The 72,089-nt window shown below is 36.3% G+C and overlaps 1 protein-coding gene across 1 annotated transcript; it reads left to right on the top strand.

The window, feature by feature from the left end:
- Positions 1 to 9,879: 9,879 nt before the first annotated feature.
- Positions 9,880 to 59,104, top strand: LOC124360093 (glutathione-specific gamma-glutamylcyclotransferase 1). Its single transcript, XM_046813391.1, has 3 exons — positions 9,880 to 10,226; positions 35,919 to 35,954; positions 57,304 to 59,104. Exons 1-3 carry the CDS (start codon positions 10,059 to 10,061, stop codon positions 57,838 to 57,840), a joined length of 741 nt encoding a protein of 246 aa, XP_046669347.1. The 5' UTR covers positions 9,880 to 10,058; the 3' UTR covers positions 57,841 to 59,104.
- The last annotated feature ends 12,985 nt before the right edge of the window (positions 59,105 to 72,089 follow it).

Consider the following 72,089-nt stretch of genomic DNA (forward strand, 5'->3'; position numbering starts at 1 on the left):
TTTTATTTTAAAATCTTCCATATTTTAAAAATATCATCGCGTTATAGTCCATTACCCTTTGTCTCCTTTGGTTTTGCCCTTTACAAACTAGTGTTCTGTATTAATTTAAAACAAACACTCCAATAATATAAGTTTTTTATTTTTGTGAGGCCTTTCGTACTCAATGAGAACATTTTCAGTATTCAGTTTTATGGGTCTGAGGATGTTCTCATTGAGTATGAAAGGCCTCACAAAAATAAAAAAAACCTATATTATTGGAGTGTTTGTTTTAAATTAATATCTAATTTCCAATAAGAAAAGATCTTCAAGAATGTAGTGTTGTTCTGTATTGAAAATGTTTTCGCTAATTGACTGTATCTCTCTTTTATTTTAGTGATATTTTTATATATGTTTAGTACTTTTCTTGTTACATATTGATTGTTGTTATGGCTCATTACATATTCAGTTGAAATGTATTTTTTGTTTAAGGATTGTTTTTGACGATAGAAGGATTATGAAGGATATAGGATTTACAGACATGTGCTATCGAGTAATAAAAGCAATCAGTAACACTACATTTCAAGATCTGCAATCTGATTTCGTCTTCAAGACAATAACTAACCTAATACATAACCTCAATGTAGGTTAAAATAAACAAATCACACAGAGCGTTGTGTTAGGACACGAATAACTCAGGAATTACAACAAATAAGTTGTTTTTCAAATCTATGAAAACTATCTCTATAATATACCCTTAATAAAAACAATACGCTAATTATTAAAATTGAAATAAAGAACACAGGTGAAATAGGTCTGCACGAAGCGACCAACCACTGAAAACTGACCAGAGGCCAATGGTGATCGTCATGGCAGAAACAAAATGGCGAAAGTGGTTCAATCAAGAAGATGGGATTGGATATTTTTTATTTTTAGTATTGTTTCATTATTGATAAACTTCACAAAACCATCTTGTAACGCCGCATTGGTTTACTGGACATCTATAATCTGTTTAGTAATTTAAGTTTCTCGTTACATTTTTTCACAATTAGCAACCAAAGCGGCCTAATTTCGACCGACGCCGGTTGACAACTTGTGAAGAAGAAGTCCAAAACAACCACCCATTATCTGTGTTTGTAATGAAAAGTAGTTGTAACGGGAAGAACAACGGAGAAACAAAAAGCCCATGAAACGTTAGGATAATATAACACAAAGATGACACGAGACAAGCATAAAATCCCAAAAGTGCTGGTTCGAAGACCATCGTACGAATTGGGATGAAGCCAATATAATGCATACGGAATCTCATCTCATAAAAAAACAATTAATAGAGGTGTCAGATATTAAATTAGCGGATCAACCAATTGATCAATCATCGGTCGGAATTAGGCCACTATGATATGATTTATTTTAACCTAGATTGTGTTAGGTTAGTTATACAGCTTCCAGAGTGCAGATCTCCAAACTTGGTGAGATATATAGCTATTATCTTGGTGTCTATCTTGTCTGTCTATAAAAATGATGTTCGTTACATAATATACGTTTATAACACATAAACCAGTTTTATATTATTTCCCCTTGAGAATAATAATTGTGAATTACATTGTGTTTATTTGACTAACAAATGCTAACTATTGCGGTACGATTATGTTATTTTCCTTATGGAATAAACATATATGCTATAATGTACAGAACTATCAGTTTAATTATATAGGAAAGGAATTGGAAGGTGGAAACAAGCAGGGCCTGAACCACTGAAAGAAAGTGCAGTGTTACCACTACCAAATCGTGGCAACATAGCAGGTACTGCTAGCATAGAGCATCAAGCTACATAGAGGCTAGATAATTAAGAGATTCGAAGTTACAAATTTGATGATGAAAGTTGGTGATGAAATCAGTTTTTTACTGAATATTTTTTTTATTTTAAAGACAAAGCACAGGATAGCTTCCCTTGATAAAAAGGAGGAAAATTTGAATTGATCGCTCCACTTGGAATTATGAACAATAACAGTAAGAAATTTTATAATTACGCTAAAATAAAAACTGCTGGAGATTAAAATGTGAAATGTTTACAGTATGTGCTCGTAGATATGTGACATATTGTGCCTGTGTTCAGGAGGTGACATGTTTTTATTGATCTACAACTTAAGGAAATTATATTTAAGAAAGTTGTAAACATAATGTAAGAAAACTTTTTTAAATATTTTATTTATTTAAAATTTGTATCGTTCCATTTATCATGTATATACGTACGCTACCATATTTATAACCTTATATTCTACTGCTGTTCTGAGAATCCTGATTAGGTGTCACAATAATATGCTTAAAGCAATTCTTGTGGAATAATATATTTTCAGATAATAGCTCCTTGTGAGCGTGCTCTTTTATATATAGCATTTAATCGCGCTTCGCGTTCCTCTTAAAATTTGTTTAGTGAGCGCATTTTACTTTGATCTAAGCGTAAACTACTCTCCTCTTACGTTTTATTTGCAAGGTTCTCCGCAATGCGTACATCAGCTTTTGTTCACACTAGTTGTTATATTTAAAACAGATTATTAATAAAACCGCTACTCGTGATGCAATGTTTACTTTGAAGATGTGACTAAACTTGAGAGCATTTATTCACCATTGCATTTCTTCCAGAAATTTCTTCAACTTTAGAGACCAGTATGGTGCATCGATCTATAATAGTTCTATTATACAGGGTTATCATAGAAGAATGGTACGGTTTCGAACATGGTTTAAAGAAAACCCGAATTACTCACAGTCAATGTTGTTTATTCATCTAATTTTTCGTCTCAAACAGTATTTTTTACATAATTAATACATTTCAATATGTGTGCCCTTAGTCGCTCGACAAATGTCCAAACGATACTCAACTTCTCTCCAAACATTCGTTAACATTTCTTCAGTTATGGTTGTCATTGCTTCATTAATCCTCCGTTTTTAAGCGGTTCAGATCGAGAATTTTTGTGCGAATAAACACCGCTTTTATGTGCCCCCACAAGAAAAAATCACAAGGTGTCAGGTCTGAACTCCTTGGAGGCCTTTCCATCGATCTGCAAATGTTTCCTTCAATGCCTCCGTGACCAATGCTCTTATATGTGAGGAAGCACCATCTTGTAGAAAATGAAGTTAATGAATGTTTTTGAGTTAATATAGCCGAGGAAAGTAATAATTGGTTAACATGTCGAGCTACACAACTTCATAATTTGTTTTTTTTTCAGCAAAGAAGAAAGGCCCTATTACGCGATTTTTTATTACACCTCGCCAAACATTAACTTAGGCGAATCACGTTGTTCCTAACAATTACGTGTGGGTTTCCAGAGCCTCTATATTCGTGGATTTTGTCTGTTAACACATCCATTCATATGAAAAGTAACTTCGACTGTAAAAATTATATCATCTAAAAATTATTCGTTTTCACTTGTTCTGTCCAACATTTCATCAAAGAAATTGTAACGGTTTACACAATCATTGGGTTTCAATTCCTGAAGTATCAGGATTTTATAAGCGTTTAATTTGAGATTTTATATAACACTTTGTGAACTGTTGTTTCTGGAATACTTAATTCAACGCTTCAACGATGGATGGACTTCCCAGGACTTCTAATTGCCAAATGTTTAATTAATTCCATCTGGTACACCTGGTCTGCCGGTTGATTTCTGTTTCTGAACTGATCCAGTTTCTTCGAATTGTTTAAACCAACGTGTTATGTTATTTTTGTGTGGTGGATCTCTTCTAAATTCACGTCGGAACGCACGTTGAACAAAAATTACGGATTTCAATCAGCCAACAATAAAACACACTTCTTTATCTTTATCCGAGAACATAATGACTCAATAAACTCACCGCAACAACAATACAAGAGCTGATTTTAAGGTTAGAACAGCTTATAAACAAACTTTTGGTTCGGAGGCTTTCAGAGATACCAATATAACATCTAGAAATTTCCCTACTATCTTCCTACAAGTTACTGAAACTGCACCACTCTTTTGTGAACCCTACCCTGTACATCGATGGTAGGGTGCAGTCAGGATTATATAATTTTTATAATTTTATATTAAATGCCATGTCACGGAATTTTAGTTTATATGCATAAAGGAAATTAAGAAAAACATTTTGCGTCATGCGATATACCCAGAGGGAGAGTTTGAAAGATAATAGTAGGAAATGAATATTACACATTAAACAAGTAGTTTCTGTACAATTCCAAAGAAACAATTATTCCAACCTAAAGAAAGCCGATTGCATTTCCTTTAGGTATTGCAAGTGCCTATAGCCTACGTTGGCATGCCGTGTTGTCAACATGGGCACTACCAGAGCAGTTCGGTATCGGAATAGACGAAGGCCGCTCTAGAGTACCAACTGCGTCGTGCGCGCGGCGTCGTAATTATGTACGAGTTAACTGAGGCCTCAATCGAACCCAAGCCCACGCGAGTTTACAGAATAGACCTTGTCAATCAGTCACTGCGATCGGTAAACAACCAAGTGGTTCGGAGCCGAAGTGAAAAGCCATGTACCTTATTTTTCTTAATCATTGGGATGTTCATCAATGACCCTCCCTGTGAGTCAGCCAATCTTATATTGTTAAAAAACGGTGTTTCGAAAAGTGATATCTTATGTCTTCATCAAATGTCCAATTCAAATATAGGGTTAAGCATGGAAAAAGTAAAGAAACGAAACACATGGCGATGAACACATGGAGTCTAAGTTGACAAACAATCTGTTCTATCTAAAGCAAAACGAAATAATCACATGAAATCCTTCTCCTTAATTACAGCTGGATTTAAGGTTTATGTTTATCGCTTTTACGTACATATTTTACTTGTCAACTATGGGTTTTATGTGTGTATTTCCTAAGTGTTTTCATGCTTAATTTTGAGTTTAAGCTAGAATATATCACTTGAAGAAGACAGCAAATATCACTTCTTGAAACGTCCTGTTTTTGCTGTTTTATACAAAAGTTTTCCATAATCATGTTGTTCTTTCAAAACATAATCGCCAATAATAAAATATAAATAAAGCACAAACAGGTCACCTTAACTATTTTATTCATAATTCATTTCATATTCCCTCCAAACTTGGTGTTTAACATATTTTAAAAATTGTCACTCATACACCATACAGACATTGGCTATGGCGTATATTGGAATTTGGTTGTTTCACTACGTACGTTCTTTAATAAATAATAAATTGTAAAACCGCATAATAAACAATAAAGTTGCCATGAGTGTTTCGAAACTACGACCTAATTACGACTAATAATTATTTCAAGGTAAACTATCTGTCATCGAGGTGAGTGGTTTGTTATGATATTTTATTAAGGACAGATTCTTTTGAACTTACGTCCTTTTCTGCCTGTTTATCCGTCAGTGCTATCGCACTGTCTTGGTGTAAAGGTCTGGAGATTTCAAACTTGACTTAGGAAACTTCGAGTAGGGCTTGTATGATGGTTTCTCTTGGTGCAAAGAAGAACTCTGTTGATTTTGAATTCGAAAGATCAATCTCAGCAAAATTATAAAGGTCACTAATCCAAAAGAACTTGCAATCACTTCGTCAAACAATTTTGTAACGTTCGTCTGGACATTCAATACTCCACTGTGTCGGATTATATCTGGGTATTTACATTCTGTTTTAGGTTGTGACTCCCAAATGACGTATCTTTGAACAAACGATTATACGCAAATAATCCTCTTACAATTAGAGAGCTGTTGAAGTCAACAACATCGTCTTAAATATCACTGAGGTAGGATATAGGAAAAACTAAATCCCCTCTGCGATAAGCTAGATCACATTCAACTCATTCCCATGCGTCATGCTTAACACCTCTGAAGTGGTTAGGGTACGTAAATGTAATTGCAATTAAAAATATCGGTATTAATTAGATACTAAGACTAACGTCTTCAATTATTAATTATTTTATAACTGAACAATATAAAAGAAGAAGTTAAGAGAAAGGTAGGTTTTAGGGTAAAAATATAAACTCCCATTCCCTTGGTTAGGAGTTTAAGATTAATTTTTCATTGGGGAATTTCCTGTTTTAAAATGATTGCCCTTTATGATAAACCCTGAAAATCTTAAGAAGTAGAAAAAATGCTCTATACGAAGAAATACAGACATATAAAGTACGAACTTAGTCTACTTTGTAACCAAGGCCAAATAAAATTGTTTAATATAAAAATGTGAATTTATTTATAGCACGTACACAATGGGAATGTTGAGTTCAGCTACAGTTCACCTTTTTCTTAGTGCAGCGTCTGGAAAACGACGCTGCCCCAGACGTGACTCCTGGAATATGATTTATATCTGAAGAGATATGAAAAAAGTTGGCAACGAAGAAGCTTAAATGAACTCTTTATATCGTTTCGGCAACAGAGACACTAGACTACAATTATACAAGTAATTGCAATTGAGGGAGACAATGAGAATACCTCTTCACCTAGATTACACTACAATTTTTAATCTGTTTTAGATCTCTTCAAATGATCATGACTCCAGATTCAAGGAGTTACATCTGTGACAGCTTCAAATTCCAAATGCTGCACTAAAGGAAATGTGAACTGGTGCTCAACTCAACATTTTCAAAATAATATGATTTGTATAAACTCTCTCTTAAGGAGATTCATTCTTATAATTGGAATTAGGTCATTCTCTACAGTTCCCTTTCGTGTACAAACGTAAATTTTTTGTTCTAAAGTTTATATAAGGAGATATCATTTGGGTAGTGGTGCAATGTGGTGCAACTCAAAAATTTCAAATGTATCTACGAGTAAACCCCACGCAAGTTATCCCTCATTTTGAAGAACTTAAAAACTTCAAGAATGGTGAAAACCAGAGATCATTATCTCATTCCCATCCAAAATAATAGCTATGAGTTACCAAAAAAATATTTTTAATATCTCACTATGTTGCCAAGTCAAATCGAATGTTCAAACTGAAGTCCTTCTACTATTGAAGTGGGACATATGTAGGATGAGCTCCTCTGTCACGTTTTGAAAAGTCTAAAGTGGTATATGGTTGCAAGCCTCAACAATCTTGTCTCTTAAATTTTCAAAGTTTTATACTGGTATTTAGGATACATTTTTTTGTGACCCTATAAAAAAAAGTTCATGATTGTAAGGTCCAGAGACCGCAGGCCTTTCCACTGACCACGTATTTGAGTTCCCAGGAAATATATAACACAGTGAAAATGTGTTGGGGCACCATCCTGCTGGAAGTGAACAATGATTTCATCAAATTCATATTTATTTTCCCTGATAATATTAGTTATTGAGGGGGAAATTGATTATTGTAACATATGCAAATACAATTTTCCTTTAAGACTCCCTTTAATAAATAAGGTCCTTAAATGTGATTCTCAAAAATATCGTTCCACAAATTTATTTTGTCCAAATGAACACAATAATGAAACCATTGGGTAATAACAACTCTAAAAGTATGATCTGGCACGACCAGATTGAAACAAAGAAGGGACTTGTTTGTACTAAACCGTAGTTCGAACCGGGAAAGCCCGGTCACTCTTTGCTAATAAACTTCTTAACAGATTAACAGAGTACTTCCTAATCTTCATTGGATCCTTCGTCCATTGCATTCCTAACTGATGCAGAACACAAACGACCAATGAACCGGTTTTCACATTAACTTTACAAAAAATATAAGTTTAAAGACATAGTTAAAATGTTGACGACCTATTATTTTGTATGGGAAAGAGATAGGGTTCTCTGGTTTATACCAGTCTCTCAGTGTTTTATGCTCTTCAGATGAGGGGTCATTTGAGAGGGGTTCACAATTTAAAATTTTTGGTTGTCCCCGAAATCCCGCAATTTTGGGGGACACAAACATTTTCAAATTCATCAATTGAAATTTCCTTTCCACATTACACCACTACCCAAAGTATATCTCCTTATATAAACCTTAGAACAAAATAGAGGGGAGGGATCCTGACTTTTTATTAACCCTGTAGTTTAGTCTCCTACGATGGCTGGGATGGAATCGAAGAAAGAGGAAAGCTCTTGATCTTCAACTTAGTATGCTACAATACAGCTGAAATCTGCTGTCTATCTGTGTCTGCAGAGACAAAACAAGAGCGAAGCTCTCGATCTTCAACTGAGTACGCTGTGACACAGTGCCAGCTGAAATACTCTATCTGTCTGCAGAGACAAAACAACAGCGTACTCAGAGAACATCTTCGTTCTCTCTTAGAGTACCATCCAAGCCAGCGTAGGAGACTAAACTGTTCTAATAAAACTTTCCTGGCTTAGAAGATCTAATAGACTACCACTTGTCTATTTCCTTATGGATAGATACTCACAGATACTCCATCCGTAATCCCAGTTTTCCTGCTTTTTCGCGCAACTGAAACTCATCAAGAATTCCGAAGCGGGCGTCCCATTTTGGACTTTCTCACCTTACGGCTTGAGAAAGCAACAGCCATGCCCGACGAATGTCGGACAGTTATTGACTTCGGAGATTTATCTTCAGACCGAGAAAATGGCAATTCTGGACTAGCACAAGTACATCAGTACTGTACACTTTGTCAGCACGTGTCGATGAAACTCCAGCACACGTAGCTCATGCTACTCATCAAAAGTCTTCAACTTCCCTGGGAAACCTTGAAATGAAAATGAAATGAAATGAAAAATGTCTTTATTAGAGGCGAAGTTAGGACTAAAAAGGCCTCTCTACCACTTAACCTTGAACCTTAACCTTGCGTTTAGCAAAGGAATAGATCCTCCGCATAGTGAAGATTTTTCGACATTTTTACGTCTCTTCAGTCACAAGGTAGACTGCAGATTCAACTGTCACTGTGTACAGCGTACTCGAAGATCGAGAGACTCGCTCTCTCTTCGAGTACCATCCTAGCCAGTGTAGGAAACTAAACTTTACTACTAGACTTTCCTGGCTAAGAAGATCTGATAGACTACAGATCGTCTATCTGCTCATCATTAAAGTATTAGAAACTTAATTAATTGATTGACATTTTAGGATTCACAAAGCAATACACTTTAAGCGATAAACCTTGCTAAGATTTTTATTCAAAAGAAATATTTAAATAAAACAAATACTATATGTGTATAATATTTTCTTCATTCTAAAATATATTAGCTTTGATATTTGATAATTTAACAGTAATGATTGTCTATGCCCTCTCTAACCTCATATCTTATTTCATAATTTGCTATTAAGAGTCACTTCTCATAAAACGTGAAATATCAGTAATTTGATACGCGCCCAAGGAAAATCACCACATTCGAACCCTATCGGAAAGATATGATAACTAGTGATAACAAATCATAATACGTAACGTTTGACGAAAGTTCTGTCTTATTTGTTTTAAATCTTGTAGCAACTTTCTACAGAATCAATAAGTTAATAAATTGTCAAAGAATTGTCTTTATTCTTTTCGAGGTCCAAGACAATGTTTAGAACATACTTTCGACACACTTTTTCCGATCTCAGTGGTGACATAGTGCGTGTCTTAAAATATTAAAATAATTACTGTCCAATTCAGATGCAAGACATACAAATACTTTTTTTAATTAATTTTAAATGCTCAAATTGCAGCCTAATTCAAAATTCCAGGGAGCTTTTATTTGTAAACTACATTATTTGTTTTTTATCTATTTCGAGATATTGAATGACGCTGTTTGTATATACTATGTGATAATACAAAATGTCATTTGAATAGTTAAACCAATTTCATCGTAAAACCGTAACCAATGAATCGTTTTCAATTTAAACCCTAATATCAATCTCTTTGCAATTTCCATATTTCGTAAATCTGTAATCACTCCAATCTTCTAAAAATTAAATCTGTCAAAACTGAGCGGTAAATTCGGTCCTGCGCAATCACATCACGGAGTGCGGTGCGGTTAGCGGGTTGGCGCGCAAAGCGGGTCAGTCAGCTGGCGGACGAAAAGACGTCGGAAGTTACATCAGCCAACTCAGTTGCTGTAGCGGCCGCGTGGCGCGCTGCTCTCCGAACAGCTGTTGAGTGTCACTGCCAAACGCTAACCTTTGAATTCAGCGCGAAGCCAATTCAATTCGGTTTTGGACGATATCAGCGGTTAGCGGTAGCGATGGAAGCTCGGAGGCGGTCGTCGAACAGCTCGTTATGGGTGTTCGGGTACGGGTCCCTGTGTTGGCATCCAGGGTTCGAGTTCGACGACGCTGTCACAGGGTTCATCCGCGGGTTTTCACGCAAGTTCTGGCAGGGAAATACCACCCACAGGGGCGTCGAGGGGAAGGTAAGTTGTAATGTTGTCCACACTGTATATTGTTTGAAATACAACAAGCCGTCTAGTTTCAATTATGTCAAATATGTATTTATCAGTCATTTATCGTAGAAACAACCCTTACAAAATTTACGTTTATTTTAATTATATTTTATGAAAAACCATAAAACATGTAAATAACAAGAGTATGTAGGCTATAAACTGGATTAAATTATGTATTTAATGTTTATTTATCAGTAATCACTAGTTTCAAGTTTTACTCGATATTCTCGCATAGTGGTTATTTTAGGTTAGAAGAATAATAAGTATGTAGATATATCTGATTTTGTTCTTATGAAACATATGTTACAGTTATGAATTTTTTCCAGAAAACTAATGAGTTTATAATAGCTTACTTGTACTGATAACGCATTTAATTTACTCAGAACGAAGTAATTTTCCCTGTTGTTTTCAATCAGATCTTTATGTTTATTGAGTTTGTTAAATGGGTAGTTCATATTGTACGCTTCAGTGAGCGTGAGGTTCATTGCCACACGTCGCGTCGGAGCTCTCGTTTATTGTAACGAATCGATTTTGACGTTTTTCGTTCTTACTGGTTGTAAAAAGTAGTTGTATAATTGCAGCGGTGCTTGTACCCGTTTATAATGGAAACCGTACCTGTTCGGTTATATGTAATGGAAAATTGAACTGAAATTATTCAAGAAGCAATAATAAATGGCTCTATCTTGTTCCACGTTAACAAGTAACTCACTGGTATGAACTAGAGTTATGCTAAATTTTAATAAAATTTACATAAATACACCCTTCTTTAAATTTATTAATTTAATATACTTATTGAGAGGGTCTGCTGGACTAACATTATTGTTATAATAAATTCCAAATTTATGTGGTGCTTTGAAAATACTATATGTTCCTCTCTTCTATAGTAAATGGTTTTGAATTTGCTGTTCTATAATGTAATTGTTATGAATAACGTAACGTCAATATATTTGATTAATCAGGCTGCAGATCTGTCTGTTGTTTGAATTTCTTCCGAATCTGTTATCAACCAGATATCCTCGAAACAATTTCTCAAAATCTGAAACTCTGCAGTTTATAAAAAGTTATTTCGGAGGGGATGAACAAATTTGGGAGGGAGGGGTTATTGTATATGATATAGCACCGCTTTGTCTTTCGAGATGCACGTGCAGAATTTGGAGCAATATTTCAGAGTAAAACTTTTATTTGTGTAAATACTTGCAACAGCAGTTGGATTTCTCTGCGGCCCGTCTTGGATTATTAACAATGGAATATGTTTTGCTACCAAAAGCCCTGCAGAGAATGTGTTTGGTGTGGAATGTTTTTCACCAATTTTGAGTATGTTGTGGATGCATTTATTTTGAACTAGTACTTTTGGGGTAGACTGCACAGATGACACGTGCCATGGATGACTTTGATGCTTAATAACAAGCAATATTGGAATAATTGCCATACCAAATTGTGAGGGGGGGCGTGTGCCCCCTGAGCCCACTCCCTACTACGCCATTACCTGAGATACTTATTGCTGGTTGCAACAAACCTGTTGAAATATTATTAGACTACTACCTTACCTCATAATTTATTCTCTTTGCAAGTTTCTTTCATTAATACTAAAGAGCGTTTTAATTTATTGTTACAGATGTTCTTCCTCCCTACAGGTAAAGACTACTAGCTAATGGTTCTTACTCCGTGTTTTGTCTGTAATGTCTACCTTGTTTAACGAAGCGGTTTATACGCGTTTTATCGCTATGTATATCTAAGCTAAAACACTGAATAGGTTTATTATTTTTTATGACCAATAAAACCCAGTACACTTCCTGTTTATGTTTTACAGAGTATACTTTCCACTCAGTTTTTTTTCATTCGATGTGATTTTATCGTTCATTAATTCGTTCATTAAAATATGTTTTTAGAGTAGAGTGGCCAGTGTCTGCTATCTTGGCCCTGCTGATAACAACTTCCCCCACTCTACCCTCTCCTTGATAAGCTATAGCTATAGCTACTAGTAGACCTTATAATAAATAATTATTTATTTCGCCTAGGACCAGTTTCAAGCTAGTTTTTTTATCATCAACGACCTTAGGTTACCGATAAACTTAGCGGATTATTTATAAGCGTGCATTGGTCAAATATAATGACATCGCTCTTTATCAAATATCGTCTGAGAATGCTGACTCCGTTGCCTTGAGGCTAAGAGTTGGTGCTAAAGTTTGACGCTGATGTCTTGATCCTGAAGTAATTGAAATGTATCTGAAGATAATGATCGTAACTGTCGTGTACTAATGTCTCTTGGTCTGGGATCTTGAAATTAGGTCTTATCTCTTGCCAACACACTCCGTACATTACCCTATCTCTTGGAATCCAGTCTTATCAACTCATTAGAAATATTACCCTATATTAGAATAATGTCTTATCTTTGGGCAACTAATATCAAATATTACCCTATCTTGGAATAAAGCCTTATCTCTGGTCAACTCATTTCGTATATTACCCTTCCGATATGAGAGCGATGTTCTCTGTTTCGCACGGAAATTTACGTAACAAACTTTTATATTTGAATTAGCAAATTATAAATGGGTTAATTATTCTCGTCCCATTTGAGTTTTTTAATATAAACGTGGCACCCAGAGTTAGAAACGTAAGGGATTATGAATTCTGTATTCAGCTCTTTTAAGTTAGTGTCGTCTAAAACAAAGCGTGTAGTGTAACTAACGAGATTTGTACTGTCTCCTTGAAGGGCGTAAAATAGAATACGTGAGGTTAGGATATCGGGGAGGGTTAAGTTATTTTATTGGTGTCTAATGAAACAAATATAACAGGACTAAAAGGTGAATAGAGGCAGCCTTGTGAGTAGCTAAAATCCGTGTTCATAACTTCTTTTTCTTAGGATATATATGGCTTTATAAAAGAGCTTAAGGCCAGTTGAAGCCAACAGAGTTTTAGACTATTCTACAGAGTCCAAATCAATCAATCAATCATTACCTACAAGTTAAATACGAAACGTGTTTTGGAGGATGGTAAATCCAGATACTTGGATCGATCTAACCTCTCAGAAAATTTTGAAAAAATCCAAATTTTTCAGCCGCAACAGCCCCAGGCCATGCTATGAGCGATGGTTTAGTGATGCTCAGTTCTTGCGCATTATTCTGCTGTCTCAAAAGGAAGAGTAGTGACGACTGACGAGCCAGAACTACTCGCTCATTCTCTCTGCGGTTTGCCGGAACCGTTCCGGCCCAGATTCTCGCGGCTGCCGGAGTCTCAACTCTCGCTGGACCTCCTCCGCCTTTGTCCTCAGATCTCATCTGTAAGTCTATCACGTGCGGTGCGCCCCACCCCCTCCTCGTCAATCTCAGATTTCGACCTTTTTGTCCGATACTCCCTGTCGATTACCTCTGTAGTATTCCATTCAGGCTCAGCGACCAGTAGGTCCACTCACATCTCGGCTAATGACTTCCTCCGCCCTTGACACTGTCTACGAAGAACTGTAGAAAGTAGAACCTGTTCGACAATTGAGTTTCATAGCCGGAATTTGCTCATTCACTCCATATTTAATACAGTTAGACGTATTGATTGCGCTGATGTTGACTTTGCCCTGTCTCTATATGCTGGAAGTGGCCCTGTACTGTAGATACAAATGCGATTTGACACAGGGTAGTGACGTCCACGGATATAATACGAGGGGAAGGGACAACCTGAGAGTTCAGTCTCAGAGAACGATGACTTATGAACAACTTCCATCTCAGGTTGGTGTCAAAGTGATCAGCAAACTCCCGGAGTGCATCAAAGAATTGGCAACAAAGAAACGTTTCAAGATTAAGAGGTCTTTTAGTGCCGAATGCGATTTATTCCCTTGATGAGTTCATGACCAATCGCTGGGAACGATAAAACTATTTTGTTAACTCTGTTGCCGAAATAATAACATTTTTGTGTTGACGATTGTAGAAGAATGTTTAATTAATGTAACATTGTTAAAATTGATGTTTTGAAACTCAACTTGTATTAGAATAAGTTAGACGCATGCAATACAATTGTAAAAAATTGTCTACTGCAATAAAGAAAATTTGTATTTGTATTTATTTGTAATAATTTTCTTTGTGTCGGATTTTGTTTCTTGTGTTAACACGTGGAAAAGCTTAGTTGGGACTATGCTTAACTAAGAATGGCTTAAGTAATAAATAAGATTAACCAGATGTTGAAACAATTATTCAAATGTTTTATTAATTTATTCAACAAAAACTACAGAATATCTACTAAAACTCACGCACGTGGAGCTTTAAACAAAAACACTATGACTAATTCAAGGTCAAAGATGTATAGTAGTTATTCATATTAACATGCGATTACCATAAAGATGTGGTAATAATCATCAATGCTATGTCTGCATAACATTGGTGTCACATAAAAAACTTTTTTTTGTTACGCTTAAACAGTACTATCTCACTAGTGCTTAAATTTCTAATTTTTTGGTACGTACATAACATATTTTTCACTCGTATAACTATGAAACTGTCACACCTTGTTTTATGTATAGCCAAACACAATAATAGTAAACAGATATATTATTTGAGTAAAAATAATATTTATTGTTTTTTACTTTTTTTATTTATTGTTATTTATTAAATACAACATTCTCATAATTGAGTAAATACAAGTACAATGTAAGAAATCAAACAAATTATGAAAATCGACCAAACATACACATATAAAGTGTTCCGAAGTATTACAAATATGTAATAAATTGCCTATAAATCATATAAAACCAACATTTCTTTGTCAGGAAGAAATAATAACGAAAACTAAATAAATGTATTTTTAATTTTTTAATAATGTTCTACCATAAGCCTGATACATGAAGCATGTTTAGATCTTAATTTAAAACAATACAGGCTCGGCACTGGAAGTAAGTATCTTAATAATTTAAATTGATTTATTAAAAGTATTGAAATTCAAACATGTCCTTGAAATATCATTTCCAGAGTATGCTTTAAATAAACGTTGATGTGTGAAATTAAATATGATTCATTCCAATCACAAGTCCTCATAAAACCAGGGACTTTCACAAAGGCCGTATTTTTAGACACCTCACTCTTCTCCTCAATCAAGTGTAAACACCAGTTAATCAGAAATCCTAGATACGTCACTCGTCACTCGGGTCCGGTCGTGTGTTTCGCGCAACGAGAAGACGTCAGCAGCAGATCTATATTATCATAGACATGCGAGTACATCTCACGCCAGCGTACCGTGATCACCCCTCTCTGACGTAACAAGTGTCGCCTGTGTTCAATTGAGGATGTTATTGAAGGATTAACGCGTTCACGATGCCTCAACCGTTTAGTACCGAAATAACCAAGTGTCAAATGGCGTTACTGGTACAGCAATGTCTCGTTATTATTCACATGTGACGCAGTCAATTGCGACAGTGCGGTTCATTTATCACCACGTCACATCGTGTGTTGTTCGATGTCTTCAATATTTGCATAGTTTACTTCAAACAGTAGGCGTGTGAATTGTTTTGTTTTAGGCTACGAGAATAACTAAACTACTTAATTCAACAAGTCTCCTGTTTTCGATGCAGACATTTCGGAATTCTTGGAATCCTTAAACCAGGATGTTAAAAATCTTAGCATACAAGAAGATAATAAGTTGGAACTGGAATCTTCACGTGAATACGGAATAAAAAAAACTTATTCAAGTCGGCCTAAATTTCAAAATCAATTCTCGATCCTCTTGTTCTAAAAGTATCCACAACACACTATCCAGATGTATACCGGCTACATTTCAAATTTATTTCAAAGTCCTCTTTGATTTATCCAGGAAACTTTGTTACGTCCACTATTGGTCAATACTACTTATATCCAAGACAAAAGTGAAAAGGGATCAACTTGTAACAAAACGCGTAGTAACTTGTGTATTGTGTACTACATGATATTTAAAAAGACGCATGTTCGTGTAGAACTTTATATTGATACCACTGAAATTAATTCCACCAGGAATTTTAAACTTCCTTCAACATATAAATTTTAAAACATTTGACCTGCAAATACTCATCAGACGTGAAGATGCCAGAAATACCAGAATAATAGCGATATCAAACTTATCTAGACAGGTTATTGTAGTATTGTTATAGATGTTATCTCTTTGCTGTTGTTCGCTCGACTTCACGTTACGGGCCATATATTAGAGTGAATTCATGTTGATAAGTGAATTTCCATTTTCTGATAATACGCGTACATTTCAACCAAAATGAAAAGATGTAAAATCATTAATTTTGAATTAAATGTTGAAATTAATAATCCTTAAAAACTGTTTGTTTTGCTTTAGATGAGACTTTATTTTATTTTGCTTTTTTCAAAACCTTTCAAACAGTGTTTTTGAACCTACCATTGTGAGCCAGAATTATTCGAATTTGTTGGTACAACTTTCGTTGTATTTTTTGGTATTTGCTCTATTCTCGGTACAAAATTAAACACTTACGGTACGTTCATGTTAAGTCCTGTTAACCGGTAACGCTTGCTGTTAAATTATATTATTTCTGATCGTTTTATCAACAAGTGTAAGTGAAGAAAAAAGTAGATTCCAGTTGTAAGTTTCGACGTATGTTCAGTTCTTATCCAACGAATAAAAATGGAAAGCTTTCATAAAAACCAGGAAGTACAAAACAGAACTAAGCGGCAGTTATTGTTTATGTACTGTACCATGCCATACCATCAATATTCTGTAAACATACAAAACGAGGAAGAAACAGATAATTATAATCTATGATAGTAAATTGATAAAATCTCAACAGCGAAATACTGATGTAAACAATGTGTTTATTTATAAATTTACTGAGAATTTGGTTATCTTTCGTGCCATTATCTTATTGGGTGCTAGTTCCGCCAATCTTGAGGTGACCTAGTTCTGATGGATCGAGTGCAAGACGTCTGTCACTGTTCCGTGGAGCGTAAATGAATGAGATCCTTCAGTAAACTAAGTCTCATCATCAGTACTACTGTCATACAATGCCACGACCTTCTAATATGCTACAAGTCGTGTCCTTGTTTGTTAATTACATCAGGTATTAAACAACATGTTAGTTAAATTTGAGACGTATGTTACCAGAAAATTTTAGGTTAATTTCATAAGACTGCATATTTTAATATTCTTTTAAGCTTCCAAAGCGGATTTTGTCACTAAAAACTAAAATTTGAGGGGTTAAGAGGAAAGATAAGTGACTTTTTGTGTACAATTAGAGATAAAGCCACATTTTAAATTTTTAAAACATATTTAACATGTCAAAATTGTTCACAGCTAAATTGAAAGTACTAATACATAAAACGTGTATTTTTAAATACTAAAGTAAAACGTAGTTTAGAGGACAACTAGTCTGAGGGATCATATGTTTAATCAGATCTTCATGTTTCTACTATCATGTGATTGCACATGACACTAAAAGTAGACAGAGATGCTAGATGTAAGATTGTTGTTAATAATAATTGATAATCCAATATCATTCGGCAGTTTTCTAATCAACAGAGTACTATCGCCATGCTATGTAAGGGGATAAAGAAATATAGTTTGGAAATAGTTTTTTTACTCATGTTACTGTAGAGAATGTTTTAACGGACAAAAGGATTATTACTGAAACTTGCGTCGTTTCACATAAAAAACGAATAATAACGTTTCGAAACTTCAGATCATGTTTCTTCGTCAGGTAGATAAATATCAATCAATCAATCAATCAGATTTTTTTATTACCGGAACATTCTATAATGCATGGCAAAAGTCAACTTTTTACTTGCTAGAATTTTGTCATACACCCCACAATAGATCTCATTCAGACATACAATTTACTAATTTACATACATCCATTCATTCGCCAATGATTCCCACTTCCAGCGACGGGTTCAGTCAGTCTTTTTAATTGGTGGTCTCCCCAATCATATGCCAAAAAACTCGTCTACATTATAAAGTGCTTGTGACACTAAAAAGCGTTTCAAACGAGTTTTTAACACCTTGGGCGTTGGAGCGTTTTTTATTGAATTTGGTAATTTGTTGACGAAATGAACACCCGCCTGTGAAGGCAAGCGTTCATAAACTACCGTTCTGTGTCTACCAGTTCGGTAGTTATCTCTGCCTCTAGTCTCATACGCATGTATGTCTCGGCCATTCGTCATGGTACATTTAGACATACAAAACATAGTTGCTTCCAAGATGTAGAGACTGGGCAGCGTCAACAGTTGTAAATTTTTGAAGGCTTCCTTACACGACTCTCTAAATTTCAACAGAGCGATAATGCGGATCGCTTGTTTTTTGCAGCTTGAACACTCTCATAAATTGATTGTTTGCACAAGCTCCCCACAACACCAACCCGTAAGTGAGATGGGGGTAAATCAAGCCATAATACGCCATCATTAGAACCTGAATAGGGCAGTATTTGGCTAGAGACCTCAAAACATAAATGCCTGAGGCCAATTTGGAGCAAACGTGATCGATATGATTATTCCAAGTCAAACCCTCGATCTAGGTATATTCCCAGGAATTTCGAGCAGTAGACTTCTTCCAGCATTGTTGTCAGCCAACATAACAGCTGGCTCGTCATGCCTGTCTACTGATCGCAAAGCAAAATTTTAGAAAATTAGACTTTGCAGAATTTGTCTTAAGATTGAGGCTGTTGAAATGTTGGACGCAGTGTTGTTGATCTCAATAAAGCTCTGCTGTTCCAGAATCAATTTTGATTTGCTAGTGAAACAGAGAGTCGTGTCATCAGCATACTGCACAAGTTTTCCGTGCAGAAGTGATGAACCTACGTCATTGACATAGATCAGGAAGAGAATTGGACTGAGAATTGAGCACCTGTGGGACACCATAGCTCAGGTGAATTGGTTCAGATAATTTGTTTGCGATCTGGACAATTTGGGTTCTGTGGCTTAAAAATGACCTGAGCCACTGGAGAGGCACGCCTCGAATGCCATGAGTTTCAAGTTTGTCAAGCATTGTAACATGGTCAACGCAGTCGAATGCTTTCGATAAGTCTAGGAACACACTTAATGTGGGATCCCGACGTTCTAGCCCCTCTACAACCCTATCGACTAGACGTTACAACTGCGTCTATTGTCGACTTACCCTTCCTGAAGCCAAACTGGTCTTCAGATAGCTGGTTGTGCTTATTTAAAAATTGAAGCATTCTTACCAAGAAAAGTTTTTCGAATATTTTGCTCAAAACTGGCAAAATTGAGACAGGCCGGTAATTGTGTGGGGGAATGGGGATCATCTTTCTTAAAAATCGGGCTCACTTTTCGCGGTTTTTAGGAGTGAGGGGAAAACTCCTTGTTCAAAAGAGAAATTTACTAATTGGTTTTTTAAAGGTTTCACAATATGCTTTGAACATGTTTTTATTAGCCACATCGACATTAAATTTAAAATCATTTGATTTTTTGGCTGGGAGCTGCTGAATTATTTTTTCAAGCTCTTCCTCAACGACAGGTGCCAGTGCCATGGAGGCTACTGGACACTGTCTCCGTTTTTGGGATTCCTTGTGGCGGTGAATGGGCAAGGGCCTTGCTCACAAAGCAACAGATCCAAAGAATCTGTTAAGCCTATTCGCAACCTCAACCGCATCCTCCACAAGTCTGTCACCATTTTTTAATTTTATTTGATTGTTGCATGATTTGTTTTTATTGTTGATGATGTTCCAAGCAGTTTTAGAAATATTTTTTGAAAATATAATTGATTTAGAAACATCATATGCCTTTGCCGCCTGGATCACTTTTCTGTAAATTAGTTTGTAATTTCGAAAAAAAACCGTTTGAATTCTTCATTGTGTGATGTTTTCTGAATTTCTGAGAAAAAACTTTAGTTTTTCTCTAGAAATTTAAAATTCCTTTAGTAATCCATTTGTTGTTTACCGTTTTGGAACCAAACTTGTATGGTTTTGAGAGGACAGTACATGTTAACATGAAAGTTTAGTGTATCAACTAAACATTTTAAAATGCTGTTCTACCGAAAGATTTGATTCTTGGAATTTCCAATCTTCTTTGGAAAGGGAAGTGTTGAGAGAGCGATGTTTCCTGGCCTTAAGTCTCTTATTGTTTTAGTGATTTTGGGCTCCCTCTCGATTTTTACTCCACTAATAATAGCCTCTTGGCCATAGTGGTCCGAGATAGCTGTATTGACCACGGAACACTGCGACACTTGGGAGATTAGATATGATATTGTCGATTGTAAGACTGTGTAGACTGTGTCACACGCGTTGGCGTTTTGACCAACAACTCAAGGTCGAATGATCTTAACAAGGTCGACAAATCGTTTGGTGGAAGGGTGATTAGTGTCCATCGCATTGATGTTAAAATCGCCCATTAGGATATAACCCTGTTCATGGTTAGTTAAATCCATCAGTAGGGCTTCAAAATTTGTAAAGAAATTTTCCTCATTGCCATTGGGAGACCTGTAGATTCCGATGACGGTAAATTTTGATCTGTTCGAATTGAATTTTATCCCAACTGCTTCAAAGTCTTTTTCTATAGTTTTGACAAGTGAAAAAAGGGAGAAAATGAATAATTTTGTTTGACAAAAATGGCGACTCCTCCTCCTTTGGAAAGTTGTCGGCAATATGAATTAGCCAATGTTGAAATTTGGAATTTGGCATAGGTCGATGTTCTTGTCATTAAAACCGTTCTCAGTTACAACAAGTACATCTGTTTTCGTTTTCTTCACACATCAATTGAATTTCGTCAAGCTTGTTAGTGGCAGATTGGGCATTTTGGTGAAGCAGTCGGATTTGAACCTGATTGAGAAATTTGGAATTCGTCTGTATTTGTTGGGTAGCGTCAGTCCAATTTTGTCCGTCGGGCCGTCTGTGGGGTCCCTAAAAAAACACAATCAGCTTTATCAGAATTCACAGGAGATGAGTGGCAGGTGAACAGCTGGGTGACGGGCCTCGGCCATAGGTCTTGTTGCAAGTACGTGTCATCGCGCATGCTGGAGTTGACACCAGCGCGAGTCTCGAAGGAAGCTGGTCCTGGCGTCTCAGGCAGAGGAAACTGGTCTCGAGGGAGTGGACACAACAGTCATCGGCTCCACAGGCTGCACTGCCGCTGGAGAAGGTGCTGCCGAGTTCATTTGTTGATGGTTCTCACAGGAAACCAAAGTCGGCCAGTCTCCCCGCAATCAGTCGTGCCAGAACCCTCTTGCCGCACATTCTCAGGTGCATGCCGTGGGCAGTAAAGTTAGGACGTCGGATGCAGTTCACCTCCAATACCCTTACATCCTTATGCCGATTGCAGAGTTCCGTTATGTAGCCATTCACCATCCTGATCGTCTGTTTGTTGCGTTTGTCAGGAGCTAAGTCATGGCGGTGGGGGAAGGGTAGCTACTAGCACTTTGGAGGATGAGCTAAGTTGTTGAAGGATTCCCTCCATGTGTTTGTAAATTATCTCCTCCTTGCCCGCTGCAACATCATTGGTGCCCGCTATGAGGACATAGCAGTGGTTCGCAGATGGTGGGCTGTTCGATGGCGAGACAATGTGCAGCAGGCCGGCTCCGGGTTTACAGACACCACTCACTTCGTTCCCTGGACCTGTGAGCTTACCGACAAAAACCGGCGATATGTCCGGGGTGTGACTATCACCCAATATGGTGACGCCATGGAAAGGGATTTGTATTGAGCTTTGTTTTTCAGCTGTCACATGTTTACTATATTCATGTTTTTTTTCTTATTTTCTTTCTTCGTTTTTTGTTGTTATTTATTTTTTTCTGAGAAGACACAGGTTTATTCTCCCTGAGAACAGTCTCCCTCATCAGGTAGTGGCTCTGGAGGGTTTGTTATGGGAGGTGTATGGATATTCGACAAGGTAGGGCTTGGTTTTGGTCAATATGGTGGGGTTTTTGTACAGTTTTAGCTGTTCTTCAAGAGCCTTAATTGCCGATATCATATTGGATGCTTCTTCCTTGAGGATGGTGCACCTTTCACAAGGTCGCTTCAACATCGTTACCTCTTCCTCCAGCATTTTAATAGCTTCCTTAGCCGGCGTCTTGTCATCAGCTACACGTGTCATGATCTCAGTTTGGGTGGTTCGATGTTCAACGGTGGTTATAGCAGGTTCCGATGTCTTTGTTCGAGGTGGAGGAGTCGAGTGCAGAGGAAAAACTTCACTCGTGTACTGGGATAGTCGCATATCGTTTTGTATTGCATGGTCGAGTATGGATTTCATTTTTGTTTTCAGCTGGGATATCTCATTTTTCAGGGCTAAGTTTTCGTTCTTTAGAATGCTGTCAGTGTCTGGCGTTGTCAGTGAGGTTTCTGTGTTAGTTAAAACACTTCAGATTTAGGAGTGTTATCCTTCGGAGATGACCCTGGAAGGTCCGGGGTAACGGAGGTCGGAGTGTCGGACGCGGGTAGTGCTGGCGCTCTCAGCCGCGGGTGTCCGGGCGGGCGTGTCGGCGCGCTTCTGTTTGAGGTGTGTCAGCACCAGAGACCTCATAGTCACAGGATGTGGGCCATCATGGTTATCATTTGTGGACAATATTTGGGTTTTTTCCAAATTTGTTTTTACCGTTGCCTTACAATTACGTCCCAGACATCTCCAGGTAATATCTCCGTTTTTTGAGTGATAACTTTCTCTAAATTTATTGTTATTGTACAAAATATGTGGTTTGCCATTTTTCGTTTTTTCAATAGTAAAGTTCATGCTGGTTTATGTCAAATTTTCAACTCAGTTGTTTAATAAATAATAACAGTAATAAATATTTAATAAATAAAAACAGGAATAAATAGTTAATAAGTAAAAGCAGCAATAACAAGTTAATAAGTAAAACAACAATAAATAGTTAATAAATAGAATAGCAATAAATAATTAATAAATAACACAATAACACAGATAAATAAAAAACCACAGCCACAATTGTGATAAAATAAAAGTTATTGATTCCTGTTAAAAATATTTAATCAACAAACTAAGTGATAAAAAATATATCTGCAGCCAGGTGGATTCGATTCTGAGGACCCTTTGTACTGTTAATCAGTTACGCAACTGATTGCGCTACGAAACACTGATAAGAGAGATCGTATATTTATCGTTCATGCAGTATGTAACTCCGAAGACCATTTAGCGTGGGATTATTGCAAGTATCACGTTTAACCTTTGAAACATCCAAGATTACAGGGAAAATGAACAAACTCACGAAATTAGTCCTTTCCTGCTTATCGAGTGCACTTTTAAAGGGTCAACTTACTAATTAAATTCCATTATTTATATAGAAACTAGTTTTAAAATAGATAAAAAACATCGGAGCTTAGTCTGCACGTGTAAACGGGGTAGGACCAGGCCTGCCAGCACTATAATAAATCCAACACTAAGATATTGAACGAGAATCAATAAGGAAATTCTATCAAAGCTTCGTTGTTTTATTGCAAACCGCACAATATCCAAATATGCAATAAATAAATGTACGATTATCAAGTATTAAATAGAAAAACAATACTTTATGTATTGTCGTACAGAGGCCATTTTTCCCTATACGATTTTTGATAACACAAAAGTTTGGAATTGAGCTCTGAAGAGTTCAAAATTTGAATAGGTATATTCGGCTAAAATTTATTTTTTATACTGTTGTGCCGGAAGATATATTCTGTACAATTTGACAGTCTGTCTACACAAAGACGCGTACATATTTTTCCGCTCAGTGAAAATAATTTTCAGGAGGTTTATTTACAGAAATGACAACATATTAATTCCGTTTCTGGACCTTATCCAAGTCCAACGTTGCCAAATACCGCGGTCCACGTGCATACTGCAGCGTTTGGAATGTGTCGCTGTCACAGACTTCACACCTGAATCAACCCTTCCCAGCATAGCTACGTTTTGTGTACAAAACCGTGCTTAGATATCGTGTCCAGAACGTAGTGCTCTCAACTGTGTATCTGATGAGACAAGGAGAATAACTATTCATTTATTAGGTGTCTCTGTTGTCGAAACGATGTAAAGAGTTAATTTTGAGCTTCTTCATCACCGACTTTTGGATCTCTCCAGACGAACTTGACTCCAGATTCCAGGAGTCAAGTCTGTAACAGCGTCAAATTCCAGACGCTGCACCAAGAGGAAGGTGAACTGGAGCTAAACTCAATATTCACATTGAATCAACCCTTCCCACCTACATACGTTATGTGTAGAACTACGTACACATTGACAAGTAAGTAACAGTATAAATAACTGTTCTTTGTTTGAAGGTCATTTTTGACGATGAAAGGATTGTGAAGGAAACAGGATTTTTCCGGACATTTGCCATCATTCAGTGAAACAAGAAATTAGTAACACTACGTTTCGAGATCTGCAATCTGATTTCTTCTTCAGGTATAACTAACCAAATACATAATTACAAACTAGTTAAAATTAAAAAAATCATACCAAAGTGTTGTGGCACGCCTAAGTCAGGAATCACAACCACCATGTTGTTTGTCAACTTCACTAACTATAAAATTATGCACCTGTGTTACTGATTTCTTGTTTCGCCTAACGATGACAAATTTCCGGAAAAATCCTGTTTCCTTCACAGTATAACTGTTCCTAGACCACGCTTAACTGCTGTCCGACGTGTTGTAACACGTTGTAGCAATAGATGCCGCTTCGCAGCTCCAGTGTTGTGATGTAGAGGTTATAACACAACACATTGTTGATGTCGCGCTTGTCACCGACTTTGCAGTTTCGCCTTCACCTTTCAGACGAGGCCTTTCACATATTTGCAATTTTAACCACTCATTTCATGCGCCGTTTTAAAGATACTGAAGTGACCTGCTTTTCACCCGTACTCTTTCTCACGTTTTTCTTGGGTCTCTTTGCAAATGGTATTGAACGAGTATTGTTGTTTTACGATTTTATAGGAAAACTATCAGCGTCTAAGTTAGTTCTTGTACTGGTTTCTAAGACATTTACGATGCCTTGATAATCACTAAAAATGTTGCAATCGATTTATAGCTGCAATATCTTTTTATATTTGAAATCTATTCCTTAATAACAGGAAAAGCAGAACAAAATTTGTTGAACACTTCACGACGAGTTAAAACCATTTAAAATGTTAAATTTATGCAATCAGCTCCAAAAAAAGCTGAAAATAAAAATGTAAAAACTGCAGATTAGCTATCAGTTGTAGTTCTGGTCAATGCACAATCAGTTCTTTGCTATATCAGGTTATCTTCATGAAATTTTTCGATTACAAATACCAATAATCTTACTGTATGATAAATTAATCTTGCCACTGACACTAAACGGCTGATCAAAGGTTTAAGGTGGTGCAATACATTTTTTATTGGGAAAATCTTTATACTTTTAGTTTATAGCTCTTTAGAAACAACTTCTTTGAAGTGAAAGAAAAACTAATTTATCACTCCTGTACAGCCATTTAAAGTAGAATATTTTGTAATAAGACCCAAATTAAAACTGCTGAAGTTGAACAAATTTAACTTTACAGTAAAATATACACGAGTTACAGCTATAAAGAGTAGCATTTTGTTCATTTATGACACAAGAAAACAATATTTTTTAATTAAAATAATTATAAGAAAATTACTTTTTTATATTTGTTTTTTCACGGATGTTCCTCCAATTAATTTTTATGTGCACACTGCAAACTTCATATTCTTATATTTAGCCCCCTTTCTTTGAGCTTAACTATAAGATGCGTCTAAATTCTGTTTCAAATTTCTGCCCCTTCTCGTGAAATAATAAAAAAAATATTTTTTAGTCTTCAGAAATGCTATCTTAAAGGGTTATGACCGAAAGTTCCTTTAAAATAAATATGCACCATCGAAAAACCGATTGCACCACCGTAAATTAAGATTCTGTAAAAATATTGATAATTGAAATTTTAGGTAGAAATTGACTAAACACTATTGCGTTAGTAAAATTGGTGTGATACTTAACCTAATTTAACTCTAGGACTCTGTGTGGACAGCTTGGAACAAAATTTGTTCACACTTCAATCTGATTAACACCAGTACTAACATTGAAAGGAAAGATCTGTTTAACAATAGTTGCAAACTTAATTTCTAGTACGTATAATTGGCGAGAAATGGGTCAATAATTGTTTCTAAGAATGGAAAATAACCGAGACCAATCATCTTAGTTGGTGTCATTGACAAATTGGCGGAGCGTGCGTCAGATTGGCGGTGGCCCCGCCTACACGAAATTCGCGAACACTGTTTGCTGATGGTAGGCGGAGGGCACCTGATTGGTGACTGATGGTAGGCGTTCTGGTGCTGATTGTGCGTGTCGACCGGCATCAGCGAGTCAGCTGAGACAAGGCTACTTCTCTCACTTCCGGATCCGGAGTGTTCCTTCCGCAGTCAACTCATGGTCAGTGTTACGGCCGGGCTGCAACTGTGACAAGGAGACTCGGAGGAAAGTACAAAGTGAGCCTTCACACGAAAGGTACTTCCAAGAAGCACCAAGACATTGCGTACTCAAAATTTTTCTTGTGCTTACATGAATACTGGCAAGAACTGTACAATGTTCCTCACTCGTTTTTCTGCATTATCATTTTCTTCTTTCCTTGTAACCAGTAGCGTATCCAGAGAGGGGCAACGGGGGCCAGGCCCCCCCCCACCAAGATTGTTTTAAAAGATGATTATATAGCAAAATCGTAATTACTCCCGTATTGTAAGCATAAAATGACAATTATCTTAAGGGTTTTAAAGTTACAGCCGGAGGAAACTGTTAAACAAATTGTTATTTTGGTGAGAGGCTCGAGGTTAGGCCCCACTTGGAACCTCACACCTAGGTGATGAATTCGATGTCAGTTTTGGGCAGAAACTCTTCGGTATATGGGTGGCCAGGTCCCACTAAAAGAAACTGCGGTGCGCAATAATCTTAAGATGACGCACTGGGAACTAGGATTAGTCGTGCTCCCTTCTAAGCCTAATCTAACCTAGCTATGGAGCAAAAGTCATACAGACCAATACTAAATAAATTTATGGAGGAAATATTGTTTTTAACCTTATATTGAGAATTTAATAACTCCAGTAAAACTTGCTTATTGTTATTCGTATTTTCTTAATATAGAAGCTTGATTACATTTTTTCAGAATCTGATGTAATTCCAGGCCTTATTTCATATTCCATTTAACTGGGTTAATCAGTTTTCCCCATTATTGGACGGCCTACGCTGCCAGTACGCTACGCCGGTTTATCTCCTACGTCCGCTGACTGAACTGACAAGTTGCATCTTCTGAATGAACTCAAATTAATGTAGCACAATTAGGTTTTGTTTGGAATAATTTCGTTATTTATAAATTTCTTTCACAGCCCTTTAGATATAATTTCTGAAGGCAGAGAAAATAGAACACTTTCTCGAGTATTGTACGAGGAGAGGTAGGAATTTGAAATCTGCTTATTTCTGTTTTCAGGGAAGTTATTTTAAAGGGATATGGATTTAGAATAAAAGGTAAGATGATTATATTCAGATGTAATGAAACGGAGGAATCGGTTTAAATTTTTGTACGATTTGGGAATGTTTACAGGGTATGAATGATAACTAATAAAATTAAAATAACTCATTTTTTAATTAAGCAGATATATGATTTTTTACAAATTATGACCATTTACAGAGTAATGAAAGATTGTCTCTTCCACACCAAAAAAAACGTCTTTTCTGTTATACTAGAAGAGATTTCATCGTAAGATTGCGGATACAAAAGTATTACCGAGAAGTCCACAATTGTGTTTGCTAAGAGAACATTTCAGAGTTTTCCTCCTTGTTATTTCTGATTTACCGGGTGGCTGTCATATAATTAAAGACCACGCTCGTAAAGACGACACGTTTTGTTGACGCAGTTGAAAGCGAAAAGTGTGCTAAAACCAGAGTTCGACTTTAACGTACATTCGAATGCCAACTTTTCCTTTTATTTTTGGAGATATGCATTACGACCACTTCTATTAATAGTGTTTGGACACAAGTGTGACCGGTATATGGCAGATCAGAAGACTCGCTCCTATTACTGAACCCTTCAGTGTTTATCTTGTGCTAACGACTATCATTATTGTGTAGGGTGTTGACTCGAATTTCTTGGCAAAGCCTCTGCGAAGATTATTTTCCAGTTAGAACAAAGATTAAATAAAGCTCCCAATGGGATCTCTATTAGCGAAATGTCTCCGTCATTATGTTTCAACAGATGTTCTTGTTAGTGTCTGACAGTGGCAATCTGCCGTTCTGTTTTCTGATCACTTTAGATAAGAAGCTGATAAAAGCCTTCATTATACTTGGGCTTCTAAAAGGACATTTGCGTTTACTTCCTGAGAATATTCAAGGTAGCTAAAGTTAGGGGTAGGAGCCACCTTCTGTGGACCATTCCATGCTACATCCACCATGAGGATGGATGGATAAAGGGCATGTTTATCAGTCCTGTCTCTTTGGAGAATGGAGGCTAGATATGTTCCAGGCACTTCCAGTCAAAGCAGAGAACAAAGAGAGTTGGTAACCATCATATTTAGGCTTGCAAACACGTTATCACAGTGAGAGTCCTACCACCTTCAACAGTCGTCATCCGTAGTATAGACCTAACAATCAACCCTTTAACCCCAAAATCTCAGTGTTTGCGGTTAGTGATGTGCAGCTCCTGGACATCCATGGGGTTTCCCAGATATAGTGGCACGCTGTTTTGTTGTTCACTTTGTAGAAAACCAGCCATTATTGAACTCTTCTGGTGACAGTTTCACGTTGAATTCATCCTCAAACTCTGATTAACTTAGGTGATTCAATCTATCCCCATTTCTGTTGTGTTCAATTCGTGTATGTATCTATTGTTAACTTGTTGAAGTAAGCTTAATTGTATTACAAGAAATAAAATTTGTAAAGTCTACCCTACACTACCATCTTGTGGAGATGAAGATCACTTTTACAGTTTTCAGTGTGATCAAACTCTGGAGTTTTTGATATTCAAAATCATTGCGAAATTAAACTTGGCTTCAATCATGGGAGAATATAATCCGTCAACGCATAAGCGAGCATGAATACTTCAAAGTTATTCTTCCACAAGCCTGGAGCAACCATTTTGTTATTTGAAGACCATCAGCTGTCTTAACATGTTAGACAAATGTTGCTCCCGGCTTGTGCAAACATGCCTTTGATGTGGCCGTGCTCGATTATGCGTTACCAGTTACGTTGCAAAAAGTACCATTGGAAGTCTAATAGAACTTTAAAATAGATGATACCTTGCAAAGTTTTATAACTATGCTATTTTTTTGTGATTTGACTTTAAAATGTTTCAACAGGCGCTATTCTGTTTATATTAAACCAAATAACACGATTATGTTTTAATATTTTCTCTTAATTCTCATAACCTATGTGCAAAGTTTGGTTTTTGTAACTTTACTAGTTCTGGAGGTATAATTTGTTTATAAAACATACAAAATGAAGGCTTGCAGCTAAATGACAGATTTCTCGACCTATGTTTAGGACACTGATTGAAATCATGAGTAATATCAGCCACAGAAGTTGGTGACACCTTTATCTAAACGTGCTGTATATTTTCCAACTTTGTAAAACTCATGATAGTGCCTATCATTCTTTTGGGTTAAATTTGGCTAATTTTACATTGAACTGTGGCGACATTTACGTAGTTCGGTGTATCACAAGAGCTGGCGTAGGCGAGCGACGATTCGTGAACATGACCATGGCGAGGGGAATGACCTTGTTCACGTCCTCGATGATTTTAGCCACGCGACTCGTGCGTGGACCTGTACCTCGCAGTTCGCACTTATTTTTAGCGAGAGACGCGCGAACAGACGTCGGACATTCCCGCGGCCGCGGGCAACGAATACTTGTGTGGGACCCTTAACTTTGTCCCGCACTGGGGTCATCCATTTCTAACAGTTGGTTCCCCTTTCAATTGCGGGGAGAGTTATCATCATGTTTGTTATCCGATTTCAAAAAGCAAAGTAATTTTGGATATGCAACAAGATGTTCTACAAAACACACTATTTTGTAGTTATGTATACAATTTATTGTTTTTTAATAACATTTAATGTTGAAATCGTGGACACGATGGAATAAAATCGTTGCAACAAGAACAGATATACACTTGAAGAATCGAAATGTGCGTATGATAGGTACATGATGATTTACGTATCTTATGAGCCAAGGAACAATTTCCTAAAGAGTTGGTATGAGAGTTTGAACGCATCGTTTATAATTTTGTATATTCTTTAATATAATACAAGGATCACTTAATTTAAAACGTTTTGGTATACGGCTATATTTAGAACTTCTAATAGACACGAAAATTACAGCAATTAATATCTAAAAGATTGCTGGCATTGTTTGAAATTTAAAGCGTCTGATAGTTTATCAGCTTAACAGAACTAGTAACTAGAGACTTTGGGTAATGATCTTGTATGATCATAACAGCAGTTTGTGTGAGATTTAATCCCTTCAAGAGTTTCAGCAGGTTTTAAAGATTGCTCATCGCGTGCTGCAGTGTTTCGTTGATGTCGGGAATTTAAATAAGGCAAGTGTTCTATCTCAGCTGAAGAGCACAGCGAAAGACCAGCAACTGCTGAGACTGAATAAAACACTGCAGCTATTGAGAAATTTACCAAAGAATATCCTCGATCTGAATACAAGGACATTAAAGCTCTCTAGGGATTAGTTCGCCATATATCACCACTATCCTTCGTGGATATCTTGGTATAAGGACAGTCTTCTCTACGGACAGCACACCGGTTGACTGAAGAGTACAAAAAAGAAGAGCTTACGAGTTGGTGCTAGGAAATGCTGTACAATTTTAGCAATCTGACTCTCAGGGCGTGGCAGTTATTGAGGACGATTTATTAGTTGACTCCGAAAAAAACTTCAACCCACCGTTTGGTTTTGTCCTCAACAGACAAAATTTAAACGCCACTACATGTTACCACCGTTATTCTTGAAAACCTGCGTACTGTACAGCAATATTTACTTAACTCGTTTTAATAAAATTTGATAACAATGACTAAGTTTTGGTTGAAGTGTAATTCTGCTTTATCACTACCATCGTCCTCACGTAGCACGTCAACGCAGAGATTTCAGTCTCACCTCTACATTCAGACCCTTGTGCTTTTTACTCTTTCCGACAGCGGAGTATTATCGAACGAAGATTTTGTTACCGCTTATAAAAAATATTTTGATGTTACAGCTATTGATACTGAAAGAAACACGGTAAAACTAGTGCTTGAAAGATGGATTCAAAAAGAGTTATTGTAGAGTAGTTCCGTGAAGTGTCTAGCCGTTGATTACGTAAGGGGATTTATGTTCTATTTATTTACTAATAACAGTATGAAATAAACATTTCAATAACAACATTCACTATTTCAGTTGTATTGTAAAACCGTTATTTACGGTCTGGGATTTACGTTGTATTTATTTACTAATAACAGTGTGAAATAAACATTTCAATAACAACATTCACTATTTCAGTTGTATTATCAAACAGTTATTTACGTTCTGGGATTTACGTTGTATTTATTTACTAATAACAGTGTGAAATAAACATTTCAATAACAACATTCACTATTTCAGTTGTATTGTCAAACAGTTATTTACGGTCTGGGATTTACGGTATATTTATTTACTAATATCAGCTTGGAATACACATTTCGATAACAAGAAATACTATTTCAGCTGTACTGTATTGTCTAACCGTTATTTACGCTCTGGAATTTACGTTGTATTTATTTACTAATAACAGTGTGAAATAAACATTTCAATAACAAAAAATACTCTTTAAGTGTTATTATCTAACCTCGTTTACGCTCTGTGATTTACGTTCGATTTATTTACTAATTTGAGCATGGAATATACATTTCAATAACAACAAGTACTATTTCAGCTATATTGTCTAACCATTGTTCAGGCTCTGGGATTTACGTTTAATTTATTTACTAATTTGGGGAATAAACATTTCAATAACAACAAATACTATTTCAGTTCTATTTACGAACCATTGCTTACGCTCTGGGATTTACGTTGTATTTATTTACCAATATCAGCGTGGAATAAACATTTCAATAATAACAAATACTGTTTCAGTTGTATTATCTAACTGTTATTTACTCTGGGCTTTACGTTTTATTTATGTACTAATACCAGCGTGGAATAAACATTTCAATAACCAAAAATACTATTTAAGTTTTATTATCTAACAGTTGTTTACGCTGGGATTTACGTTGTATTTATTTACTAATGTCACCGTGGAATAAACATTTCAACAATAATAAATACCATTTCAGTTCTATTGGCTAACCTTTCTTTACACTCTTGTATTTATGTTTTATTTATTTACTAAGTTCGACTTAGAACGATTTTCGCAGTCTTTTAGCAAATGGTGATACTAAAGTTGCTGATAACTGTAGTAGTGCCTGACCCCAACGATAAGGCCCCCACACGGACGATGTGTGACTCCAGTGACGCCACACCTGTTTACCACAGTGTCACTTGTACGATCGGTACGTGACGTACGAGGATTAATTACAACTTAGCTGTCCTCGGCGTGTGCTGATTAACACTGGATTGTTATCGTAAGCCACATATTTGTCTCCGAGATGACATTGTAACCACACACTGCCTCCGTGATCAGTGCATTCGACTTGTACAGCCAGTCGTGTATAGGCGTAAACTATTCAAATATTCGCATGCATTCATTCATGAGACCTCCACGAGAAAATTGTAAAGATCGCATTTTCCTCTCGTTCGAGAATCGGTTGACGTCGAAACTTATTGCAGTGTGTCTGAAATGATTTTGATAAGATATTAAAATGATTCGTTTGGATTAATAACATTACAGGGTGAGATGTGATGTCCTTACCTCCACGTTATTTTTCACATTTTGAGATAATATAATGACTACCAATCGTGGTTGAGTGTAATATCGTTTGAATCGATGGTGAATTCAACCACGCACGATATATCGCATGTAAACCAACTTCACTTCCTTAAATTTGATTTTTTTTACAAAATGTTGAATGTTTTCTAAAAAATAAAAACAAGCTGACTTTTATCCCGAAATATTTGTATGTATTAAAGGCGTCTAATGTCGTATTGGGGTTTAACATGGAGTTTTCCATTTAATCGTATAAAAGCAGTTTGAAGTGTACCAAGTTTGTAAATAAAAGTACCAACCAATTGGTTTTTTACGTAGAGCGGATTGTAAAATGGTTGCTAGAATTCAATATATTGCATTCACTTGTTTATAGTTGTTAACTGTGGCAAACCATTGAATACTCACGAAATAGCGTTATTATACAGGAGGTTACGGAACATGGAACCTACCCTATATAATTATAGGGGAAAATAATTATAATAATATATAATGATAATAATATAATATATTATATTATTATATGATAATATATTTTTATAATTATAGGATGAAAGCCAGTCATGTTTAAATTTTAAATCTACTATTAGTTTCTTTTTTGCCAATTCCAGTCATCAAATCGAAATCATTGCAATGGTAGATTACATTACCAACTCCATTATTTTGGTAAAGATTTAAACTATGCAATTTTTTATGACTGTTTTGTTTATTTAATTTTTTTTTTATGTTTTCACGTATTTCTTTCTTACACTTGGTTTAGTCTAACACTTTAAAAACATTATGAGTTTGAAACAAAACTACAAACTAGTGGTATGGAATTTTGAGAGAATGCAGAAGAGATATTAAAATTCAACAAACCTACAACTGAAACGTAACTTAAAAGCATTAATCATTTTCTAAATGTTTTATAACATCCATTTTTGTATTTTTAAATAATTTTATTAAAAAAACCATCCATTTTTTTCATTTTAGACATATTCAAACTTTAAATTTTGGTATAGCTATTTATTTTAAATTCAATTTAAACATGTAAAAATAAAACATGTAAAAACATGCTAAAATTAAGGGTTTAGATATTTGTTTAAAACACGTGTATTGATGATAATTTATTATGACTAGAAAAATATATGTACAAATGAAGCGATTGTTATAGATGAGTACAACACCAAATTTACTAATCCAATTTGTTTTTTGTTTCTTCTTTGTTATCATATATATTACGATTTTTTCAAAATGTACATACAACTTGTTCAATTTATTAATAATTACTCCGTAAACATTTGAGTTAGCTATAAAAGTTTAACTCTAGATAACCATTTGACCTTCCGCTTAGTGTAGTGTCTGAAATCTGGCTCTGTCACAGACTTGACTCCTGGAATCAGGAGGCATGTTCGTGTGAAGAGATAAAAAAAAGTCGGCGACTAAAACGTTAAAAACGAACCGTTTGCCTTTGCGAGACACCTAGATTAAATGATAAACTTTCATACATTTTTTAGGTACCGGATACCAGATGAGTTAGGAGGAAAAAGTAGAGTTTTCAGAGAATTCTCTGCCTTTTCTACATACTTGAAGATATAATATTCTCAAGTTATATATATAATACAAATTTAGTTAAATATTCAATATGGTCTATATGCCGAAAATGTGTACTTAAACATTATAGTTATACTTTTTTTATTAGCAATTAAAGTTTATATTTACAGATTCAAAGCAACAATAAACTGTAATCTATTCTTGCCTATCCACCAATCTATTGGCTCGTATCCAGCTGTCCACGTGATGTAACCTTAGATACATTATGAGGTGCGCTCAACGTTAACCTTGGATTTCTCACTGTCTCGATAATCTCGAAAACTCGTGTATCTCTCGAACTTCTTTTCTTCGATCATTCTATAACCACTTACCCGCTTTATTGTATCTAGGATAATACTAATCTTGTACAGGCATACGTTGTGTCGGGAAGGGTCGGAATTCGTTATTGGTATCTGAATTCAGGCATCCCAGGAATACTAGCTCGGAATCTGCACGATTCCGAAGTACAACAGTAGGAATGCCTTGGACGCCATTGAGTACTGGTCTATTAACCAATAGCGCCTGCTTAAACATCCAATCATAGCTAGACACAACGTTATATACCATTCATAAATTCATCATACGTCGCGGTTAGGTATCTTAATTGTCCCTTGAGAGCCAAGGGCAGATAGTGTTTCGTGAAACCGGTAGAAGAATTTCTTCTAAGAAACAAATCTATCGTTAGCTGTGCTAGTTTTTTTGAGGGGGGAAGGCTCTAATTAGAAGGGTATCAAAAGGGTTAAAAACATAAAATGAAATTGTTCTCCATTAAACACGTTTTACCTAATCGTCAGACACCTAAATAATACTCGTACCAGTATTACCCAACAAAATACAAAGATTAATAGTTGAATTTCAGCCAAATAGTCGTACGTCGGCAGACGATGATTAAACTTTTATTTGCATATCGGGCTACTTTATGTTTGCCAAGCCACGAAAATTATTCACCTGAGAAAATATTCATAATTTGATACGTTCTTCCTTTTGATAGACTCTAATTCGACCTAGGGTGGCTCACGATTTCCTTCTTGGCTGAAATTTCTCTTGCGGTTCACGAAAACTAGGCTGTGTCCTAATAGAATGCAACTTGGATTCCGGTTGCACTTACTGGATATTACTATTATTTTCCCCAGAATTAATTAAATATTTACATTGATTAAATATTTACGCTTTTTGAATACCTCCAGTTATGGAAGCTTACTTTGTTTTGTACGCTTACTTCTAAGTAATATTTTTACTCATATTTGACAGTTCACACTTTTTTGTGGTTTTCCAACATCTGACTTTTTGTTGCAGCCTGGGAGAGTGGCCACACTGGTCGAGGAACGCGAGGTAAGGTGATAAAACTGCACTATTATTTATTTCTAAATTATAATGTAGAGTAAATAACTAAATAAAGTCTAATCTCTGTTCCTCGAATAGTGGCTTTACATGTTTCATATCTAAACGGTTTGATAACACTGTAAACAAGCGAACTCAAGTACAGCTTGAGCTTATGTAAGCTTTGTTTTCTATGTACTCAGACTAAACGTTTAACTGCACAAATACTGTAGTTCAACAGCCTTGGGTGCTCTTACGTGTTTATTTCAATATTGATTTCATTTAAATAAATATTACTAGAGAGGTGGGACTGATACTACCATGATTAATTTTAATTTATAAGAAGCGATACCTTTACATTAACGATATTTCCCGAGCAAGGATTTTTATGCAAGGGCTTTTTCCTATGCCAGTGGTGTTTTAGTTGATGATGTTAAACAGTTGAAGGTAAAATTGTCCTAACTCAGTTGAAAATTTTTATGACCTCTCCGGGATTCGAACCCATAGCCTTACCCCTAGGCTACAGTGAAGGTCAACATTCAATTATAAACAATGACGCCGTAGCTTTAACTGTCTTGACCTCACCTTGGCTTGAATAATCAATTGTTTTCCTATTGTATCTTCAGTCTATTATACCCCGTGCTTGAATATTTCTGAATGCACATTGTTTTTTTTTTCATTGGTGGTTTTAGAATTTAAACATTAAATGTCTAGATCAGAAAACGTTATGGCTACCAGTCCCCACTGTCAGCAAGGATTCATCATCACTGTTACTGTAGATACGTGTAGGAGAAAGGATCGAAAGATCCTTGAGACGAAGGATGGCTGAAATATCTGATGATCATTGAATGGGAGTCAGGGGACATTCCAAGATGGCGGCGGGTGGAATGTTAATTTATTGTCCACAATTAGGATCGGCAATGTGACATTCAGAAGTGTGGGACAAGGATTCAGAGACCGTAAAATTGCGCGGTGGAACATCGGCGAAGCCCTCGTCGTCGTCGCTTCGGCCGCAGGATTCTTTCATTTACTCGTAGGAACAACACTTTTGGTTGGGCTTTCACTTGTCATTACCTCGTCTTAATCTTTAATGATTTTATTTTCTAATGAATCTCGAATTTTATTACGATAGGAACTTCTTAATTCCTCTTGGACTGGAACACAGTACAAGTGTATTTCAATCTAAAATTCCGGTAGCAAAAGCCTCGCTGTCGAGGACGACTGGAACATCAGCCTCACACGTCGGCGGCACATGATTGGTGGGTGACAATGACTACAGATCAATGGGGCCGCAATAGCCTGTCATTAGGTAGTTGACACTTGCGGCACTTGACTAGCAATCTGCCATCAGACACTGCCCTCCGATCGACCTCATCTTATCCCCTAAAGTCTGTGCTGTCAATTTTGCGTGTTTCTATAGACTTTCAACACAACGCACTCACAATACCATGTAACAGTTTGCGTTATCAGAATTTGTTAACTGGTCATGTTAATCTTCGTGAACCTATTACAGATTCTTGTGAAGCACCGCTATACGTGGAAATTGATCATATTTTTTTTAACGTGATGTACATATAAAGCAATGCTACCTTTGGTCTGCAAGTCCATCAGGGATATTGTGAAGGAAACATGATTTTCCGGACATTTAGCCATCCTTCAGTCGTAAAACATTAGTAACACTACTTTTCGAGATCTGCAATTTGATCTCAACCTCAGGCGGATAACTAATCGAACATATGACTACTAGCAATCTAGGTAAAAATTTTTGAAAGTTATCGCTAATACTCGAAGGTAAGCATGATCCAATTTTAGCAGATCGCTTACATCGAGTTAGTCTGCACAATAATAAATACCTAATTTTTAAAAACAACCAAATTATCCAGTCATAAATGGTGTAATCTGATTCTATTCGGTTCTATTACTATTAACTAAATAAGTAATCATAATATGAACAATAATTAATAACAGTGAGTAGTACAACAAACATTAGCTTATCAAATCTCATGTTTATGGATGGAATGGCATTCGGCTTCATATTAATATATGTTACACAACCACTAATATGATTGAACAATAATTAAATGAACTGAGTCTCCCAATTGTAACGTAAACAAAAATACACACTATTAATGAATAAATATAAATAATCCTAGCAGTTATACACAGCTTCGAACGCAATTTAGGTAGGTGTTGTACCTGTATGAGCATTTCTTGTTCAAGTGAATATTTCCGACGCCAATATTGAGTTTTCCTTGAAGAGTTACTACGATCAAGAAAATATATTGAAAAGTATATATTTATGGCTATTGTAATTTAGTTCGTTCTTAGTATATTAAAACAACTAAGATGGGTGTTATAACAGTCTTTATTTATCTTAAAAGGTAGATAGTAACTGTCTCTTTTATTTTAAGATTTAATATTTGCTAAAAGTGTATAGTTAAAAATAAATTAACAATGACTCAATTGACGCGTTTCATTCTTTATAAACAGAAAAAATATTTTTAGTATATTTTGGAACATTTCGAGCTGGAATTAGTACATTAGTTCAAAAACCCATCTTAGTTCTTGCCGACCGATTCTTGTTTTATGGCATTGTTAAGGTAGATGAGTACTTTACTTAATCGTTGAAATCTAAAACCTGCCTAAAAATAATGGTCACTTCTTGGAGAACTTATACGTTATAAATTTTAACAAATTTAAAATAGTGGAAAAATTAATTAATCATACGGCTGTGCTGTCACAAATAATGTGTAAACAGAACAGATGACTACATTTGACAGGTTCTTTCAATTAATATTTTACAACTTTAGAGACCAAGATGGGATTTTCTTTACTTTATAGACCAATAGCTCGAAATAATAGGTCAGGGGAATAGTTTACGCGTGAGAGGAAAACAAAGGCACTTTCGCATTTACATTTTTTTTAAGTATAATCCAGACTTCAACATAAATATATATTATTAACATAATAAAATACAAGGATTGCACTGTGAGTGAAATGAAGCAACAAGGAAGCAGTCCAACGTTCATTAGCTTTATTTCTGTTTCAAATTGACTTTATTACCATATAGACATAATCATTGTCTTATCTGTTACTGGAATTTAGGGAGGAGCTTTACTATCCATCATTATCTTGTAATAGGGAGAGGAAGAGATTAAATGATCTCTTCTATCAATATCGTATATCAAAGGAACAGGGTTATTTGAAAAGGCGGACATAAAAGCACAAGAAATTGCTCAGTGGATTATATTAAACGATTATATTGTCTGTAATATACTTGTATTTGTATATTTCTCCTTGTTTGGCGTCCTTATAAGATTGTATTAGAACATCCGTAACTTAAAAACTGTATTTACATTATTCGACCTTAACGTGGACTATGAATGTGTCATTTAATATGTATTTTATTAGCGATGGTATTCTGAAGTGAAATCCCTAAATGTGGATATTCATTGATCAAATTATTCATTCAAATCATATCAACTTTAAGCCAAGCGTGTTAATAAAACGTGTCTAAAATCTCAATAGTATTGTATGTTGTAATGATGCGTTTATAATGATAAGAAAGCGCTCTGTTTTAATAATTAAATTTAAGAATCTACATTACGATTATTCTTTCAAATAGCTTGACCCACGATGAGCAGCGATATCACCGTTCTTATCTATTCTGAGAAATTGGTGGAAGAAACCAATGCAGACTTATCCAAAGCGAATTCAGTACATGATTTAATTTAATTTTTTAATTGAAAATATATTAAATTAGCCATCATGTTTACTTGTACAATTTATATAGCAATGTGCCATCAAAGAATTTTGTCATTTTCTCGGATTGTTCACAGTTATTGCTTTTGATTGTGTGGCACTATGGATCCAAGTTGAAATAAGCACAATAATGTCCTTCTATAAAATAATATTGGATACGCCAAAGTCTTCCTACAATTATTTAACTCATGTTAATAATTACGTAACTATTTCATAGTAATAACAACCACTAGAAATGTAGTTTCATCTCATTTCAGAAGTTTTAATACAATAGCAATTGATAAGGAAATGGCAATTTAGCTGTGAACGTACTGCACTGTTTGATTTGTTCTAAAAGTAAAGATCGCGAATTGGTCGATTTCTTCAACACAACGAACATTTCAGACGTTCTTATTTATTATGCACTGTCTAAGAAATAAGAAAATACATAACTTTTCACGTAAGAACTTTTGTTGCGAGTATCGGATTTGATAAATCCTTTTACGCGTACATTGTAGCCAAAATAAATAATTAAATTTGTGGTTGTAGAAAACCGTTGTACTGTTGTGTAAACTTGTGTCAGTTAATTTTGTCAACAGTTATGAAATCTTAGAAACACTGTTAACAGAAGTAATAGGTCCCCTAAACCTGTTACTTAAACGACTCCGTTAACGTTCCATAATTCCTCACCTCGCCGCCGCTACAGCAAAGGTCTCCCCTCAGTAATTGTTGGTCAGGGACTGCGCACTGCTCAGCCCTGTTGTTGCCGCAGGTGCTGACCTCTGACCCCACAGTAGGTCTTCAGCAGGTGTACGGGGAGCCCCCACAACTCCATCCTCTCGTCCCGGAGTTATCTTTCCTCTTCTCCACTCCCATCTCCTTGTCAGCTTCACTTGCCCCTGAGGTCGTTTACTTCCTGTGATATCACCTGCGCAGTCACCACCACCCTCTTCTGGTGTTGTCGTTCTTTACTCTTAGACACCGCTCAACATATTTACTGAAATAGCTACCATAATCTAAATGTCAAATACTGGGAAATTAGGATCCTAGGAATAGTTCAGGTTATTCCTATTTAGTTAAATGTTAAATCTAAAACTGAATCCCCGTAAAGAATTGCACCCTCCACAGCAAGTATTTTTTATTTCTGTCATCCCCTTCTCATAAGTTTACACTACGTTTAACAACGACGCTGCTTCTAGCGTTTACAGCCCGTTATCGTTACTTTCCGATGGCGCCAAGTACTCGGTGCACCTCTTGAATAGCATTTCAGTATTTTTTTTTCTCACATGAATAAAATGCGCGTTCATTTAAAAAGTTGATTATTTTGAATTTAATACTTCTACTAAGTACACATATTTCGTGTTATCAAATAAAGCTCGACGTATGTTAGTTAAAGATTCATGTTATTCTAAACCATAATAACATTGGATTTCGTTTCAGGGGACATATTTGTAAATAAAGTAAACAAAATTGAAATGATATTGGTGAAATATTTTAGATATTTCTTTAGATTTATTGGAGAAATTGAGAATAATTCCTGTGTAAATATACCCACACGCAAAATAACTGGATTATACTTTCCTAATTTGCATATTTTTGTAATAAACAAATTGACTTTTAGCCCGGCAATGTGTTTTTATGTTGAAGATAGAGCTTGTATTGACTATTCTCAATTTATTCACTACATTGAGTACAAACCAACCAATACTAATACCTTTTTATATTTCGTGAGGCCTTTTTGTGAGTAGATAACTGTTTGTATTTACTTTTGTGATGTGTCTGATGAAGATAACCTTCTATTGAAAGGTCTCACAAAAATAAAAAGTTATTAGTATTGATTATTCTGTTATCAATGCAGTGAATAAATGTGTTTTTACTTAAATTTGCAATAACGTGAATGACACAATAATATATTCACGTTGATTACAATACACAGTCATATAAGGCCGATACGTGGTAGCAAAACAGTATATTGCAGTGCATAACAGTATATTGCAATTCGCAGTTTATTATTGCAGGTGCGCGCAAGTTCAACTGATAACGACACACGATACTCACATCGCGCTTGTTCTTTGTTCTCAAGAACGTAACCTCTTCTCGGAGTACTCGTTCGTGTCGTTAAGTTAATCGTTTGTAACGATTGTTTTACAGCTAGTTTTACTGGCGACCGCTCCGCTCTCCGGTTTTCGATAAACTGGCAAAGATGATGTAATGCAGGAGATGTTGTAAACAGGCGGGAGGGAGCAATAACTGAACAGGTTGGGAACAGCAAATATTGACAGTCAACACCGACACCTACGCATTCCAATCAGACGCGCTCACAGTGATAGTACGGTCCTGAGTAGTGAGTGAGGTGTCCGCATTCCACCTGTCTGTCTGTCTGTCTTCTGTCTCATCGCGCTGTCGATCGTCCTGCTGTGGATATAATATAAGTGGTAAAGAAATAACGTCGTACTTTGTGTGAGACCTCTCTGTAATAGTCCTGAAGCTGAAAGCCAATTTTCATTAAATAAGGACAAAAACAGATGTTTCTTATGTCAACAGACAAAGTTTCATCAGAAATATATTGATTGTCAGCCGTCCTAATGTCGGCGGAGGTCACAATGGAGAGGTATCAAAAGGGTTAAAAGTATGAAACATTGTATAATTTGGTTCAGAACACAGTTTTTTGCTTGACACACTCGGAACCAACCGTCAGACACGTAATTAAATGTTAAACAGCATTAATTAACAAACCACAGATTGATTATTTGGCTGAAAGTAGGGAATTTCGATCTCTTTATCTAGCTGCCTGGTAGTTATATACTTTTAATGTGATTGACGGTTGGTTTTAACTGTTTAAAGGTAAAAAATATGATCCTATAAAAACGTCATCGTTTGATATTTATAACGCTTTCGATACCGTCCTATTTCAACCTCTTCAAAAATACCGTAGCTGACGTTAGATTTCATTCTTAGGAGAAATTTCTCCTTCAGTGACAAAAAAAAACGAGAAACAATTAGTATTATATCAATAATACAGTATTATATCAATAATACTAATTGTTTCTCGGTTCCTGGACTTAGGGAGAAACTCACTTACTTAATTCGACTGTTATTGTTACTTAACAGTCGACATTGACAGTAAAATAAGGTGCTGTAAGTAAAGGAGCTTCCCCACTTGACGAAGAGGATGAATTCCAATCCTCGAAACGTTGTTATATCTTTTGTAACCTATAACGGTGGCAAATGTCCGAAATCCTCTTATCCTTACAAGGGTGATGTAATTGAAATTGATGTTTATTTTCAAAAATTGTGTGGGAAATGCCTTATGGCCTGTTATTTTTAACGTGTTGATTGCAATCGTAGGTGGTTCGTCGGCGAATGCAGACCTATTGTGACCTGTATTCTGCAGTTCAGTTTTAATAATTAGTGTTTGTGTTTTGTTTTTTATTAATTGCATGTCTTAGAGTTAGGGAAGTTGACACATTTCTGAATAATGCGTATCACAGCGATCTGGTATGATTTGTTTATTTCAACCTAGTTTGTGATTATGTTAGGTTGGTTATTTACCTAAAGAAGAGGTCAGATTGCAGACCTTGAAACGTAGTGTTACTGATTTTTTGTATCACTGTACCATGGCAAATTTCCGGAAAAAATCCTGTTTCCTTCACAATCTTTCCAACGTCAAAAACAAACTTCAAACAAAGTATGCTGACTGCTTGAGATGAGCTTCAGTGTCTAAATATAGACCTTTCGTTAAAGTGTAATCAAGTTTAGATACCTTTGTGGGTAATAGACGATATGATCATGAGGTGTTTTTATGTCACGATTTCACTTGCATGCGACCCATTTAGGAATTTCTCATCTGAGAGAATCTTTTGGAGATTTTTCACATGGAGGCCACATCTGATGTGATCGCTTGGCGACAAGGTCAGACAAATTGAGAGTGAATTATCGTTCTATAATTACAAGTTTGAGAACGTGTAAATCAAGCACGTGGACACCATGTGAGAGTGAGATAATAGCTGTGAAGGCGGAACATTTGGCGATGCAATTATTTTCCATCTTGACATTGGCTTGGCAACTTACTTGGTTTAGAAAATACATATGCCTGTACAATACACCGTGTTTACTTCCATGTTCACCATTGATAACATCTCAATGTTTGTCTTGCACTCCCGTTCTACTACATCAAACTTCGCTCGCCCCTCCTAGTGCCTATTTTACAGATCTGTGTAGTACGTAGCTGTGAAATATTTCTTTCTTAATTCGTGAGGTTTTTATAAATTAAAAATTTTAACTATGTAAATAAAAACGTTTTAGAAATAAGTATGGAATTCCACAAGGTCACCATTGTGTCTTCTATCATTTATTCCTTTGAGATTCATTTAGGAACCCATCCGGGCTCGATAATTTGACATAGGAATAAAATATATATCCGATGATTATGATGATTTGAGCAAAATAATTTCGAATATAAACAGTACAGTTATTATTTGGAGTATTATTTACAAATTGGGCCTTAACTCGGGAAAAAATCTACATTACTTTTACTTGTTTATATAAATTACAATTAAAATCAATCCACTAAAATATTGGAAATAGGCATCAGTCATGACGTTTTCTGGAAGAAAAAAAACTTTCACATCACTAATAAACTAAAAAAAATAACAGTACTGTATACGAATGGCGAAATATAGTGTTATTGAAGATGCGTTCCAGCAAATATACCATGCACAGTAAGTAAATTCTACAAAATACAAAACAATCATCGAAGTCTAGGTCTTTGCCTGTTTACTTACCGAGTAACCTTGTATATCAACCTAGTTCTCACGGGTAGTCTCAGATTGTTATGTTCATGTGTGGTCCTGAAAGTTCATGTTACCTCTCTGCATGTTTACTCCCCAAGTAACCTTGTACACTATCCCAGTTCTCACGGGCAGTCTCTGTTTGTTCTGTTCATGTGTGCTCCTGAAATACCTGAAAGTTCATGCGAACTCCCGCTCTCTGCCTGTTTACTCCCCAAGTAACCTTGTACAACGGGCAGTCTCTGTTCTGTTCATTTGTGTACCTGAAACACCTGAAAGTTCATGCGAACTCCCGCTCTTTACCTGTTTACTCCCCAAGTAACCTTGTACACTATCCCAGTTCTCACGGGCAGTCTCTGTTTGTTCTGTTCATGTGTGCTCCTGAAATACCTGAAAGTTCATGCGAACTCCCGCTCTCTGCCTGTTTACTCCCCAAGTAACCTTGTACACTATCCCAGTTCTCACGGGCAGTCTCTGTTTGTTCTGTTCATGTGTGCTCCTGAAATACCTGAAAGTTCATGCGAACTCCCGCTCTCTGCCTGTTTACTCCCCAAGTAACCTTGTACACTATCCCAGTTCTCACGGGCAGTCTCTGTTTGTTCTGTTCATGTGTGCTCCTGAAATACCTGAAAGTTCATGCGAACTCCCGCTCTCTGCCTGTTTACTCCCCAAGTAACCTTGTACACTATCCCAGTTCTCACGGGCAGTCTCTGTTTGTTCTGTTCATGTGTGCTCCTGAAATACCTGAAAGTTCATGCGAACTCCCGCTCTCTGCCTGTTTACTCCCCAAGCAACCTTGTACACTATCCCAGTTCTCACGGGCAGTCTCTGTTCTGTTCATTTGTGTACCTGAAACACCTGAAAGTTCATGCGAACTCCCGCTCTTTACCTGTTTACTCCCCAAGTAACCTTGTACACTATCCCAGTTCTCACGGGCAGTCTCTGCCCAGTGCCCAGCGGACGTTGTCCGGTCATGTAATTTCACCCCTGGAGGCGCGTGGATCGCATGACCTGGCGGCTGCGCACAACGGGAGCGTACGTCATACCGTGACCGACGCGCCGAGGATCTTCTTACTGGCGTCATCCCACCGGCAAACTCCCCTACTACCTCCCTCACACAGAGCATCAGCTGTGAGCTTTCGAGAAATGGTGGAGCATAATTTTATCTAGAACACGTAGTTCAGAGAATGCCCATCGCCATCGACCCTGCTATAGACAGTGCAAATCAATGTTCCAGGTTTTTGCCAAATCTTGCCAAAGTTCCTATCGTGGATTTACTCACAATAAAACTCGGAAGGGAATCTCTTGAAAACGTTTGGGTTGAATAATGGGAAATACAATAAATCATCCTTAATTTTCCTTTTTTCATCGTACGTATTTCAAACATTCTGAAAAGAAATAATTTAATTGCCACAGAAGGGTTAAATTCTAGCTGAGTTATACCTAACAGTTTATCCTACATTGAGTACGTCAAGAACCGATTTTTTACATCTGGACAACCTCATGGATGTTCAGGAGTAGATTGCTAACCACAAATGTTGGGATATTGGTGTTCAAAAGTGTTTCTCGTTAGCTCTAGTTTAATGTTGGGGCTAATAATTAATAATTGGGGCTTTCTTAGTGTTAAATGTCTTTCCAAGCCTTAACATAAGGGAGTACTGTCCCCTACCCACTTCGACTAGAGGAAGCTAGATCAGAGCCATAATTGAGATATAATGCCAGGCTATAGTCTCGACAGGAGGCAACGTATCACTTCGGAAGCAGCGAAAGTGTCCTTTTAGGACTGGTCTAATAGGTCTAGGTTTTCTCAGCTTGTTGTTTTATGTGAACAGAACAACTTATTTATAAAAGTAAATGTTTGTAGGTATTGCCGAGAACGCTTTTAAATCTTCTACTCCTGTTCTGCATTTACAGAATAAACTCTTTGTGTTTTTCTGGATTTAAAATTTCCGACTTGGAAAGGAAAGAAGTTATATTATTATACCCAATAGAGATGACACGTGAGTAAATTATTTGTGATAGTCTAGGTTTTTAAAATTCCACCTTGGAGAGTAAAGAAATTGCAATAGTATACGCAATAGAGATGGCACGTGAGACAACTATTTTGGGTTTGTCTGGGTTTTAAATTTCCGCCTTAGAAAGCAAAGAAATTGCATTATTATACGCAATAGAGATGGCGTGTGAATGATTGTTTTGGGTTTGCCTGGTTTATAACAGATTCGCCATGGAAAGTTAGGAAATTATATTATCTATATGCAATAGACATGGCACGCGAATTAATCTTTGTTGTTTGCTGCTTATAAAAGTTCCCCCTTGATAAGTGAGGAAAATACATTATTTATACGCAATAGAGATGGCGTGTGAATGAATGTTTTGGATTTGCCTGGTTGTAAAAGATTCGCCTTGGAAAGTTAGGAAAATATATTATTTATACGCAATAGAGATGGCGCGTGGATAATGTATTCCTCACTAATAACGTTTTCCCTTTAAGATTGATGCGCAATTAACATCTCACATCTATTACACAACTCGCAATTATACTGCTAGTGTTAAGTATGGAACCATTAGCCAACAAATGCCATGCGGGCAGCTCGTGTGCATCCGCCAACAACTGCATAACCAAGATAACATTTAATACGTTACACACTGTGTCTGTGTCTGTGCTCTAACTGCTGCAACAAGTCACTGTATTAGTTGAAGTAAATACAAATATTTAAAGTAAAATATTATTTCTAGATGTGTTCAATTAAAAGTATGAACGTCTCCTTTCGTATTTACTTATCAGTTTAATTGCATTTTACTTTTGGGTATTGCAAATTCTCTGTATGTAAACAATCATGCACTTTCTACAAGTAATTGCAGTGGTGAAATTGTGACATAAAAACTTGCAAAATAGCGTTCTGAACATCAGAACATAGCTCAAGTTCTAATATAACGATCTTTGGTTACATAATCCTAAACATAAAAGTTCCAGAGATATGGAAATGTCAGAAAATTATATTTTAAGTACTATTAAAAAATATCATATTTTTAATGTTAGTTAAAACTTACATAATTACATATAAAACGGATTATTATACCTATTATATTAGGATAATGCCATTTACACAAATTTATTTAATGTAAATAAAAAGTCGTTTGACAGGTATTTGGTCTTTCGATCGTATGTTAGTTTGGTTATTTAAACACATACGTGACTGAAACGGACAAATACAAAATAATTGAATCGTAGAAAGTAAGATCTGTGTGGTGTATTGGTAGCATGTTTGCTCGGCAAGTGAGAGATCCAGGATTGAGCCCAGCGGACAAGTATTTTTTGTGATTCAGTGTTTATTTAAATTAAATTAGGCTATTACCAATTATAATTGCGATTACAAATACTCAAGCAAGTGAAGATCGAAGTACATCGGTTAGATGATGCAATTGGTTTTCGGATTTGTCAGAGCTCTGTTAAATACCATTTCTGAAGAAAGAACAAAAAAGTGAATTTTTTTTATTATTTCACGAGACGTGGTGGCAATTTGAAATTCAACTCAGAATTATGAGCATTGCGGTCAGTATTTGTATTAGAGTGCCCCCAGTATAGGCTCTTTTAGTTCTTTCCAAAAATAAATGTGATAATGGTTTTAAAAGTGCTGATCCCAAATATATGGCAAGCGTTCGTATTTTATCTCCTAATTCATGTTATAGGTCTTTGACTAGGTGTCCTCTAACCACATTTACTCCAGATTCACTTTCGATAATCATAATTCAGCGAGTTTTTGCCACCTGAACGTCATAATACTCCATAAAGTCGTTAGTCCTATTTTAAAATATCATAGCCAGAGAGCAAATCTGATAATAATACGTCCTTCAACAGCCATCCCGTCGGTATCTTCAAGTTGTTGCGGGGTACAGGAATGCGTGACGCACGGCCCAACCTTCAAGAGGGTTAATGCCGCGGCACCAGCTTGACTCCCCGCCAGCAACTCGGCTAAACGTGATAATTGTCGGTAAGTAGCGAGGAAACGATGTCGCTACTCAATTATCATTATGGCAGAAATAGTTCCCTCTTCTCGCGTCAAGCAGGCTCTCTACCGCCGACTCATTGTCCCCCCCCCCCGCTAGGTACTTGTAACCAGACTGTTAACGTGTGTCCAGAAAAATGAGGCTCGTTGTCAAGGATGCTTTTCCTGATCCGACAACTCAGTTTGGTTATCCTCACCTTTTTATTATATTGGTTGATGTTATCTGAAGGACATTGAGTTCCGAGATGTCGGTCAAGCTTGCCAAGTATCCTTTCTTACGTCGACGCAATGTTTCAAGTTCAGGAATGGCGAGTGCGCTGAGAACTTGTTCAGATTTGAAACTCTGTGCATTCGCAATTCCTGACTTGAATACATCCATAGATGCACCTTTCTTGTTATAAATTATTGCACTTATATGAATAAAATATTGTTAAAATATTTGTTCCATAATGTGACTTTACAAAAAAGTTAGTCTTGCAGCATATAATGCTTTGATCAGAAGTTTCATTTTTACATTTTTATTGGATTTTTAGTTTAGCTCCAGTCCACCACGTCTGAAGAGATTCAAAGAAAGTCTACGATGAAAAGGCTCAAAACTAAACATTTACATCGTTTCGACAACAGAGACACCTATAAATAGGTGAAGTGGTAGTCTCATTGTCTCATCAGGTACACAATTGACTACAATGTTTTAAACACGATCTCTAAGCATGGTGGTGTAACCAAGTTTTCTACACATAACATAGCTGTGGTTCATGCTTACTACTAATAAGCATGATTGATTCAAAGTGAATGTTAAGTTTGCTCCTATCACCTTCCTCTTAGTGTATTTTCTAATCCAGCACTGAATTTAAAGAGTTAAGTCAGATTTCAGATGCTACACTAAGAGGAAAGTGAACTAGAGCTAAAACCAACATTCACATTGTATCAACCCTTCCTACCATACCTACATACTACTATTTTTGTCATGAGACGTTCGGTTGGTGATTATGTTTTTAGTTACAAAGACAGTCTTTACTTGGTCTCATGTATTAGATTGCTGTACTCAATGTAAGTATAATGCTACTGCTATTATTAAGAGATGGAGTTATAGGAACATTGGATATCTGGATTCGATTTTGCTTGGTAGCCGAGTAAACAAATAAAATTCCCAATAAAATTGATCCATGTGGAAAATCTGTATCTCATTTCAATGTGGAACTGAATAGTAACCAGAGAAATAGTCTTTTATGTACGAACACATTGTAATCTTTAGTACTTATTCTTTCGGATGGCCTTGATCACAGTGGCTTATTTTCCGGATCGCCTAACCCAGTTAGCCAGAGGCTGTGTGCGTAGTTACTTACTTGCGTCCTTGCCAAGTGTCCCCGCCAAGAGACTTAACCTAGATTGTTCAAACATACCACTCAAACAATAAGTCATATCTGCCTTTTTGTGTTTGAAGTTACCTTCTTAGAGAACACGTGCTTGAAAGAAGAGTTTTTATGATGCTACGTGTTTTCGATAACACTTTACGTGATACTTTTATTGTGCTATGTACTTTAATCATCTGCCTGTTACAATCATCTTTGTGACGGAATTTCCGTTCAACAAATTTATATCCTTCATACTACAATTTTTGTCTACAAGATGATGGAGTTTCTAAATATTTGGAAGTGGTACGAGCATATTAACACGCCCTGCTTTGAAAGAAATCATCGATCTATCTGTGTTGTGACAATTAAACGTCTAAACCAATAGTGCATCTTCAATTTGGAATTTCGAGTTGACATCCTTATGCGAAATCTTCTTCAGTCAATGCAAGAAGGAATATTCAGTAAATTCAAGCATTAAAAGAAAATCTCCAACATTACTTGCATTAATCAAAGTGAGGTCATTAATAGAAGATTGAAATGGATTACATTTACAAAGAAAATATTTAGCACGATAGCGCACAACTAGCTGTACCTCCTAAAAAGGCTTACCACGCAATTCCCATTTGAATCCAAGGATTATAATATTTTAAAGTCAAAGGCTTCTGTGAGTTTATTCATACTATTCATTTATTCATACTAGTTCCCATCTCGGAACACCGAATAGTTGAAGATGCTGAAAATTGGCATTTATAATGTTCAAAATAAATATCAGAATTACAATACCTACTAGAGGAAAATCTTATTCCTCAACGTTGTCATTCACCAACTGAACCTTCAAGATTCTTCTACAAAGTCACTTTTGCCCCGAAATTCCATCCAAACGCAAAAAGCCATGACTAGTTAAATTCGACCTCTTTGAAAAACAGCATCTCGTTCTCTCCAAATTCATGTTCGATTCTGCAGTTTTATATCCAGTGAAGATTTGAAATTCTAGATTGTACGGTATCTGACTTCCAGTGACATCCAACTGTACAGTAACTGTAGTCTATGACGTAACAAAGCACGGATACGGTTGTCGGATCATATACAGTGCAGTGGTTGCCAAGTTGGGCGCGAGACAAGATAACCGGCCAGAAAGCAACAGTTAGTTGCCTCGGTATTAACACGTCTCAACTTGTCGCTATCGCCACGTGGCGGCCGTTCACCGTGGTCCATTATCTCTTTAACACAATGTCGCTTCACTTACAACAGAAACGCATTAGCATTTAACTACATGTGTAATACGGTATCTTATCAGGGTACACTATTTTATTACTGGTTGTAGTTTGTGTTGCAGCTGATAAATTGATTGATGGGTAAAGTGAAGTTAACTTGTTCTTGTGAATTTTATATAAAGAGTATTGTCGTAGAGAATACAAATTTCATTTTCTTTAGAAGACATAAAATTCTGAAAACTGATTAGAGAACTCTAGCGGCATTGTATTATAGTTACAGAACGACCCTGTCAATTGCTATCAGCGCAATCTAGGTTCAACGAGACGAACCCACTCAACTATAGCATGTCTCCTCTATGAATTTTATATTCTCTAGGATACATCTTATCTTTTTTTTACTTATGTGCGATATAGTTAGAGGGTAAGAGGCCGGGATAAAGTAAGGTCTTAAAAGCTCGGCAGCTGTTTTAGCTATCACAGTTAAAATCCATTTTCAGTGTTGTTTCTTCTTTTACTATTTAGGATGAAGGCACTTGGGTGACATCACAGATTCCTGATCTAGTGGATATACCCGTTAGCCTTGGAATTCTTCGGGTGGGGCCTCTTTGTGGCGGCGTACCAATCTTGCTAATAGTTTACATTCTTAGTTAATAATTTGTACAAATTATGCAACAGAGGACATCAATCTCACTTTTCCTAGCACATTACCATTTGTTGTCCTATTAATTTTTGTTGGTCTTATGCGGTAGTTGACATTACAGTGATCTGTGCGAACCCACAACTTTGGATCTTATAGGATCTCATTAGGGGAACATACACCTACAGTGTTACAGTGTTGTAATGTTCTTACTGTTCGTTATTGGATTTTGGGTTCTATCCAAAGAGAGGAATCGTGGAGCAGTCGTAATTGAATGCTCTGCGGAGTAGTTGTTTCAGTCGCCTTCAATTGTCATTTAGAATGTCGTGGTATAAATTTGATGAAGTTGTTCACCCTTTTATATATTTCATAATGGAAACTAATGGTGCACACTATAACGTGTGACTCCAAAGATTAACGCTACGGTTTCTTTTCCTTATAATTCTTCTAATTCTAGAACTCTTTTCCAAATCGAAGCAGCACAAAGGCTGTTGAATCCATACACCTAAAGTAGGCGTAAAATTGCTGTTGAGATATTTAGAATAATGTTGGATGATTTTCCTCGCCTTTATATCTGGAGTATTTTGGTATCCGGTCAAGTTTCGTGGCCAGTATCCAGATAATCTAATGCCAGAAATATAGTCCTTACCATTCATATCTTCATGGTGTTGGTATTTGGCCAGACCTTCTCAACTATACTGGCTAATTTCAGTTGCTTATTCGCTATTGTCTTTTAACGTTCATTTTTGGACTAAATTTCCTTGTTGCAGTCATCCTATACCTACTAATAAGCATTAAATTAGTTACGAGGGTTCTCCACCGAATGTATACCGACTCCAAGTTCAGACTTTCATGTCTATTGGACAGGACAAAGGAAGTATCATGCTATTTCCACGTGATATTAGTACTCCAGCTCGAGCCGGTTTGTTTTGAAGTGAAACAACACGCAATTGTTATTTCTGGAATGTTACTGCCCTGGCGGAAGGCCAATGTTTTGAGGACATTGCCAGCCCTTCTCCCACGCCTAGCCAAGCGGCGACCAAGCCGGGGTGAGGAAGTGTATAAATAGTGGAGTCTGTGGGCATCTGGGCACAACTGTCGCGACCCACGGCTCTTCCGCAGTTCGTAATTTGATTGCCACAAGTGTCTCCGTGTCCTTGTTCCTGTGTCCGGATTTAGATGAGACCCGCTTACCCCTTAATGGGGCCTTCTTTACAGCTTCCTTCCTGTCGAGGGCAAGCAGGGTGTACCTGGAGGGAGTAAAGCACTTGCTCGATCTGTTGGGGTTGCGTCTTTTTTGTTCGGCTAGAGTAAGTCAGGTGAGGAAAATAAAAATAGGCCAAAATACATTAAACTTACGGTAAGAATGTAAGAAGCCTATGTTTTCAGCCAAAACCGTAAGCAGAGATTTTTTTTTAAATTGACACCCTTGACTATTCATTAATGTAGCAGAGTAGCTAATACCTACCTATCATTTTTATAAAATCATGAATAATTTTTGCTGCAAGTCTTACTAAATATCTTATGTTTCATTCATAAGAAGGGTTAAGATTTTGTAAAATATATAGTCTCTATTTTTCCCTTCTTACACTAATTGTTTTTGAACCGTCTTTAGATCATGCTATCTTTTGCTTTAACAATTTCAAATGAACAACTTTTAAACTTATCTGTACAAGCCCAAAATCAGAATAAAAAGGTATCTTTGATGAAATTTAAGATGCTTCAAAATTCATCTTATCTCCCGAAAGTGTCACTCGTCAATATATGCCTCATTGCGTTCACTTTCTCCATATGAAGATAGAAAAGGAGCTATGAAATATCAGAACCTTTAAGACCATCTTTGCTGAATAAGCCCTTACGTGGTAATCATAGGCCCGTATTCTGATTCAGCCCTCAATCTTACAAGGAGACGCTTTTCACCGGCAACAATATCCGACCCATTCATCCGGTGAATGGGCTTTTGGAAGACCGCTCCCGGTCAAAGCATGATCTCCGTCCTGTCGACGCGTAGTATGGGCACGGGATGCGAGCGGTAAGTGCTGGAAGGCACGCCCCGTAACAAAGCGGCGCGTGCGTAAAGACAATGGGGATTGTGATCAAGACACGGCACTGTTTACACCGCGTGTACACGCACACGCACTTCCAGCCATTGTGGGTACGCACGATCTCGCCGATATCCGTACACAACAACACTTAGTTAACCATTAACCGGCTTCTAACGTCTAGGTGAGCTTCCTCCACTTAGATCAGAAGAGGCACTCCAAGCAGGCGTGCTAAAGTTGTAGCCATCCACGATCATGATCTGTTTGGATTCACCTTGTTTGTCCTTACCGAAACGACAAAGAATCTTGCAAAGGATTCTCCAACAATTTGTGACGTTTCAGGTAATTGCGCTGAAGTAACCACAAAAATCTAAAAATGTAAACTCGCTCTCTGTATGGCCTCCACCATATGTTTACTGATTGAAAATAAAATCATTTTCTTACAATAATCTGTTTTTTTTTTCCTCACGATCTCGAGTACGCACGATCTCGCCGATATCCGTACACAACAACACTTAGTTAACCATTAACCGGCTTCTAACGTCTAGGTGAGCTTCCTCCACTTAGATCAGAAGAGACACTCCAAGCAGGCGTGCTAAAGATGTAGCCATCCACGATCATGATCTGTTTGGATTCGCCTTGTTGTTTGTCCTAACCAAAACAACAAAGTAAACTTGCAAAGGATTCCCCAACAGTTTCAGGTAATTTTGCTGAAGTGACCACAAACAGGAGAGCAAATTCCAATTGTTTTGTATTTGACAAGATCTAAAAATGGAAACTCGCTATCTGTATGGCCCCACCATATGTTTACTGATTGAAAATAAAATCAATTTCATTACAGTAATCTGTTTTTTCCTTATACACCTTGGAAACAATGGTCCATGGCCAAAGTTAGAACTGTATCAAGAACAGTCTGCAAACATTTGCAGACAAACAGTATAATCACGAGATATATGTCAGGTCAGGTTATTACCATCTGTTATCGCCCAGCCGGCCTATCGGATGCCTTGACCCTTGGTAGTCTCTGTTTCCCCGTATTGTTTCCGAATCAAGAACCTAAATGCCCGATTCTTGGTAGACTATCGATAAGTGCTCTTATTCACGTGCCATGATTGAGCAGTTTTGTATTGTTTGTAGGAAACAGACATTTAATATTATAGTTTATTTGCGCGTGGATATTCTTTTTTAATTATCAAGGGATTTGATGATGAAGGTCAAATTTGCATCAACGAATTGGCAACAAAGAAATGTTTCAAAGCTCGATTAAGAGATCTTTTATTGTCGAATGCGTTTTATTCCCTTGACGAGTTCATGACAAATCGCTAGGAACGATAAAATTACTTTGTTAACTCTAATTGCCAAAATGAGTAACATTTTTGTGTGACGATTGTAATAAAATGTTTAATTAATGTAACATTGGTCAAAATTGATGTTTTAAACTTCAACTTGTGTTAGAATAAGTTAGACGCATGCAATACAATTGTAAAAAAACTGTCTACTGCAATAAAGAAAATTTGAATTGAATTTTATATTTATCACCCATGAATTATTATAGATTATTGTCGAAATAATCAAGCACGACTAGTTCAACCAATTAAATCTTTCCTTCTATACTACTTAATTCCATCCCTCAAAAGCTCCAAAAAGTTTGCTAAAGTATTGGTTGAGAGTTATTAATGTTAGCCGACGAAGTAACGTTGGCTTACTCTTTGATGTATTTGTTATCAAACTCTTGGTGAGATCAAGAGGCAGCTCAGCATCTGTCTAAATACTGCGGTAACGAAAGGGATACGATCATAAGCAAACTCCGTCTAACTGAAGACTTGAGACTTGAGTAAACGTGTACAAGGTCTACGAATACCTGTGTACACATTGTCAGCACCCTCGCTGAACGCGCCGAGAGCTCGAGATTACTTTACTTAGTTAAATGTAAATAACGTCGCAAACAAGACGTCTAACCTTTCGCCTGTTAGTTATGTAACTAATTTGGCGAAACGTGATTGTTAACTTTTGGCAGCGTGGTATAAACAGGCTTTGAAATACACATTTGTTGAGCAGACGCTTATAGATTAATCTACTTAGTACAAGGAGTTGATGGAAAATCACTAATCAATAAAAGCTATTTTGATCTATCGTTTGATTGTACAGTATGCATACAAGACATAACCGATTGAAGTACAGTAGAGCGTCGATTATCCGAAACAATTGTTGCAAGGTGGTTTTCGGATAATCGAACATCACTGTAAAAAACGTCTAGTTAAAAACATTTACTTATAATAAGATAAAATAGGAACAGTACAAAATCAACACTAAACTAGATACCTATGATAAAACAGTACAAAATAAACATTAAAGAAAAGTTGAACATGTTTGTTTGCTTAAGCATTGTCACCCGTCTTTTGCCGTTAAGTCTCGTAGGCGTTTTAAAGACAACAACTGCACAGCATCACATTCATCTTGCTGTTCCAACCATTTAATACCAACCATTGGTCGGACCTTTTTCAATCGAGATGTCATTATCTTGATGATTTTCAACAATAAAAGCGATACCAACGATGTGAGAAACAAGTGGTAGGCAGGCACAAGAGCACCCAACACCATGTTGGATCCGGCGACAATAAGAGCCTTCATAATCATAATATATGACCCTAGTCGGATAGGGCTGACCAATCGTAAAATTTCAGCGGGATTTGGCTTTCGGTTATCCGACGTTTCGGATGAACGACTTTCGGATAATCGACGCTCTACTGTATTAGGTTTCGTTATCATGGCTCATATTTTAAATACATTTTTTTAATATTACAACTTTTCTTCGACTAATTCCGTGTTCTATTTCCTCTGAATTTGTGCAGAATGGAATTTTTTTACCCACCGGTGAAGCATTTTTTATCACAACCTTAAAAATTAGAATTTCTGTATTTTGCTTGCTGTTCCTCACTACAGTTTGAAAATTCTCCTAGTTTACCCTGAATTAGCTCAAATACTGCTGAACAATAAGCAACTTCCTATTTTCAAATCCGACAATTTCCCCACCTTTTCCTTTCATCTACCGTATTTTACAGAAATGTGCAATCAACATCTGATGATGACATTGTAATCAGATGTGTTGAAATTAAATTTATTTTAGGAATCCTTAAACTGTACATGTTCGTCGGTTGGTTATCACTAAACCTCTGATAAGTTATAATGGATGTTTCGCCGACTGTACAAATATTCACGTTCCCATTCTGCGAACAACAGTATTTCGCTTTGCTCAACAGTTTAGTCACTGTAAACAAATAAGCGTATATTAACATGATTATCAAGGTTAGGTAAGATTCTTTAATGACATTTGTATACGTTGTTTTGTCAAATATATAATCGTTTTTGTAATCTCTGACGAAATTATTATTTGGTGCATTTAGTTAGGATTTTATTTTAGATATATTACACGTGACTTAATTATTTATTTTTAATTTTTCAACGTTGTTTGTGCAGATTAGTTTGTGGGACAAATTTTGGTAAATTTAAATGCTCCCTCACTTTTTTCCTATACTTGAACATTTGAATCTAAATGTTATTTCTTTTTGTTCCAGGGAGTGGTATGGGGCCGTGCCTTCAAGTTGTCTGGAGAGACCGCGCTGCCGTACCTGAACCAGAGGGAATGTGTGCTGGGAGGCTACCTGACAAAATTCACCACCTTCTTCCCTCGGGAAGATGACGAGCCGGCCCTGGCTCCCTTCCCGGCCCTGCTGTACATAGCCGTACCGGGCAACTCCCTTTGGCTGGGGGAGGCGCCTCTCACCGACATCGCCTCCCAGATCGTCTCCAGCTCGGGAGCCAGTGGACACAACGTCGAGTACCTCCTGAAGCTGGCCTCCTTCATGCGGGAGTTCATACCTGAGGCGGAGGACAGCCACCTGTTCACCCTGGAGTTCCTCGTCAGGACTAGGATAAAGGAGAATAAGCTCTGCCTGAAGAGTCTGATGGGGGAGATCGCCTCGCCGCCCAAGTCCCCCGAGAGAGACCCTCCGCCGGAGGATGAGGTCGGCGCGGCCCAGGCCCTCAGAGTGGACACCTTCGAGTTCACCTCCAGGGTGCCGCCCAAGAAACTCCGCTGCCTCAACATCTGAGGGTCACACGACACGGCCCTGGAGCGGCTGTCCGTCCCTGCTACCCTCAACTGTTGCTGGAGTCCCTCACTCCTGGCAGCTACCCGCTACCCCGGCACCATAGACTGTCACTGTGTCACTGTTTGTGGAAGCTGGATACTGAAATTTGATCTAAGTTTAATTGTAAAAGTTGCGACCAATCTGCACGGGCAACGCTTAGCGGCCGTGTAAAGTAACGTTGTTCTGTAATTAGTTTGTCTTGTAATCGTTATTTATTTATTTATTTATAGACTCTGAAGGTTTGTACTGCATAGCTCTAAGCTCTATAATATTACAGAGTAGCGACGTTCAATGAGCAAAACTTGACTAACTTTTCGAGTTTATTTTACTGAGATGCAGACTGCTTCAAATGATGGATATCTAAAACTTGTAACTACAATGTCAATAAAAGTTTAGATTTTATGATTTTCTCATTTGTATATATAAATATATTAAAAATTATCGCTATTGAATAAATAATAGTTTACGTAATTGATTAGATATAGACTGATCTATATTTAATATTTTTATGATGATCCGGACTTTAATCTTAACTTCTGATTCCTGAATTTTGTCTGTATTTCGTATCATTGAATTAATAAAAACTTGTCATTTTGGAAATAAATGACCCGAGTCTTAATCACTTTAAATATTGCTAAAATTTGACATAACATAAAAAATCAATGTATTATGACAGTAAAAAAATCTGACATCTCATCTGTTTATATCTAATATGACTAATCCATTTAAATTATTGCTTTATCATTTATTATTTATGAGACATTTTATATTTATTTATTTCAGTGTATAACAGCTAACATCGTTTATATAATGTATTTAATTTTTGTAAGTTAATTGGTAAAATTTTCATTTCACTTTTCGTTGGGTTATTTCATACTTCAGCCGTTCTCTTAGTACAGTTTCATCGTTTCACCTGTTTTATTTTATCTCATACATTACTCAACATTGACAATATTGTATCCGTGGTAAATTTTAATTGTTGTATTCAACTAAGGTTATATGTATTTTTATTTTGTACATTATGTATATTATGTTAATTTAAGTTTCATTATGTTTAAGCCTCTTGTGATCTTGTTGTAAGCCAGTGATATGTTAGATTCTGCAATGAGTCTTATCTTGTAGATTGTGTTATTGAGTAACTGATAAGGATATCTGTGATACCCCGTGCACAATGTAAGTATTTTTGTCATTCAATGCTATTTATATTACATCGTTTTGTACACAGCATGTGTTGTACTCATTCACCTAATGTGTTGTCCTTTATTCCTTTTGTCAGATGTGACAATCAGTAATAGATTAGTGTAATAATAGCAATAGGTGCAATTAGCTAATTATATCCATCGCAGATTAAGAAACTTTTTAACATCAATTTCATACATCTCGATTCCCTCAAGAATGTTTGTTATTCTGTCCAGAAATAAACAAGCAATTCGTTGTTTATTGTAAACCAAGTTTCAGAATGATGCAATAATTTACTCACAGCAATTGTCATATGCATATTTACAAGTCAAGAAATGAATTGGTATATTGCCTTTAATAGTGTTTATATTTGGCTGTGATTTACAGTATTTCCAATAGAACATGTGATGCTTTCTCCTCTAACAAACAACAAAACACACTTCGAAAAAATTTTATTCTGTACCCTCTAAACACTATCAGACGAAATGTGACCAAATTGGGATTTAATTTGAATATTGTAACTAATTATACATATTGTATGATGGTTAGTTTGTTCAAAAACGTAATATACAAAATACAAAATCAAAGTTTTTAGAAAAATTTTAATTTATTGGCGGGGTTATCTCCAAAATGTAGTATGTCGTTGCAAGGGAATAATATGACCAGCATTTCCAGAAACACGTGAAATTTGCATAGAAAATCCGCTAAACCTTGATGTTGACTATATTAAATACAACTCTTTGGAGAACCATTTTAACTATTAAGTTCAGAAACTTTATACTTGCCCCTCATTCAGATGTTACACTTATTGAATTTCAAAATGTTAACATTTTACTTGCCCCCTCCCCCTCTCCCATCACAATTTTGTTGTGCGTGAGTTTAATTATTTATATATATATACATATACATACATACTTTTCAGCGTGTACTCGAGGTTAATGGCTTGAGAGCTGTCTCTTTCCTAAAGTACTTGCGACACTCCTTTTTCAAGAGACATTCAAGACAGAATCCCTATCTCCCCTTCTTGTGCCTTTCAGACTTCAGAATCAGGCCTCTAGATAAGAGGAAAACGAACAAAGACCCTGATTTCTGGTACAAAGGGCTGTTTGCAGCATCTGGTTCTTTGTGAAGTAGCGACCCTTGCTAGGACCAAAACCTCAACTTTGAGGGGCATTTTGGAACTTTCCTAAGGTTCAAAGGACTATTATAATAAATAGCAGGAGTGTTAAATTTGACTTTTTTGTAGATGCATTTTTATTTTATTTATTATTTCAAAGTGAAAAATTTAAAGTTTTCCTCGTATTATCAGATATTAAAGGAGGTACGGATAATTAAAGCTATTTAATTAAGGAACAAACTCTAGGAAACAGATCCTATCTCTGACATTAAATTATGCTCAAGGGTTAAAAAAAACTATTCAGCCAAAAGTTTTGACTAAGAACACTATTGTAGTGATCAGTTTTCCATACTAAATGTATAAAAAAATAGTTTAATTTTTCTCCATTTAAAAAGTTTATGTACTTCACGAGTGCCTTACTTTGAACAATAATGAGCACTTTGGTTAATTCACTTACCTCACGAGTTAAGTGAGAAGCTTCTGAGATCACTTAGTTTGAAAGCCAACTTTAAGACTTTTGCTGAAGCCCATCTTATTACTAAATAATACACTTATATTAAATAGTGTTTTAAAATAATACAACAATTCACATTCAAATTAGGATTGCACATATTTATAGCCGCTTTGCTATATTTAGACAATGATTTTATTAATGTAATTCAAACGTAAATTAATGGATTGCAAATTCAATTTATTTTAATTGACTGAAAAACTGGAATGGTGTGGTCAATTTTTAAGGAATAGGTGGACTTATTAAGAACACTGTTACAATGTCATAACGGAGATTTTTTTATTTTTCGATTCATTCATCAGTATAAAAATTTATAATTTGTTATAGGATATTTCTGTAAAAATATTCTAGTTTTAATTCAGTACCTACAGTATATGATTTTAGATTTAGAGTAATATTTAAAATTTTGATGGCATTCGGTCCGTAAGTCTTATCATATGCTAAGAAGATTTCAGATTTATAAACTGCACTTGGATGTGGTTTTTCTGTAGAGATTCCTCGGTTGTATATTTTTAATGACTGTAGTAGCAGTGGTAGAGGACGGCGGCGCTGAAACACAATTTTGTAACTCCACTGTTTGTGATTATTAATTGTTACGTTCGGCGCATATATATTGGGACTTATAGAATATATATAAGTGCCAAAAGACCCCACTTTGGGATGGCAATTTTTAACCCCTAAATAGTACTTTTGGGGGGAGGGATAAATTTTTATAAAAAAATAATTGACTAAGCTACGGCAAATACAGGAGTTGAAAACATTGCAATACAACAGAACGTCGTGAAAATTAACATTTTTTCGCCATTTCTTAACCATACAAGATACGAGCATTAAAAAAGCATAAAGCTGCTCTCGTAAAAAACACTAAAATTTTAGTTTTAACTGCGCGATTGATAGATGTATTAAAATCCTATCTTGACATTTAAATTTTCTAGGTTTTACAGGTTAGAAATATCCTGAATGTGAACTATTAAAAAAAACTGTAAATTGTTGAAAAGTAACAACTGTAACATATCTTTTTAGAAGAACTATACATAAAGCTAAATGAATTGAAAGTTTTTTTTTCAAAGTGATCAGTGAATAGAGAGACCTTTACAATGAGGTACGGTTTGTCATCCTTCTGCATTTAAAAATCTTTCAAAAATTACTCCTACTTCCCCCCCCCCACAAGTGCAATGTTACCAAAGTAAAAAGACTATTGAATGCATAAGATTATGTAAGATTTATCAGAATTATAATATAATATAGTATGTTGAAGAAGGAAGGAGATCAAATCAGCTCAAAAAGAATGGACAGGTAAATACAGTATATTTACAATTAAATCAATAACAATTCATAATTTGGACATTCTGTGGAGGACCGACCACGGTAAGTCAGTCTGGATCTACACTAGAGACGAAGTAACATTAATAAAATAGTGGCAGCAGTTAGGAGAGATCGAGCGTTTGGGAAATAGATTTGGTAGACATCAAGAGACCTTAACATTGTGTATATTATTTATGTGCATTGTATTCTTCCCTCTTGAAAAAACGAAGAGTTCATGGTACTAACTTATACCATGCTGCGTGTTGTTCAAGCAGTGACGAAATTATGAGGAGTTAAGGGATTGAAACCCTCTCCCTCCAAAGAGCTCTAAAAATAAAGTATTCGAATAATAACAATCTAACTTCACATAACGTTGCTATAGTGGAAATGGTTGAGTGAATGTGAATGTTGAGTTTGCTCCAATCCACCTTCACCTTCCTCTTAGTACAGCGTCTGAAATATGACAGTCTGTCACAGACTTGACTCCTGGAATCTGGAGTCATGTTCTTTTCAATAGATCCAAAAATGTTGATGACGAAGAAGCTCAAAATGATTTCTTTGCGTCGTTTCAATATTAGAGACGTCCAGACTACAACATATACTGTAATATAAGAGAAGAGGTGTTCTTATTGTCTCATCAGGTGCACAATTGAGTGCACTACGATGGTTTGGACACGATCTATAAGCACGGTGGAGCAACCGAGTTTTTTACACAGCTGTGGTGGGAAGGGTTTATTTAATTTGAATGTTGAGTTTGCTCCAGTCACCTTTCTCTTAGTGTATTTTCTAACCCAGCGCTGAATTCCAAGAGTTAAGTTTGCGATAGCGTCAGATTTTAGACGCTGCACTAAGAGGAAGGTGAACTGGAGCTTAACTTATCACTCACATGCAATCTAACTTGTTCGAAATACAACATTTAAACATGTTATTTTGAATGAGGCATATCTATTTAATTCAAATGTTTATTTATTCACATTAACTTCATACTCTTTGGTTTGGTTTTGTCATTCATTCAGATTCACCCCCTCCCTCTCCAAAGCCAAGCCATAGTTAACGTCACTGGATTCAAGCAATAAATACTAGCAAAAGTACGCTGGTTTAAGTAATATATCAATAGTGTTGTAGACTGTACTTGTGAAATACGATAAATATAATGTTGTTACGTAATATGAAAACATCTCATTAACTATTCCAGGCTAGAGCATAGTGTTGTAGACTGTACTTGTGAAATACTATAAATATAATGTTGTTACGTAATATGAAAACATCTCATTAACGATTCCAGGCTAGAGCATAGTGTTGTAGACTGTACTTGTGAAATACGATAAATATAATGTTGTTACGTAATATGAAAACATCTCATTAACAATTCCAGGCTAGAGCATAGTGTTGTAGACTGTACTTGTGAAATACGATAAATATAATGTTGTTACGTAATATGAAAACATCTCATTAACGATTCCAGGCCAGAGCATTACCACTTATGATTATATGCAGCTATCAAATTATATTTGAAACTGTAAAAGTATTTCATACATTACGATCGACGTGTTACTAAAATTTGAACAAAGATGTTTTGAGAAGTGATATATACCCTTCAGGCATTAAGATGTAATATTTACTAATGCACAAACATCAACAGATCAGATGTATTTGATGTAGCTGTGGTGGAAAGAGTTGATACAATGTGAATGTTGAGTTTACCTCCTATTCATCTTCCTCTTGGTGCAATGTTAGTGCACTAAGAGAAAGGTGAACTGGAGCTAAACTCAACATTCACTTATTTTTTGTATTTTACCTTATTTCTGCTATCAAGTATGAATTAGAGCGTTCACTGCAAAGTAAGTTTCGTGTATGTTTAATATTTTGTCTTAAGTATTCACAACTGATGAAGAAAGCAGATGAAAGTGCTCGAAACGTCGTTATGTTACATATAACGAGGACAATAATCTGTATCTGATAAATCTTTCAGACCATTATCAATTGTGAATTGTAACCTTTAAACTTTAAACAAATATGCTGTATATACCCACCGGGATTTGAATTCGAATCGATAAGGCTAGACGAATTTGGACCTTAAAAATACAATGGCATCCCCTATTTATAATAGTACTATGATTATAAAATAACACATAATCGTGCTTTTGTAAGTGAAAGTGATTTTTTTAATTTATTTGATTTCCAAATACGTTATTAAAACACGATTTTGAAAAAATACAATTATTATTTATGGAAAGTTCTCTTAGGTACCCATGTACCCATCTCGCATCTGTCCCTATTTTCCTGCCAAGTCCTAAGGTGCAGCACCTGGCTCCTTCTCCCACACTCTTCCTACCTGACTGTCTCCACCTGGCTTCCACGTCTCTCCCACAATAGACGCCTGCTTTACTTTACTGCCTCGGTGCTTTCTTCGGTCCTGGCTCTTTGTGAGCCGAGACGCCTGTGCCACGCGTACAGTGAGATGGGCACGCGTAAAGCCGGGTCTGCCGCCCCTCTGACTTTCCCACGCCCCTCCAGGCTCCGGGTGGACAGGTGGCGAACAGCTGATGCCGTGATTTCGTCCCGTCAGATAACACGGTCAAGAACCTTCGATTAATGACGCCTCTCTCTCTCACTCACTCACTCACTGTGTTCTTCGGCCGGTGATTTAATTGGTCCAGAGGTGCCACTCGGCGCTACAGCTGATCCGTAAATCAGCCCTAACATTCTGCTGGCTCTCCGAACAGGGGGTTCAAACTTGTTTCTTCATCCCTATCTGTAACAATCTCTAGGAAATCCAGAGATTGGTGGTGATTCAATCTCCCCTACATTCACATACTAGAAGACTCCAATGTAAATAGTCTAGCAATGAAAATTTCAAAATTCACCCGTGTTTTAATACTTTTAATATTTTACTACTAAACAACGTGGATAATACTATGAAATTTTACTTTTGTCAAAGTAATTTTGTAACCATATCTTTTAAATGACGACCTTGAACGCGCTAACATTCCTCAATACTAAAAAAGCCACCGAACACTTGCTCCAGCATTTCTTGAGGGACTGCCTGAACTTCCTCTGTAATCCTTTGTTTCAGTTCCTGTAAATTCAGTTCTAGGACAACTTTGAAAAACCTTGAACATCAAGTGGCTTCATAGAAATAAACACAAACAGATCAATTTTGAGATCGATCTAGCCAGAGAACGTCACCAAGTCTCGAGATCAAACTACCATTAAAAACGTTTCTGAGAGCGGTTACGGATAGGTGGCTCCGTCTTGCTGAAAGTACAGAGCATCAACATCAACATCCACCTCCTCTAGTAATGGAATAAACAAGTTCTTGACCATTACAACATACCGAGGTTAGTTCGTAGTAACCGTGTCCCCCCCCCCGCCATCTTCAAGGAAGTAAGGTCCAAAAATTCGTTCTGTCGTAACTTCACCCCATACTGTTTACTTTGGGTCTATGTAGAGGCTTGGGTTGAAGCTCTCTGGGGTTATGAGCACTCCAGTAACGCAAGTTATGTTTGTTAACATGGCCAGAAATATAAACACGTGCTTCATCATATATATTCAAAAGGTTAGAAAAATTAGATAAATCAGCCTTTAATGTCAATAATCCATCACAGGATACAACTCTTCTGTCATAGTCTGGCTCTTCAAGTTCTTGCACAATTTAATTTTGTAAGGATATAAATTGAGATTCTGGTGCAAAATTCTAAGCAGGGATCTGTATGAAACCCCAGGTACAAACTTGCTTCCTGTCCGACCGCTTTGGACTGCGAGTAACTGCAACTTTTTCCACATTGTTCGGTGTACGAACAGTGTTTAGACATCCCCCAATTTTCTTATAGGTAGAAACCGTACATCTAAATAAACTGACCAAGTTTAGATCTAGAACAGCACCATGTCGACCAATGTTGAAAAGAGTTCTAAACAATCTTGGAATTTTTACATAAGAATCGTTGTTTTATAAACGTTTTCACAGCAAAAGCACGGTGTTCAGGACTCCAAAGCGCCTTGTTTACTAAAATGGCACAGTTTACGTAAAGTTATAAACACATCATATGTTTCATTGTTGCAATATTTATCATATGACAGCATAAACCAACTGTGGAGTTCTCATTGCCTCACCCTGTATTATAAAATACTCATGTAATTTGAATAATACGAACCTATATTAAACTGGTGAATACTTTGGTTACTGGCTTGTTCCCATAGAATTGCACATTTAATTATCTCTAAAAACTAATAACTTTAATATGTATTATTGGGAAATTTGGAACTTTACTAGTACTAGTTCAATTTTGCAATTTATTTAGGATCTTTGGAAATGTTCACACTTTAGATGTATTTTCCCACGTCCATTTTGTTCTTATTGTTAGAGAAAAAATAGTCGGCATGGTTTGTTCAACGGTAGGCCGATATAGGATACAGGTAGGCCTGTTGGGTTCAATGGGAATCTCCAGGCTTACAGTCTTTTTGGTTTGAGTCAGTCAAAATTTCAAGATTGACTTGTATTTTATATTTATATAGTACATATCATATATAGGATACATTGTAGGATATATCGCAATTTACAAGTTGTTTAGCAGTTGGGTATTAGAATATACAAAAAATGCTCAGAGCAAATGTCTAAACAATCCTTAAATAAAACTGAGCATAAAATGGAAGTTAAACCTCTAAGATGTTCTGAACCTCAATATTTTTGTATAGCCAAAGTGCTTAATAACCAAATAATATGATTGAAAATCAATACAACTAACCTTTAAATGCCACGTCATTTGTTCTTTCGGCGCGTGCCAATTACAATCAGCGAAAGATTTAACCTTTCCGTGGCTTGTCGCCAAGAACTCCGGGTATTTCAATTAATTAGGGGCGGTTAGCTGAAAGCAGCTCAGCACTGTAGATAGAGGCGTGCTGAAGCGCGTGCTGACGCATGCCGGGCCAGCGCAGCACGCCGCACTACCGTGGCCTGTGTCCTGCCTCCTGATGGCGGTAATAGTCTTCTGAGAAGACTTACCGGAGGCTGGCGTCGTCTAGCTCGCTCTAGTAGCCCAGGCCCCGCCATGTTTAATTCATTCCCGTGCGGTTTTTAGACTCGCAGAACAATATAGCAGTTATAACGTCGTCATATCGATCCAGGCATCGACACCGCAATCTTACCTAACCTGTCCCCAATGAAATTCCAGATTAATCGACGAGAGTTCACCGGTAAAAACGATGGAACCGATCGTTGGCTATGTGTGGCAACGATAAATCTCGGCCCTCTGCAGGAATGTCGCAGAGTCTGGGGTTTCACACTCACCACCTGTGTACATCAGCGTACTTCGCAGGATTCGTTGAATCTAGAAACGAGTTTTAAAATCATTTGCTCATTTCGTTCTTGAGGTATTCTTCGGATAGACAGACAGACGCAAGATAAGCCTCTTAAGTGGCTTCGGCAACGCTCAGCCACACACCATGTAGGGACATGCACTGTCATCGAACTAGAACTAGGTAAAATGAAGTTTCTTGCAATACCTAAAGTCCAATAAATAAAAAGAATACGATTGCCTACCTTTATTTAGTAAAGTTCTTGACACATTAAGAAAATGTTAGATTCCAATAATTCATTTAACATAAATTGAAGGCAAATGTAAAAGATTATTATTATCCTTTAGACGTTTTTTTTTAATTCGTTAGCAAAGTTACAGTAGTGTCAACATCTTATAAGATTTTCTTTACACCGTAAATAGGCAATGTAATTTTAATCAAATTATGTGTATCCTCCTTCTTTAGAGAGAGAAAACGCCTCCTTCTTTATCTCCAGACCTTGTAATTTCTTTTATATCTCAGGAGAAAACTTAAATAATCCTTTTATTGTTTGTCGGCGAAGTAAACGAAACTCACAATAATCCTACTGACCTCAAGACCAAGCCTCAAGCCCTGGTACCAGTAAAGTTACTGATGCAATCATGGCATCCCCGTGCTTGGTTTCTGAAAGTATGTGTATATTTAACTCGCAATGTACCTGTTACGAGTATAGTGATAGTGAGTGACTAGTTCAATTACTCTACTGATATGATGTTTACTACTGATTTATCATTGCCCAGTATCAGAGAAAAATAGGTTTTACCTATTAGTGATAAAAAAACCTGTAGCCTAAGTCTATAAAATCTTCGATCTAGCTAATAAAGATTTAACATAAATGAAATTAAAAAATAAAAAAAAACGGGGCAAAAACACCTTAATTCACCCACTTAATTAATACATATCAGGAAATTCAGCTGCTTCATCCCATATGGTTACGCGCTATCTAGTAGCAAAAGATAGAAGCAATAATATTATAATTATATCACAGACAAGTATTAAACATGTTACATTAATTAAACATTAACGTAATAAAAAATCGTAAATTTGAAATATAACAAAAAGTGGAAATTACAGAATTCATACGTATATAGTATAAATACAATACAAAATATTTAACGTGATCGCGCTATCTACAAATCTACCCACATAAATACGTAGTTTTACCACAAAACCTTATTTCTACATATCACTGATATGGACGCTAGGTCTATACTATCTTAATTCAAATACATTACATAGCTTTTTATTAAATCTATATAACATCTTCCTTATGAAAGAAAATAATCGTCAGTCGTCGTAGTTTCAATTTTTGCCGAAATGGAGGGTAACAAAAGGATAAAAAAATAAAAAATACAGTACATTTTTAACAAGTCAACTTTTTTACCTTTACACGACCCACCGTCAGATACGTAAACAATAGTTACATCACCGTTAGCCACCGAGATATAAAAGGTAAAAAATACTGACTTTCGGCTAATTTTTAGTCAGTCTCTTTACCTTGCAGGCTAATGTCGATATAACTAATTATTAAGGACACTTCAATTCCTTGAGGTCAAAGGGCAGTCCGTCTCTGCGATAATTCTCTCGTTGCGTTCTGTCGATCCTGGGATACTGCGTTGTATCGGTTCATTCACGAATGTGATGGTTGGTTTTATATGTGTCGGAGCTAAAAAAAACCATTACATGTGGAAATATACCATTTGTTGGCACCCTTCACAACATTACTCTGACCAGAGAAACAAAGTGAGGTGCGTATCGAGTTTCATATTATGGTATTGAGCTCAGTACTATGATTGTGCGGACTGTCGTCTTCAATAGTCTGTTTTAATAGTCTGTACTTTATTTGCTGTATTGAATATTCAAGTTGATAAACACAAGTGAAATGAACCTTGATTCGGGAGCAGGAAAATATCCAAAGTCACGTCAAAAAGTGTGATTCTTCTCAAGGTCAGAATCCGGAGGCAAACATCACACCTATATATCACTCACAAACACCTGCCTTCGAGTAACAGCATATTTGTTTGAATGGAATTGAAAATGCAATAGTAGAATTTAACATCCACTCTCAGCTTTTAGTCGGAGAACATAACAAGGATGTTATGTTGCTTTGCACAAATTCAAAATTTATATCATCGTTTGAAGTACTCTCATAGTTCAGTTATTACAAAATTATCTTCTTGGAATTTTAAAGGGAACATTGTATATCAGTGTTTTTATAGTTGTATTATAAATAACACTAACTTTCTTAAAAACAAAAAAATTAACTACGGTTTTTCTAAGGCATTATTTATACTTACAAATCTAGAACAATTCATTATCCCAAAAATGTATGCCCTAAATTATAATATAGATCTAAATCCATATTAATCTAAACTTGGTTGAAAGGCTCATGGATTTTAAATATCTGGTCGAAATTAAAAGTCTTCAGAGTTTCAGATCAATAAAGTTCTCCTGACTCCTGAGGATTGAATAATCCACGACTCCAAATACTTTACTTACAATGCCCGTGTTCTTCCAGAGTTTGAAACACCCAGTTGTGCACTCCTCGGCTGTGACACTCCACGTCCTTATGTCTGCACACCACTCTGGAACTCACAAGTTGCTACCCCTTCCTCTACTTCATGGCCTTACCAATGTAGCATTGACCATCTGAATTTTACAAATGGTTCCAAATTCTTGGATATCTCCACCTCTAAGGACTTCTGGGTTGTAAATGGGCATACAGACATCCAGAATCATCAAGCATCCAGCAATACTGCATTCCGAATCCCGATCCCAGAATCTTCTACCCTGAACCATAGTATATTTTAGAAGAATGCCAATCGGCCATAGTCCCTCTAGTATAAGTAAACCTATTTTCAAACCTAGGTGCTCCAAATCCTTGGATAATCCTGAACTTAAGGCATATCATGGTTTTCTTCGTTTATCTTGCAAAAACGTCCGACAATTCCGACCTCTTATAATGCTCCAGCGCAAGAGTTCCTTACCTTTCATTACACTAATATCTGTCTTTCTGATATTACTGATATATTCATGTCTCACATACAGTGTCTCCCATGCCGTTAGTATTCATAAACGTAATGTCCTCTGGTACCTGGAATATTCCTAATTCAGGCCTCCCTTCTCCCCTCTTTTCTTTGTGTTCCCCCTGTTTCACGGATCCTCTTATACATTCCGGCCGATATACCGAATGTACCGTATACACTTGTTTTTATATTCAACCACGTTCTGAGATACAATGAAGTAAGGAGTAAATTTGAACAACATTCCTGTTTACTACTTAACGTAACAACAATTCTGGGAAAATATGTCAGAACAAAATATTTCTTTGCTCTTATTAACTTTCTTAGAACATAATAATGCGAATATGTGATAAAACATATTATGCAGTATATACACTACTATTTTATTATTTCATTTACTGTTGATTAACTATTGACCCATCAACAATTCCCATATTCATATCAGAATAAATATATTATCACCACTAATTAATATATGAGCCACTAATAAGACGTAGTTTCTTTCAGCTGGTTAAATAATCTCTCGTATTAACAACGTAGACTATAACACAATTTTCATGGATTATATATTTGTTGTGTAAGACATGAGTATCGTAAGGTTATAAACACGCGGACCGGTGCTAATTATAATCGGCAGAATCCAAAGTCAAATCCAAGTCAATCTGAAACACAACATCTCACACACATTGTTACCAGACTAACACATCGTGGCCCCCCTGTTGAGAGTTGATGGGCTTCGATCGAACAACACTTTTCTAATCTGTGGCAGATAACTATAGTCTGTCACCAGACTACATAATACTCACTAAAACTTTGACATGTGACCAAGATTGTCTCTTGAATTTGTAAAAATTATCTGGCATAAATTATTAATGTTGAAACGAATATTTCAAAATGATACTTGCATATCAACAATTTCAGATTGTATGCCAACGTTGTATGAAGCTTTTAAATTAATTTTACCATCAATACGTTCAATTTTATTTGTGAAAAAATTGCTTTTCAACTTGTAAAGAAATATCTGCCATAAATTATTAATATCGAAGAGAATGTTCCAAAATTAAACCTGCTTATCAAAAATTTAAGAATTGTATTAAAGCTTTGAAACTATTTTTTCATCAATACGTTCAATTTTATGTGTAAAACTTTTTCTTGAACTTGTAAACAAATATCTGCCATACATTATTAGTGTTGAAACGGATATTCAAAATTAAACCTGCCTATCAACATTTTCAGATTGTACGTCACTTGTACTGTAGATAGGTATAATCTTTAAGATGCCTCACTATATATTTTCTAATGGGGATTTGTTTGGAAGGCTACCAGAGAAGGTCTAATCTGCCAGGTCGCCACAGTCTCCAGCTCCTGCAACCTTGTATCCAGCAATTATGTCCTCCTGGAGGCTGTCGCCAGAGACCGGACTGGCGCAGATTCAGACGCCGCGCCACGCCGCCGGGTCATTGTGAGAGGAAGTAGTTCAATCCGGAATCTGAAGACGTGAGCAGGATACAAGTCCTGGACCGCAGTCAGATTCCAGTGTTAATATACGATCGATCAGGTGATATCTCCATTATAATAACAAAAACACTTGCGTACAAAAATGATCAAAAATTCAAGACAACGAACAATACTACATTGTACAGCGTTACACATACCAATGTGTTGAACTTTTTCTGTTAAATCTTTTCCAGGTAGGAATAATCAGAGAGGGTTCGTATTGTTCTATGTAAATTAAAAATTG

The sequence above is a fragment of the Homalodisca vitripennis genome, chromosome 4 (genome assembly GCF_021130785.1).
Source record: "Homalodisca vitripennis isolate AUS2020 chromosome 4, UT_GWSS_2.1, whole genome shotgun sequence".
Classification (NCBI taxonomy): Eukaryota; Metazoa; Arthropoda; class Insecta; order Hemiptera; family Cicadellidae; genus Homalodisca; species Homalodisca vitripennis.

Coding starts and splice junctions, on each gene's coding strand:
- LOC124360093 (XM_046813391.1), top strand. CDS start 10,059: ATGGAAGCTCGGAGGCGGTCGTCGAACAGCTCGTTATGGGTGTTCGGG. Junction 10,227..35,918: donor ACAGGGGCGTCGAGGGGAAG/GTAAGTTGTAAT, acceptor TTTTTGTTGCAG/CCTGGGAGAGTGGCCACACT. Junction 35,955..57,303: donor CACTGGTCGAGGAACGCGAG/GTAAGGTGATAA, acceptor TTTTTGTTCCAG/GGAGTGGTATGGGGCCGTGC.